Here is a 71,143-nt window from a genome sequence, read left to right as displayed (position 1 = left end):
AGTTTGAAAAAAGAGAGAGACGAGATTCTGTCGTATAAATCGAGTGGGGAAAATACAAGCCAGGAACTACTGGTAGGTGCCGTTCTTACTCAGAGGCAAAATGTGCACTGGGACGTTATTGATACTCTGCTTAGTCTAACGGAAGAAGAACAGTGAGCAACATCTTCCCTTCCATGGAAGATTATTGCTTATTTATTCTCCTTGTAAGTTCTGCTTTAATCGAGTATAAACGGGAAAATGGAGCATTAAGGAAAGAGTTTTAATAATCCAAATATTTCCATTGATAATGTGAATGTAATTTGTTTAGCTAACAGTAGTTTCTCCCTTAGTCTTTCAGCTAGAGCTGGTCGAAATTTTTCAATCAAAAAAATGTTGTGTGGCAAAATGGGATTTAGTAGAAAACACTTCTTTTTCCCCTGGGAAACTGTCTTTTGCAAATAAATAAATAAATAAAAATCAGTTTTTTGACAGGAAATTTCAGAATGAACAAAATGTTTATTTTCATTTCAAATTGAAGTTTTCATTTTGGTTGTAAAAAACTGAACATTTTTTTCAAAATTTTAAATGTTTTTTTTATTCCTTTGTTTCCCCATTTACTCCTTTTTGCCACTGATACAATCACATGAATAATTTCCAGGTTTTTTCTCCTAGTTTTTCCTTTTTCTTTTTGACAATTTTTCTAAAATGGGGGACTTTTGAAGAGTTCCAGACAGAGTGGAATAAAAGGAACAAATGGGGTGGTGGTGGAAATGGACGTTTATTTTATTACATTTTAGAAAAAAAGGGAAACAGAAATGTGAATTTTTTTCAAGTTATTTCATGATATTTTTCAAACAAATTACAAGTCCCATTTTGAACACTGAAAAATGGAAAACTTCAAAATTTCAAAATTTTTTGCAAATTCCTCCCCCATTTTTTGGCTTTACTTTCAACAGACAGAACTGTTGGCATATGAGTCTGTTTGTGAACCTGAGAGAGAATTTTTGGTTTGACTTGTGATACTCTGACATCCTCACTAATGTGTGTGAAGGACAAAGACACAGTGGGAGCCTGGAAGGGGGACACGGGATAAACGCTCTGCGGCATCGGGGCCGGGGAAGAGGGGGGTGCAGGGTAAACGTCGCATTTCCTGCACTTTAGACTTTTGGTCTCCTGTTTTCTGGCTGCGTGACAAGAACCAGGGGAGGGCTAAGGGAAACCCTCGAACAATAACCACAACAGAATAGTGCGGGCAGCCGCTATAGAAATCTGCTGCCCCGGAGAAGGCTGGTCATTTAACACCTGACCAAACCCCACTGAAGTCATTGGAGAGACTCCTGTTGATTGTGGTGAGCTTTGGAACAGGCCCTAGCGATATCGCTGCTGGACGTTGCCGTGAAGAAGATTTGGGTTCTAAAGATGATGTAAGTTTCTTGCTCCTGGGGTACCAGGCGCTAGAGAGCTCCAGAAAGAGCATGACTTGGTGGGCTTCTGTCCAGTTCACATGCACATTTCTAAGTGCCCTGCAAACTCAGATCTGAACATGCAAACAGGTGTCTTGCCAGCCACCCAGTTTGTGCTCAGAATCCCTGTGTGGGTTAAAATTGGAGATTTATGATGTGACCAAATGTTTGTATGCTAAACTGTGCATTCAAAACTCATCAGAGCAATTGTTGGGGCTCTAATCTTGAAGCCAGTTTTAGAAACACGGCCCTATTCGTCTAGGTGTATTTTGTGGGGACAATCTCTTCCCCAGTTCAAGCCTAGCGCTTCCGAGTTTGGGTTCTACTGTTTGCTCCCCAGAAGTAATCCTTGCCTGTCCCATTCTGGATCCCACACCTGCTGTCCTTCCTGTTATTTGAAGGATCTGGTTTTCTAGAGACCACTGATAACAGAATATTCTAATAATACAAGATAGATTCATATTCTAAACACCAGTTAGGGTTCTTCAAAATCCATTGGAAAATCATCTGTCTACTGAACACAGAGTTTGTTCTCCATAAAATGTCAGAAGTTAAATTCTACGGGGTTGCAATGACATGCTCCCATGTGCATACACAAGGCTATAAAATAACTCACTCCATGGTCCTGTCCTTGACTCATGATTTCTCTTTCTCTCTCTTCATTTCAGAAACAGCTCGAAACTGGGAGGCAAAAGATTGTGGCTGAATTTCAGCAACTGCACCAGTTTTTGGAGGAACAAGAGCGACTCCTGCTGGCCCAGCTGGAAGAGCTGAATAAGGAAATTGAAAAGAGGAGGGATGAGTATGTTGCCTAACTATCTGAGGAAAAGACGGTTACTCACCGTAGTAACTGTTGCTCTTCGAGATGTGTTGCTCCAATCCATTCCAGTTAGGTGTGCGCACCGCGCGTGCACGGCATCTCGGAACTTTTTTACCCTAGCAACACCGGCGGGCCGGCTGGCGCCCCCTGGAGTGGCGCCGCTATGGCGCGTGTTATATACCCCAGCCGGCCCGTCCGCTCCTCAGTTCCTTCTTGCCGGCTACTCCGACAGTGGGGAAGGAGGGCGGGTCTGGAATGGATAGGAGCAACACATCTCGAAGAACAACAGTTACTACGGTGAGTAACCGTCTTTTCTTCTTCGAGTGATTGCTCCTATGCATTCCAGTTAGGTGAATCCCAAGCCTTACCTAGGCGGTGGGGTCGGAGTGAGACGTGGCGGAGTGCAGTACCGTGGAGCCGAAGGCTGCGTCGTCTCGAGACTGTTGCACCAACGCGTAGTGAGAGGCGAAGGTGTGGACCGAAGACCAGGTGGCCGCTCGACAGATGTCCTGGATCGGGACATTGGCCAGGAAGGCGGCAGACGAGGCGTGCGCCCTCGTCGAGTGTGCAGTGAGGCGGTGTGGCGGCTCGCGAGCAAGCTCGTAGCAGGTCCGGATACACGCGGTGACCCAGGAGGAAATCCGCTGGGAGGATATCGGCTCACCTTTCATGCGGTCAGCAACCGCTACGAACAGCTGGGGTGTACGCCGGAAGGGCTTAGTCCGCTCGATGTAGAAAGCGAGCGCTCTGCGGACGTCGAGGGTATGCAGTTGTTGCTCCCGAGGCGAGGCATATGGCTTCGGGAAGAACACCGGGAGGAAGATCTCCTGGTTGAGATGGAAAACTGACACTACCTTCGGGAGGATAAAAGGGAAGGTCCTTTCATGGATTGAGAACTGGTTAAAGGACAGGGAACAAAGGGTAGGAATTAATGGTAAATTCTCAGAATGGAGAGGGGTAACTAGTGGTGTTCCCCAAGGGTCAGTCTTAGGACCAATCCTATTCAATTTATTCATAAATGATCTGGAGAAAGGGGTAAACAATGAGGTGGCAAAGTTTGCAGATGATACTAAACTACTCAAGATAGTTAAGACCAAAGCAGATTGTGAAGAACTTCAAAAAGATCTCACAAAACTAAGTGATTGGGCAACAAAATGGCAAATGAAATTTAATGTGGATAAATGTAAAGTAATGAATGCTGGAAAAAATAACCCCAACTATACATACAACATGATGGGGGCTAATTTAGCTACAACGAGTCAGGAAAAAGATCTTGGAGTTATCGTGGATAGTTCTCTGAAGATGTCCACGCAGTGTGCAGAGGCGGTCAAAAAAGCAAACAGGATGTTAGGAATCATTAAAAAGGGGATAGAGAATAAGACTGAGAATATATTATTGCCCTTATATAAATCCATGGTACGCCCACATCTCGAATACTGTGTACAGATGTGGTCTCCTCACCTCAAAAAAGATATTCTAGCACTAGAAAAGGTTCAGAAAAGAGCAACTAAAATGATTAGGGGTTTAGAGAGGGTCCCATATGAGGAAAGATTAAAGAGGCTAGGACTCTTCAGTTTGGAAAAGAGAAGACTAAGGGGGGACATGATAGAGGTATATAAAATCATGAGTGATGTTGAGAAAGCGGATAAGGAAAAGTTATTTACTTATTCCCATAATACAAGAACTAGGGGTCACCAAATGAAATTAATAGGCAGCAGGTTTAAAACAAATAAAAGGAAGTTCTTCTTCACGCAGCGCACAGTCAACTTGTGGAACTCCTTACCTGAGGAGGTTGTGAAGGCTAGGACTATAACAATGTTTAAAAGGGGACTGGATAAATTCATGGTGGCTAAGTCCATAAATGGCTATTAGCCAGGATGGGTAAGAATGGTGTCCCTAGCCTCTGTTCGTCAGAGGATGGAGATGGATGGCAGGAGAGAGATCACTTGATCATTGCCTGTTAGGTTCACTCCCTCAGGGACACCTGGCATTGGCCACTGTCGGTAGACAGATACTGGGCTAGATGGACCTTTGGTCTGACCCGGTACGGCCTTTCTTATGTTCTTATGTTCTATGTTCTTATGAGGAAGGCCGGATGAGGGCGAAGCTGCACCTTGTCCCCATGGAAGACGGTGTATGGCGGGCTAACCGTCAGACTGCAGAGCTCAGAAACTCGTCTCGCTGATGAAATGGCGACGAGGAAGGCCGTCTTCCAGGAGAGGTAGAGCAGGGAGCACGTGGCTAAGGGCTCGAACGGAGGACCCATCAGCTTGGCCAGCACGAGGTTCAAATCCCAGGTTGGGGCAGGACGCCGCACCGGCAGGTACAAGCGGTCCAGGCCCTTGAGGAAGCGGGAAACCATCTGGTTCGAGAAGATGGACCGACCTTCCACGGATGGATGAAAGGCGGACACTGCCGCCAGGTGGACTCTCAAGGAGGAGACCGCAAGACCTTGCTCCTTAAGGTACCAGAGGTAGTCCAGGATGGTAGGGATAGGGACTACGAACGGATTGAGACCTCGTTGATCACACCAGAGTGCGAATCTCTTCCATTTCGCTAGGTAAGTGGAGCGAGTGGAAGGCTTTCTGCTCTCAAGCAGGACTTGCTGAACTGCTGCAGAACAGTCCCTCTCCGCGTGGGTCAACCACTCAGGTACCAAGCTGTAAGATGGAGGGACTGCAGGTTCGGATGGCGGAGTCTGCCGAAGTCCTGGGTGATGAGGTCCGGCCACAACGGAAGGGGGATGGGTTCCCGAACGGAGAGCTCGAGCAACAGGGTGTACCAGTGCTGCCTCGGCCAGGCCGGCGCTACGAGTATGATATGGGCTCTGTCCCTCCGAAGCTTCAGGAGCACTCGGTGCACGAGCGGGAACGGAGGGAAGGCGTAGAGGAGGCGATCCGTCCAGGGGTAAAGGAAGGCGTCCAACAGGGAGCCTGGCGAGCGACCCTGGTATGAGCAAAACAGGTGGCACTTCCTGTTCCCCCTGGAGGCAAATAGGTCTATTTGGGGAAACCCCCACCTCCGGAAGATTGCGTGGACGACATCTGGACGGAGGGACCACTCGTGGGAGAGGAACGACCTGCTGAGATGGTCGGCCAGCGTGTTCTGCACTCCCGGAAGAAAGGACGCTTCCAGGTGAATGGAGTGGGTCACGCAGAAGTCCCACAGGAGCATCGCCTCCTTGCAGAGGAGTGAGGATCGGGCCCCGCCCTGCTTGTTCACGTAGAACATTGCTGTTGTATTGTCTGTGAACACTGTTACACAGCGGCCTTGCAGGTGGGTGCAGAAGGTGCGACAGGCCAGACGGATCGCCCGCAGCTCGCGGACATTGATGTGCAGGGCGAGCTCCTGGGGCGACCACAGGCCTTGGGTATGAAGATCGCCCAGGTGAGCTCCCCAACCGAGCGCTGAGGCATCCGTGGTCAGAGTGGCGGATGGGCGAGGAGGGTGGAACGGGACTCCGGCACACACGACCTCCGGGTCGAGCCACCAGCTGAGGGACTCGAGGGTCGTCCTGGTGACCGTGACCACCAAGTCGATGGGGTCGCGATGCGGCCGGTACACCGACGCGAGCCAAGACTGGAACGGGCGGAGGTGGAGCCGCGCGTACGCGGTGACATACGTGCATGAAGCCATGTGGCCCAGGAGGCGGAGGCAGGAGCGCACCGTCGTGGTCGGGAAGGTGACGAGGTCCCGGATGATGGAGACCATCGTCTGGTGTCGAGCGCGAGGGAGACAGGCCCTGGCCACCGTGGAGTCGAGAACCGCTCCGATGAACTCCACTCGCTGTGTCGGAATCAAAGTGGACTTCTCGGCGTTGATGAGAAGACCGAGCCGCTGAAAGAGAGACAGGATTTCTGTCATCTGGTCCATCACAAGTTGTCGGGACTGACCTCGAACCAGCCAGTCATCGAGATACGGGTAGACGTGTATCTGACGACGTCGGAGGGCTGCGGCAACTACCGCCATGCATTTGGTAAATACCCTCGGGGCGGTGGAGAGTCCGAACAGCAACACGGCAAACTGGTAGTGGGCGTTGTTGACCACAAACTGGAGGTAACGACGATGGGGAGGATAGATTGCGACATGGAAGTAGGCGTCCTTCATGTCGAGGACGGCAAACCAATCTCCCGGATCCAGAGAGGGAATGATGGTCCCCAAGGTGACCATGCGAAACTTGGTCTTGAGCAGGTACTTGTTTAGCTCGCGGAGGTCCAGGATAGGACGTAGCCCCCCTTTCGCTTTGGGGATGAGAAAATAACGGGAATAGAATCCCCTGCCCCGCCTGTCTTGAGGTACTGGTTCTATGGCACCCACGCTCAACAGAGTCTGAACCTCTTGTAAGAGGACTTGCTCGTGAGAGGGGTCCCTGAAGAGGGACAGGGAGGGTGGGTGGGAAGGTGGGGGCGAAACAAATTGCAGGCGGTATCCCGACTGGACCGTTTGAAGCACCCAGTTGTCTGTTGTTAATTGGGACCACGCCGAAAAGAAATGGAAAAGGCGGTTGAAAAATAACGGGGAAGGATCCGGTAGGGAGAGTGATGGGCCGTCCTCAAGCGTCCCATCAAAAGGCCGGCTTGGCCCCCTGAGGGGCCTTGGAAGTGGCCTGGCCCTGGTTACGGCGGTTGCCGGAAGGACGACGGCGATTTTGGGCCTGTCGCCGGCTATTGTATGGCCGATATCGTTGTTGATAGACGGGCCGGGAGGGCTGCTGCCGGAAGGACCTGCGCTGCGTCGCCGGCGTGTGCATGCCGAGAGTACGGATTGCAATACGGCTGTCCAGGGTCTGGATCCGAGAATCCGTCTTTTCGGAAAAAAGACCCTGTGTATCAAAGGGCAGGTCCTGCAGCGTGTATTGGACCTCCGGCGGCAGGGTGGAGGACTGCAGCCAGGCGATGCGCCGCATCGTCACGCCGGAGGCTAAGGTCCGAGCTCCGGAGTCCGCAGTGTCGAGGGCGGCCGTGATGGAGGACCTAGATGATCTCCTTCCCTCGTCTAACATCGCCGTGAACTCCTGGCGGGAGGCTGTTGGCAGGAGCTCCGTAAATTTCGCCAGGGACGCCATGATGTCGAAGACGTACCTGGCGAGGAGGACCATCTGATTGGCGATACGCATCTGCAGACCACCAGCGGAATAGACCTTACGGCCTAGCAGGTCCATACGCCGCGCGTCCTTCGATTTGGGCGCAGGGGTAGGTTGGCCGTGCCTCTCCCTATCGTTGACCGATTGGACGACCAACGAGTCCGGGGTCGGATGCGTATATAGGTACTCATAGCCCGTGGGGGGGACAGAGTATTTGTGCTCCACCCCACGGGCCGTAGGAGGGACGGACGCCGGCGTCTGCCAGAGTGTGGTGGCATTCTTTTGAATTGTCCTCACGAATGGCAGTGCGACGCGCACTGGAACCTCTGCCCCAACGACATTCGTGATGGGGTCCTCGTCCTCCTGGACCTCCACTATCAGCAGAGCCATAGCCGTTGCCACGCGGCGAAGTAGGTCCTGGTGCGCCTTCAAGTCTATGGGCGGAGGCTCCTTGGTCGACGCTCCGGCCACCACTTCGTCAGGCGAGGACGAGGAGGACAAGCCCTGGATGACCGCCTCCGAAGATGGATCCGCTGCCTGCTCGTCGGGAGGGTCAGGCTGCGCGTGCCCCTGGGGTTCAGGCGGTATGGAACCCGCGCCTGGTGGCGAAGGGGTGGTCGGCTGAGTGTCGCCTCTGGTACCCTGCGCTCGGACGCCAGGGGTCTCGGGGGGAAGGGCACCCCCTGAGCCTCATACTGGGCCCAGGGAACCCAGAAGCCCCACTGCTGTGCCCCTTGAGGATGGCCTTGTGGGGTGGGCGGCAGGTGTCCATAGCCCTCCGTCCCCGAAGCGACCGACGCGGGGCGGGATGGCCATGGAGGTGCCGAGGCGCTGACGGAGTGCGCCGCTGAATGAGGCAGTCCGTCCCCGGATGGCAGCGAAGAGCGATGCTGGTCTGCTCAGTCCCGGGGTGGCGACCGGGAGAGACGTCCGTCACGGTGCCGGGAGCTCGACCGGTGCCGGGAGCTCGACCTGGATTGAGACCTGCGGTGCCGGGAGCGGCCACGCGAGTCGCGGTGCCGGGAACGGTGCCGGGACGGAGACCTCCGCCGGTGCCGACGTGATGGCGACCTGGACCTCGTGCGACGCCGGGAGTACGACCGGTACCGCGATGACGAGCGGTACCGGGACTGCGACCGACGTCTCGACGGCGATCGGTACCGCGATGGCGAGCGGTGCCGAGATCGCAAGCGACGGGACGGAGATCTGGCATAGGACCGGGAACGTGACCGGGACCGGGTGTGCCGTCCATGTCGCCTGTCCAAAGACGGTGGCCGGGTCATTCTGGCCGGCTTTCCCGCTGACACAACAGCCCGCACCGGCGGTGCCGGGGGCCGGAGGCTCGGTGCCTCTATGAGCTGAATCAGCTCCCACGCCGAAGAGAATGTCTCCGGTGTCGACGGCAGCCGGGGCTCAACCACGGTCGGTACCGGGGAGCGTGGCTGCGCCGGACTCAACGGGCCTTGCGGCGCCGGAGTCAAAGGTCCTGGTGCGCCTTCAAGTCTATGGGCGGAGGCTCCTTGGTCGACGCTCCGGCCACCACTTCGTCAGGCGAGGATGAGGAGGACAAGCCCTGGATGACCGCCTCCGAAGATGGATCCGCTGCCTGCTCGTCGGGAGGGTCAGGCTGCGCGTGCCCCTGGGGTTCAGGCGGTATGGAACCCGCGCCTGGTGGCGAAGGGGTGGTCGGCTGAGTGTCGCCTCTGGTACCCTGCGCTCGGACGCCAGGGGTCTCGGGGGGAAGGGCACCCCCTGAGCCTCATACTGGGCCCAGGGAACCCAGAAGCCCCACTGCTGTGCCCCTTGAGGATGGCCTTGTGGGGTGGGCGGCAGGTGTCCATAGCCCTCCGTCCCCGAAGCGACCGACGCGGGGCGGGATGGCCATGGAGGTGCCGAGGCGCTGACGGAGTGCGCCGCTGAATGAGGCAGTCCGTCCCCGGATGGCAGCGAAGAGCGATGCTGGTCTGCTCAGTCCCGGGGTGGCGACCGGGAGAGACGTCCGTCACGGTGCCGGGAGCTCGACCGGTGCCGGGAGCTCGACCTGGATTGAGACCTGCGGTGCCGGGAGCGGCCACGCGAGTCGCGGTGCCGGGAACGGTGCCGGGACGGAGACCTCCGCCGGTGCCGACGTGATGGCGACCTGGACCTCGTGCGACGCCGGGAGTACGACCGGTACCGCGATGACGAGCGGTACCGGGACTGCGACCGACGTCTCGACGGCGATCGGTACCGCGATGGCGAGCGGTGCCGAGATCGCAAGCGACGGGACGGAGATCTGGCATAGGACCGGGAACGTGACCGGGACCGGGTGTGCCGTCCATGTCGCCTGTCCAAAGACGGTGGCCGGGTCATTCTGGCCGGCTTTCCCGCTGACACAACAGCCCGCACCGGCGGTGCCGGGGGCCGGAGGCTCGGTGCCTCTATGAGCTGAATCAGCTCCCACGCCGAAGAGAATGTCTCCGGTGTCGACGGCAGCCGGGGCTCAACCACGGTCGGTACCGGGGAGCGTGGCGGCGCCGGACTCGACGGGCCTTGCGGCGCCGGAGTCAAAGGTCTGGTGCACGACTTGTGCACGGTCACCACGGGGGCCGCAGGTGGCGCAACCATTTTCGCCGAGTCCTCAGCGCGGGCCTGAGCAAGTGCCTTCGCCAGCTTATGTCTCTTCGAAGGCGAAAGCGAGCGGTGCCGCGACTTCGTAGCCGCTTTCTGAGGCTGCGGTGCCGCGGAGCCTGAGCGGGTCGGTGCCGCCGGTGCGCTCTGCACCAAGGAAGCTCGCGGTGCCGGCGTGGACGGTGCTGGGGGCTGGAGCGACGCTTCCATCAGGAGCTGCTTTAAGCGGATATCCCGCTCTTTTCGAGTTCGCGGTTTAAAGGTGGAACAAAGCGAACACTTATCTGTTCTATGTCCTTCGCCCAGGCAACGGAGGCAGGCGTCGTGCGGGTCTCCAACAGGCATAGGCCTCTGGCACGCTGCGCAGGGCTTAAAGCCCGGTGCCTTGGGCATGAGCCCGCACCGGGGGAGGCAAAGGGGGAACCCCCCCCCTTTTACCTTATCTAAACACTAACTATCTAACTAACAAACTGTAAAAACTAATCACTAAACTAACTATGTACAAACAAGAAGCGAGAGCTAGGGTAGTGGAGGACAAAGAGCACTCCACAGTTCCAACTGGCCGTCACGGGCGGTGTCGAAGAAAAACTAAGTTCTCGCTTTTATTGTTTGGGTGCAGCAAAATCAAATTCTTTAATTTCTCCAGTAATTACCATGGAGGGAGAGAGTGCCATAGGACACAGGGTCACCCCAGTCCTGGACAGGTCTCTCAACTGGTAAACAATCACAGCAAGCCTTTATACCTTTTACAGACAATTTCTAACAATAATACAGACAGTAAAAAGCAACAACTACATTTTGTTTATACATAGCAAAAAGGCTTATCTTATTTGTCTCAATCCTAGAAAAAGCAAGCCTGCATTTTGGTTAGTGATTGCAAGGTCGTAATAACTTTGTACACAGTTCCTGTCCTGTCGCCTCGCACTATCTTTGTTCCTACAAGTCTTACGTCATTAAGGTTACAGTATGGCCTGACTCTTGCTAACTAACATTCATTAAGATCTCTTCAAATCCTTGTTAATTATTTACTGGCTTCCACAGCGGTAAGAAGGAACTGAGGAGCGGACGGGCCGGCTGGGGTATATAACATGCGCCATAGCGGCGCCACTCCAGGGGGCGCCAGCCGGCCCGCCGGTGTTGCTAGGGTAAAAAAGTTCCGAGATGCCGTGCACGCGTGGCGCACACACCTAACTGGAATGCATAGGAGCAATCACTCGAAGAAGAACTATCCTCTTTCAGTTCCCTGATCAGTGAGATGGAGCAGAAGTGCCAGCTGCCAGCAAGTGAATTCCTGCAGGTGAGATGGTGTTAGAAACACCCCAGAACCTTTCTCAGGGCAAGAAAGTCTCCTGACCCTTCACTTTTTTGCAGTGTAGGAGTGTATGACGTTCCCCTGGTGTTATCTGGACCAGTGATCTGCTAGGTCACTCCAGTCCTCGACTCTGGGAGCGAGCCTTGCCCTCCACTGTGAGAACCCCCACTCCAGGGCTGTTCACGCACAGCCGCTGGCATGTAAACTGCTCCCAGCTACGTGAGGGAGCACTTTTGGCCAGCCACTGCTTGGACTGTGCAACCGAATGACACTAGCCAATATCTCTGGTCCCAGACACAACCCTAGGAACTCATTGCCACTGGATGTTGTTGAGACCAAGCATTTAGCAAAACTCAAAAAGTGAGAGGATATTTCTGTGGATAACACAATATCCAGAGTGATATTAAACCTCATGCTTCATTGCTTCAGCCAGTTGCTTAGAGAGAAGAATGAGAATGTGGGGGCAGATTCTTACACCTTCCTCTGAAGCATCTGGCACTGTCCACCTTTGGAGACTGAATAGTGATTAGATGGACGTCCAGTCTGAGCCAGTCTGGCATTTTCTGTGTTCCAAACGCTAACGCCAAAAGATTAAAGATGGAACCAGTCTTTAATTATGGAAATAGCTAAGATTGAGGCTAAGATTCCATTTAAAGCCTGATTTTGCCACTTTTCCTACATATCACAAAAAGGGAAAATATTGGCCTTAAAACTGATACATGGGGTCTGAGGCTGTGGTGATTTTCTCTGCCAGAACTGAAGTTAGACAGGGAAGCTGTTCGTTACTTATGGTAGCCTGAGCGTGTAAGTAGTCGTTAGAATTCCAAAAGCCTTCTAATAACTTTATTTTTCAAAAAAAGGCTCTAACTAGCAAAAAAAGAAAAAAACAGGTGAGAAATAAAACGTACCATCTTGGACGTCTCTAGCTGATATCTAGGGTCAGATTCTCTGTTGCGACCAGTATCTGCTGTGGGCAGCATTCTTCACTCCTCAGATGTCCTGCATTGAACCTGGGGAGTAGGATGGTGATTGGCCCTGTGTTACTCTGCACCCCACACCCACTGCTCTCACCCAGCCCCACCTTCCTGTGGATGTCAAGAAGCCCACAGGACAGGCCCTCAGAGTGTTTGTGGGCGAGTGGGGAGAGAGTTTACAGCACGGGGGGACAGCACAGCATGGGGGCATCCCTCCCTCTGGCCCCCTGGAGTCTGCAGGAGGGGATCTTCCCCACACCTGTGAGTGTTAGGAGGATCCTTGTTCAGCACATCGCAAGACTGAGCCTTTGATTCCATGTGCCGGGTGGTTATGCAAATGTCACTACACGAAGAGCCTGTGTACCTCCTAGTACAAACTTCCTGGGCCCAGCTCCTGCAGTCAGAGCACTTTTCTGAGAGAGCAAAGGCAACACGTGGAATGTTTTTATTTATTATTTATTAACACAAACAATTTGTCTTTGAACCTCAAACTGTGAAGACAAAGCGAGTCCCCTCCAGAGCAGGAGGGATCCTTAGTGTGAGAGCTGGGACTGAATTTCCTTTTCTCTCTCCCCTCTAGGACATCAAAGGCACCTTGAGCAGGTAGGTGGCTCCTTCTCACTCTCCCTTTCACTTCCCAGGGCAGGGAAGGGATTTTGGACATGAGACCTGGCTCCCCATGGCCCAGCAGTGCAGAGTGTGGGGCTGGTTCCCAATGTCCCCCCGTTACATCTAATCTCGGGGCTGTTGTCATTGTGACCAACGTGATGCAATCCCCCCTTTCCCCAGTCACCCAGGGGCACGCTCCCCCCCAGCATGATGCAATCATCCTTGTTCCTCGGTCACTCACCTGAGAGCATGCTCTCACCAGACCTCCCGCCTCAGCGTGATGCAATCATCACTCCCCCCTTCCCCGTCACTCACTGGACCCCCTCCCTCAGCATGATGCAATCCCCCTGCCCGTCCCTAGTCACTCATCCAGGGACAGGCCCTCCTTCCGTCCTAGGAAAGTGCAAATCCCGCCCCCCCCAGCTCTTCCCCACTGTGTCACCATGGGCTACGTCCCCCCCCACCACAGTGCAACCCCCCCCCGCCCTTCCCCACTCATTCACCCAGGCCATGCCCCCTCCCCCACCCTTCCCCACTCATTCACCCGGGGCCCGCCCTCCCGCCCAACGCGGTGCCTTCCCACACCGGGTCCCGCAGGCCCTGAGCCCAGGCTCTCCTGGGTGCAATCCCAGCGCACCCCCCCAGAGCCCTGCCCACTCGCTCGCTCGCCCACAGATCCCTCTCGGTGCGGTGCAGCCCCAGCTGCCCCAGCCCCACCGCCAGGTCGTGCACACAGAGCGCGCCGTCCCGGTTCACGTCGAGCTTCTGGAAGAGGGTGTGAAGACGCCGGTGCTCGGGCCCCCCGCAGAGGGAGCGGCCGCCCGCCTCAGATGCCGGAGTGGCGGGTCCTGCCCGAGGGGAGCCGCACGGGCACAACACGCTGCTCACCACAGGAGAGGCCAGAGAGCGCCGCGCACCGGGCATCCTCCAGCGGCTCGCGAAATGCCGGCAAATGGCGGAACTCCCCCTCCCACCACAGAAAGGAAATGACTTAACGTGCTTCCGGTTCACGCCGCCAAGCAAAACGCCCACGTGACCCTTTTGTAGCCATTCAGAAAGGCAAGTTCACAGGGAGCGCGAGGACAACACTACTGACGCACCACGCATCACTACGTATGAGCCAATCAAATCATGGGAGATTACATTTACGTCACACGCACACCTTCGCCTTACCCAATCAGAATGTAGAGGCATTCAGCTAGTACTAGGATTTGGAAAGCTATTCAAATTGATGGAGGATTCACATTGGTAAAGCCGCGGCGGAAGGTGGGGTAAGGTGACGACAGGTCCAATGGGCTGAGACGCTGACGGCCTCAGCCCGTACTAAATCTTGACAGACAGAGAATACATCCAATAGCCTGGGAGAACAGAGGGTACTTAGTGATGACTGGCAGGAATGGCACCCAATGCACTATGGCAGCTGCATCTGGAGGCGGGATCACTCTTTGACAGGCACCATGCCGGCCCGCGGGCTGGAATGGCGCTGAGGGGAGGCGGTGCCTACTCCTGACAAGCAGCACCCTTGGCCAATACGATTAAGGCGCTGTCGGCGGAGGTGAGACCTATGTTTGACAGGCAAGCAGGGGGGCCAATGGGCCGAGGCAGGAAAGGGGCTGATTCTGGAAGCCATTACGCCACTGCCGCAGGGTGGAGGCCGTTTAGCGGGGCCTGCTGGGTGGCCGCGGTATGCAATTTGCGTATCTTTTGCTATTGAAGGGGGTAGCACCCCAGGGCCCGTGAGGCCCCTTGGGGCCCCCCCATTTTTCCTGGCCCTATAGGTCACCAGATCCTGTTAGGTCTTCGGGGCCCCTGGGTCCCACCCCTCTCCTGCCTCCGTTAGGCCCCAAGTCCCTCTCAGGGCCCCTAGTAGCCCTCTCCTTCCCTCTCTGGTCCCCCCCTCGGCCCTCTAAGGCCTCCTGCCCTTTTGGGCTCCCAACTCCCTGTCAGGCCCCCAGCCCCAGTTCCTCTTAGGCGTCCTGCCCTTCCAACCCCCCTCTAGGGCCCTTTGCCTCCGCCCCCAGCCCTTGTCAGGCCTCCAGAGCTCCCATCTTCCCCTCAGCCCCGTCACTCCATGGCCATGGCATCGCCCCTGGCCCCCCCAGCGAAGAAGTGTAAGATGAACTTCTCGGAGCGGGAGGTGGAGATCATCGTCGAGGAGCTGGAACGAGGCAAGCACCTGCTCATCAACCACTTCAACGCGGGGGTCCCACTGGCCACCAAGGCCGCCACCTGGCACAACATCTTGCGCTGTGTCAACGCCGTGGCCACCTACCGCCGCGAGCTGCCGGAGGTCAAGAAGAAGTGGTCAGACCTCAAGACTGAGGTGCGGCGCAAGGTGGCGCAGGTCCGGGCCGCTATGGAAGGAGGTGGTATAGGGCAGGATGGAGCCGGCGAAGGTCAGGACGGCGAGGACCCGACTGGTGCCACAGCCACCCCTGTCATACTTACCCCCATGCAGCAGCGCATCTGCAACCTGCTAGGAGAAGCCACCATCATCAGTCTGCCTACTGGGGATTGCACTGCCGGGGATGGTGCTGAGATACCCATCGCAGCCTCCACCACCACTATCACCCTGACCCAGAGTGAGTGCTGCCCCTGATGAAGGTGCTGGATCAAAAGGTCATACAGGGGTCCCTGCAATTCTCCCATGAACAATGAGAAGGGGCCCCGGTACCCATGTGGAGCAGCCTCCATTCCCCAAAAGGGCAGCAAAATGAAATCCTGGCACCTTTTACAATATAGTGAAAATGGCACCCCTATAAGCTCTGGTGCTATAGAGGGGCAGGATATGCAGGTACTGAATGCAAACCACTGTTTGACAGCAAGGTCAGTCTTAAGAACAAGGAAAGCAAGCAGCCTTTTGGGGACTTGGCATCCCAATGCACCTTTGCAACAAACAGGCTGCCCCAGCCTCCCTCTGGGGGATAACTGTAAGGCTGTATCATGGGATGGTTAGTAGCTACGCACAGTTGTCTGTGGTTAAAGCTGATTCAAGCTTATGAGTGGGGTAACAAATCATAAAAGGGAGTGTTAGCCAAAAGGGCTCGTTTCCCCCTGGAGCTTACCTAATTACACCAAGGAGGCACGGAGACAGGAAGACGAGTACCACACCCTTTATTGATCGGTCAGCTGAGCGGGTGTTCTCATCCCGGCTAGTGCCAGAGAGAGAGACACACCCCACAAGCCCGAACGGGCCTTTTTATAATCAGTAACAAACAACTTAGCCTACGTTTGTCTACGTCATTTGGTTGACCTGTAGAACCTGTACATGCATCTATTAGGGGATAATTGGATACGCAGGATACATATATCATTTTGTGGGGGCTACAAGATACATCTGTTGAGGATACATTTGTCATTCTGAAGGGGACACAAGATACATCCGTTGACCCTTTGTACTAGATACTTTGGATGCATACATGTGAACGCAGCTGCATACACTTGGGGAGCCAAACAAGCTGATAAGCAAAATAGCTGACATAGGTAAATACACGACCTTCAGTCTAATAAGTTCTGTAAGCTTTCCAACACGATTTGGGCAAGCATAGCATAACTTTGGTTCACTCAGGCCTAATACAAAAAGGCTTCATTAGCACTATGGTTTTCCAACAGGAGCAAAGATGGATTAAGGGGGCTTAGTAGAGAAAGGAAGAACTTGAACACTGAGCTTTCTAGACCAGAATAAATGCTCACGGTACATAGTTATCTGCTCAAATATCTTTCTTCTGCTTTCCTTCCCATTGAACAGCTGCTCATGGTGTTCAGTGTATAAACCCAGCGTACAGATGGAGCAAAATAGGAAACCACAGATACCTCTGGCTATATATATTCGTTAAGCTAGTTTATACAAAGCTTCCTTGAGATGTTTAGATGTTCAGAGATATGCTAGTTGAAACAGTAGCACCTAGCTGTTTTGACACTGTAATGAATAAGTGAAACCTATTTTGTCCTGCAAAGGCTGAGATTAAGAGATTTGTCTTCTGTGGCTACTCCCAGCTCTTCCTCCATCCCCCACCCTCTTGTGAGTTACGAAAGATGGAAGCACATTTCTCTTCCTTCTGTCTTTAGAAATCATTTTCTGGTTCTGTGGAGATGTTCTAGTGGATGCTTGAGCAGCCAAAGGCATTCTGACCAATGCCATTTCATTTCTTACTTGTCCTTTGTGTCCACTTATTAATGTTCCTTGGAAAGCTCCTTTTGAACTGGAGGTTGAGAAGTGGTGTATCTAGGTATATACTGTAGTATTCCCTACGCTTTTTGACCTTGCACTGTACAGGCCTGGGGACAGATCCAGATCAGGAAAGATCAGTCTTCTGTAGGACTAGCTTTCTTCTTTAGTGTTCTACATGCACAGTCTTTTCAGTTTTCTCCTTACGCAGGCACTAAAGCAGAGGTGGGAAAACTTTTTGGCCCGAGGGACACATCTGGGTATGGAAATTGTATGGCGGGCCATGAATGCTCACAAAATTGGGGTTGGGGTGTGAGGGGGTGAGGGCTCTGGCTGGGGGTGCAGGCTCTGGGGTGAGGCCAGAAATGAGGAGTTCACGGTGCGGGAGGGGCCTCCGGGCTGGGGCAGGGAGTTAAGGGGCGGGAGGGGAGTGAGGGCTCTGGCTGGGGGTGTGGGCTCTGGGGTTCAGCTGGGGATGAGGGGTTTGGGGTGAGGAGGGTGCTCCAGGCTGGGGCCGAGGGGTTCAGAGGGCGGGAGGGGGATCATGGGTAGGGCAGAGGGTTGGGGTGCAGAAGGAGGGCAGGGGTGCAGGCTCCGGGCAGTGTTTACCTCAAGCAGCTCCTGGAAGCTGTGGCATGCCCCCCCCCAGCTCCTACGCAGAGGCACGGACAGGTGGCTCTGCATGCTGCCCCGTCCTCAGAAGCCACCCCTGCAGCTCCCATTGGCCATAGTTCCCAGCCAATGGGAGCTGCGGGGGCAGCGCTTGGGGCGGGAGCAGTGCACGGAGCCCCCTGGCTGCCCCTACGTGTAGGAAGCAGAAGGGGGACATGCTGCTGCTTCCGGGAGCTGCACAGATCAGGGCAAGCCCCAGGCCTCACTCCCCAGCAGGAGCTCGAAGGCCAGATTAAAACATCTGAAGGGCTGGACGCAGCCCGCGAGCCATAGTTTGCCCACCCCTGCACTAAACCCCTGGCATGTTCATTTGTTAGTGGTGTCCTATAGGCCAGTGGTTCTCAACCAGGGGTTGAAAGCCCCCTGCGGGGCTGCAAACAGGTTTCAGGGGGGCCACCAAGCAGGGCCAGCATTAGAGTCACTGGGGCCCCCCTGCTGCGTGGGGTTGAAGCCTGGGCCCTGAGCCCTGCTACCCAAGGCTGAAGCCAAAGCCTGAGCAATGTAGCTTTGTGGGGGCTCCTGTGGCATAGGCCCCAGGCAGTTGCCCTGTTGCTACCGTGTTATTGTGACTGCAGTCACTCCCATCTGGCCATGGAGTTTTTATAGCATGTTGGGGGGGGGCCTCACAAAGAAAAAGGTTGAGAACCCCTGCTATAGACATTCACCCAAAGAGCTGCAGCCTCTGACTTCTCTTTTTATTTGTGCCTAGTCCCTGGAGAGACAACTTACCATAGTCTGGAGGATGGAGTGGTGGAATACTGCACAACAGAGGCTCCCACAACTGTTACTGCTGAAGCACCCTTGGAGATGATGGCACATCAAGCTGAGGCATCCGTGAAACCCCAGGAGCTGAAAAGCCGAATTGCCCTGAATTCAGCCAAGCTCCTGCAGGAGCAGCGAGTGACCAACCTGCATGTGAAGGAGATCGCCCAGCACTTGGAACAGCAAAATGACCTGCTGCAGATGATCCGTCGCTCTCAGGAGGTTCAGGCATGTGCACAAGAGCGTCAGGCGCAGGCTATGGAAGGGACCCAGGCTGCTCTGAGTGCCCTCATCCAGATCTTACGCCCCATGATCAAGGACTTCCGTCGATTCCTGCAAAGTAATACACCCAATCCTTCGGTAACTGCTGACCCCAGCCACGTGGCCCAGAATGGGCAACAAGATGGCATCATCCAATGAAATAAGGACCGACTGGACTCTTCTCTCAAAAGAGCTACATTTGCTACTGTTGGACACACTGGGTCAGAGGTAGGAGGAACAAGATCTGCTCTCGTCATTGTGGATTGGTTGAGTTCCCGTCCTCTGGGGTCAAAAGCTGTTCCTGGACAGCATCCTTTTCTATGATGATCCTGCACTATCTGCTTCTGTGGACTCAACATCCAGGATGGCAGCCAGGATGTGTGATTAAACTTGGAAGTTAGTGTTGTTGGATTTGGTTTCTTTTTTTAAAAAGAAAAATATTTTTTCCATATAGATTTCTTAAAAGACAATTAATTATTTTTATTTCTATCGTAAAAAATGACACCTCTTCCCAAGACATACAGCCTTTAACTGGCTTCTAACACATGGAGGGTCTTGCAGTCATGGCTCATCTTTGAAGGTGCCCAGATACTACAGAGGAGCTAATGCAGTCCAGTCTCTTGCTGGACATTTGTAGAGTAATAATATGGTACCTGAGGTGGTGCAGCCACATCTCTGTGCTGGAGGTTTGTGGATGCTGCTCTTTAAGGGTGAAAGTCACCCCTGTATAGAGGACAGCACAAGGCCTGTCCACAACCTGAATCCCAATGTAGCGCCCCTCTCCACCTGATTACCTCCTTTACTGGCAATCTACTTACAGGTTCTGATGGACAGGTCTGGGTTCTTTTGGATCCCGCCACCCACTCAGTAGGGTGAATCTTTTTTGGTTATGAAATTAGTTGGCGGTGCCTCCACCCCCCTCGCTCCTTCCTGGCAGAGTCACCAGGGCAGCTTGGGCGGAAAATTCTAACTACAGAGGAATCCCCACTTATTTGCCAGATAGTTGGAGACTTCCAAGAAATAACACAACACATACAAATATATTCAACACAACAATTATATTAAACAGGCAACAAATACAACATAACAGGGGAAACACTATTTTTAGGGTCACCGGTGCCCACACTTAAAATACCCGTGTCTGGATGTAACAAATGCAAAACTAGTGTCCTGTTGGTACGCATACTTTGCTGGGGCCCTTGATGACCGATACAATTCTCTGCAGAGGTGTAGCAGTGTGGCTGACTGGGTTCAGTACAGCCCAAAAGACCCACAAGTGGGAGGAGGTGGTGAATCCCTCCACAGGTGTAATAAGCGGTAAATTATAAAATCCTCAAACCCTCACTCCCTGGCTTGAGGACACAGTTCAGGGAGTAGAGGGTCCCCAAAACAAATTCCCTGACTAACTAACTAAAGACAAGGCACTTACGAACTCCACAAATGATCTTCAGGGTTGAGGATGACGCTGGACGATTCCAGGGGCTGCTGTCCGCTGGCAGGGATTCTCCTCAGGCAGGAATCAGCCCTGGACTAGCAGCGCTGACCATGTGGGGACTGGTCTCACCAGGGGAGCTGGAGGCGAACCCAGCCTGGCTGGGGAAATTTCTCAGCAAACATAACAATTGGGAATCATCCGTGAGGAAGGAAAACCCAGCTGGGGAATCTGGTGTCAGGTCCCTAGAGGCCAGTTCTCAGGGGGAACCCTGCTTGCAGGCCTGGGACTCACCAGCTCCCCTCACAGCCTGTTTGGCCTTTGCCCTGGCTGGCTCCAGCTCTCAAAATAGTGGTGCATAGACCTCATGCTGGCCTTCAGCACAGTGGTAAATTTCATCCGAAGCTAGCAGAGGTGTTTTTACATGTGTATTAAATGTCTCGAAACAGTACTTAAGGGAATGAATAAATATGAATTTCATTCAGGTAGGTTTACATACAGATGAAATCAATGGACTAGGTACTGCAGTATAGTTTGAAACCTGTAGAGTCTGTTGGCACAACAAGGTGGGGAAAATATGGAGTTTTCAGCAGAGCCATAACTCTAAAAGTCTTTGCTTGTGTGAGTTTGTCAACTATTTGCTATTTCAACAATGTGGGGAGGTTGGTTTTTGTTTACAGTTTGTCATTTGTTTTGTATTTTTAAGATGTTAGAAACAAATTCTGTTGTCTTTAGTCAATATGCCATTGACTTTAGCAGGCATTTCGACTGCCTAAGGACTGTGGGATTTGGCCCCAAATCTTTTTCTTAAGATTATATTGGGAAAAAAATTATCCTTCACACCTCCTATCCTTCCTCCTTTTGGAGCTGTTCTGGCTTTTGGGGCCAGGAACTAAGTAAGAGCACTTAGTTTCATGGGAAGTTGACTTGTTAGCGGGAATGTGGTTATTATAAATATGCACCAACTTCATAAATTAATGTTTTTTATTTCAGATGAAAAGCTTCACCTCTACATGTGTAGAAGATGATTGGTTTGTTTACAAAAAATAATTTCATTGTTAATGTCTTCCTCTTGCCCCTCCACACTCAATTTGCAGAACCAGTGAGTCAAAATTACGGATCAATACTTGTCAAATATTACTGTCAAAATGGAACTTTTTTATGCTGAGTTAAATTTGCTGTTGAACTCTCTGTAGGGCTGAGAAGCAGCGAGCTGAAATTCCTGATGGAATGAATTTGCACAATGAAATTATAATTCCCTGAATATATCTTTCTATAATGGAAATATTGATGGGGCTCTTAACCAGATCAGTACATGGGATATTGCTATATTTAATAACCTTTATTGTATTGGTAGTTCAACTGTCTCTTGGAAGGAGGAGGAAGGGCTAATGAACAGTGCTGTTGAAAGCTTTGGCCTTTGGAAGATCCTTGACCCATCCATTCAGTCTTCCACTCCGAGTCAGGATAGCACCATCAATGGCTTTCCCACCTTGTTCACCATCTAACCACATCAGTACAATTTTCTTGGCTTGTTTCTCTCAAACCCTGTGGAACCAAATCAATGACTCAGTTGCAGGTTATTTTTAAAACAGACACTGCATCCTATCTGTTTGGTTTTACCTCACTTGTGAATATGAATACCAATATGAATTTTAATAAAAATCATTTTTTTGGTAAATCACTCTTGGTATATCAGTATTTTCCATGGAAAAAAAATATTACACAAGGCAGAAAAGGACTCAAAAGTCAGGAAATACCAAAGTTAAGGCTGCACATTCCTTTCAGCAACCTTAACTCTGTCCCCTTGGACACATGCTTCATGATACAGTATTTAGCTGCATGATCACATTCTGTTTCTCAAATAATATCAGTACTTTCTGCAATCTCATCTTGCAGTGGTGATTACTACTCTGTTTATGACAGACAACCATAACTCATGAAAATCACATTGTATTCATCTGCCGTGAGCTGGATGCAGTATAACATCCTAGAATAATAAAGGACAAAGTGCTGGCATTTATAAGGCTTTAGACCGGATTTACATTAACTATTTCAATGACTGCAGCCCAAGAAGTGTTTCTGTAATACCTCTTACTGCAAATAGTTACTACAGGTAGTTGAATGCCTGGCACTTGGAAACACCAATTTGTATGTCAGGGAGAAATATTGTGCTAACACAAATTAATAACATTCAAATGTGTACATAAATTCTCACTCATGAAAAAACTGTAGCAATATTTTAAATATAGTACAAGCTGCGTGCCTGGAGCTCAACCATTGGTCATTAATTGGTTCAGTGGAGCCCTGTGAGGAGTAAAGAAAAAAATAATGCACTCAAGCTGAAAACTAGATAGTAAACGGAAGCAGCCCAAGAAGGTATCCCAAACTGTGGTTTGGGGGAAAAGGGGGCGTTATACTGATTGAACACAAAAGTAGTGCCTAATAGGGACAGAAAATAAGCAAAGTATCTGGGATGCTGATCTATGCCCCAAGCCTGCTGCTTTTTTTTGGAACTGGAGAGTTCGGTAGCCAGCCACCTGGACTGAGGACAGCCATTCACAAATGTACCAAGCAAGGATGTTCTTCTCCAACAGGACACAGCAGATGTGAAAGAGTATAATACAAATGTGATTTGAGGGCTTGTATCAAAAATCACAGAAACTAAGAAACAATGCTATAGAGTACACGCTACTGGGAATTCTAGTTTCAGTGGTATATAGCACAAATTTCTAATGTTGGAGGTTCAGGAGATAAACCTTGAAGTGGTCTCTGGTCTATCAAAGGCCATTCCAGAGTGGCCAGGTTGCTTTACATGTGCCAGTCCACCCCTGGAGCAAATACATAGTTTTAAAGGTGTTCAGCTGGCTGGTGATGTACACTCAGAATTCATTTCAATTTTCTCCAGCAGATGGCACCATATAACAGAATGGAGAAATTGCTGCAGCTGGATAACATGGCCAGGCATTCCACTGAGATCTTAGTTCAGCCATGAGCAATCAGTTATTACTGTATATATTTAAAACCCTACAGCTGGAAAGTCCTACAGTTGCACTGGCAGGGAGACATACCAAACTGATCTAAAAAGTCTCCCCAATCTCTACCTCCTATGATTCTATTTGCTCCTCTCACAATTCTCTCTCTCCTTTTTGAGGCTGGCTGACAAGCTGAAAAGAAACTCAGCATAGCACAGGGGAAAAAAAGCCCTGTGTCCAAACAAAAGACAGGTTGGCTGAGAATGAAAAACAACATACCCTTCCAGCAAAAACAAAGAGCTTGAACATTTGGAACTCCCTTTTTTGATGAGCTCAGTAATGAACAGTATTTCTAGTAAACAAGTTTACTACAGAATAAAAGGGACAGACAAGATATAAAGACAGATGAGTTATGCATTTACAAGCAAAGGGATGGATAAGCATAGCACATGATATGTCTGTATCTCCTGTATATCTGGTGTGCATGTAAGTTACTGTATAGTTTGGTAGCTAGTAACTAGCGAAGTGATAAGAAAGGTGCAAAATGATCTTGATTTGAATTTTTGTCTAAGTTTTTTCACCCTGGGGTATTTTTTTTTAAAGCTTAACTGTCAAGCCTATTTTGGCCAAATTCATCTGTGCTGTAACTCCACAGGAAGTGAGATCAAGTCTGAATTTGGCCTATTGTGTTTAGCTAGGTATGAAAGTCTTAAGTATTTCAGGCCCTTCCATTTTTGCACGACACTCATAAAAGTAACTGGCAGGAGCCTGGTAAATAAATGATCAATTGCACTTTATGACTGGCAATGAAAGGAGTTCAGTAAAGGTTTCCCTACTTAGAACCTCTGAGATCTGATAGTGGCTGGAGGAAAGGTAGAAAAGAAGAGGAAGAGGGGATCTGGTGACTGCTATGATAGCATCAGCAGGTGAGTATGATGGATATAGTTCCTACCCCTTGCAGCACATGCACAGCTTCTTGGGCAAGACAGAACCATTTGTAGCACCCACTGGAACAAATAAAAATGTGAATAGGTGTAGATAGATATTATGTGCCATGGTTGTTGTCATGCACCTGCTCGTGTGAGACTCCCAGGAGCAGTGCCAGGAACTGTAGGATGGATGCAAAACTCCATACCTAGTGTGAATGCACCACACCATTGCTGTGTGCTATAAACATAAGACTGTATTCTATAAACAAGACAAAGGCTTCAGGCACTGCAGATGCAAGTTGGAATATGTCAGAAGGAGAAAACGAACTCCATTCTTTTCTGTTGATGTGCATCCCAGAAACAAAGGGAGATTCCTATGAGCTACTTAACATACCAAAGACATTAAGGGAAGATATTGAGACCAGTAAATAAGAAAGGTCATGCAGCTGGAGATTTTGGTTTGTCCATGGGCTCAGAGAAAGGAATCCACTGATTCCAGATTCATATGCTCCCTTTTCTCCATGACTAGTCCCAAATCCCTTCAAACCAGGAGCATACTACTTGGGCTTATCTGTGTTCTCAGTGTGCAACTTTTATGAACTTGGCTGGTATGGTAAGCATGAAATCAATTCATGATCCTTTATTATCATAAATATTATTAAAATACGGAGCTAATAAAAAATACAAGCAGATCAAAGAGGAGCCCACAGTCTGCTATTAAATTAAGCTGAGAAGATACAAGATTAGAGTAACTCAGTAACACAGGATAATCCTACCTAATGAGGATTGGCATACATTTTCCTTTGCACACTCCCAGTAGCTCTCCAACTCCTGAGTTCTATAAATGGGGTGCATCTCTCTGGAGTAACTTGACACTGAGGCCTCCTCTGCACTAGAGACATTACTCTGTTGCAGCTTGCACTGGTGATGCAAGGTGCAACAAATGCAGTGTGTTCCCACTAGCCATCCTGGTGTGGGGTCACTACTGTCGCACACGGAGCTCTCTGCAAGCATTGCAGAAGCAGTGCAGGTACCTATCCCACAGTATCTGGTATGGGTACCTAAAGCAGGTGCATTGTAGGCATATACAGTATTTGGCAGCAGTATGAAGAATACATTTATGCAGCATAATTAATTTTGTGGTAACAGTTATATTCTGTATACGATAACATTGAAAACTCATTAAAGCTATTATAACTGTATTTATAAGCTGTACCGGAACAGGTCTATTACTATGCTTATATTGTAACAATGACTGTATATAATTTGATTTCTAAGTCTTTGGTGTTTGGCTGCAAATCCGGTTATGTTTTCCAGAGGAGGAAACAATCTATTTTACAAAGCTTGGTGATACACTGATTGGAGACCTCCAATCTAAGTAATAGGACTAAATGGATCCCCAAATGCTTTGCACACTTTACTGACCATATCTATCTATCCATCATCTATCTATCTATTCTCACTTTATCCAGCCCAGCCCCCTTCAAATTTATCTCACCTCACATTTTCCTTGATTTCTCACTATCTCCCTCAATCCTTTTCCCTCTTCTCCCCATCCCCCAAAATATATTTCTATCTCTTAAAATTATTTCCTACTTGTAATCATTGGTAGCCGTTACTTGGCAACTTCACAGCTACTTGTTCTGCTTGAATTCACTCTCCATTTCCTCACTTTTATATCCTGCTACCCAGTGCACTCTATCATACACCTCCATAGTTATGAACACATCCATTAGGTCACCTCCAAGCCTCCTGTCTAACCGGAACAAGCTGATGTAGCATATTCTTCAGAGCAATAATATTGTCCAAAAGGGATCAGAGCTAGATTCTGTTCACTAGATTAGGTGTAACCAGGGTTCTGTACAAAACCAATCTAATTCCTCTGATATATATAATCGTTTTTGAGCAAGAAAGAAGAGCTCAGGTTTTTAAAAAGGATGGAGCAAGGCAATCAGGGACTTAAAAACAATGGGCCAGAGCCTGAGCAGCTGGGGATTCCTTCAGTGTGATGAAATCAAGGAGTGCTGTGTAGAAACACCACAGCCAGCTGTACAAACCCCTCTCCTTTGAATAAGGGGCATCTCAGGAAGCGGAACGTGTCCAAAATGTAGTGTGCTCTATGGAGTGGTTAAAAACCAACACAATTTAGGGCATCCTGGAAGCTGCTCTAACTTGTGTGTTGGACCAAATCAAACCCTGGCTTTCCTCAGGCCTGGGAGGAGGGAAAGGTCACCTTTACCCCGGCCCACTCTTTCTTTGGTCCTTTGCAGAACAAAGCATAGACAGACCTGAAGATCTGGCCCTATGGGTCAGTTTAATCTCTGAGTTAACTCCCTTAATTTATATGGATTTACCATACATATACATTTGATCCAAAGTGAGCAATTTTGACCTGAATTCTGAAAGTAATGTGCTGTCAGTGGAGCTGAGGATGGGGTGATGTAGCCATGCAGCTCCTGACTTGTGGGAAGGTGTGGAGCAGTATTTTGCACCTGCTTCAGTCTAAAGAGCTAAGGACTTGGAGATGCCATATACTTTCATTATATTCCCTATGATATCTTGATGGAACTAGCTAGTCAATTACATCTTCGCTCATCAGTATACCCCCAAATCATACTTTCCTAATTACTGGCCCTTTAAAGATTCTAATTTATCAAGACACAAATGTGCAGTAAAAATACAGAAATACCAACATGGAGAGTTTCAGAATAATAAAGAATCTGTGTCCCAAGAGTTTAATCCCAGTTTCATGAAGCTTCCTTTCTTAGATATATATATCCCTGAGAATCCAACTACAATTGTTATATTGCAGACTGTTCAGCAATTCTCTGGGCATTTTTCCAAGTTAATTTATTTTTAACGTCAGGCACATTATTCAATTAATTATAAAGCAAACATTGAGTTTTCAAGAGCTGTTTCTGACAAAGCTGTAGAGTAAATATGCGTGAGAACAGCAGAGCTTAAAATCTCTGTAAATTTTACCATCCAGCCCTGTTGCTATAAACAAAGGAGATAAGTCCTTAGGGGAGTTATTTATTAGAGTGAATCACAATAGATATCCCTAGTGGCCTACTAAAGGGAGGATTAATCCTTTCTCTATCGATGGAAGTGGATATTCCATACTTCTGACAGTGGATCTTACAGAAAGCATTCCAAAGGAGAGGTGACCTTGAAACGCTTCCAAAATTCTACAAGGACCCCCATACTTTTCACAGCTTGGCAGATTTAAAATGTCCGGCAGATCTGACTCTTCACCACGGCATTTCTATTATATCGAGAAATAGGAGATGGAAAGAGTCAATATCCACCAATGCCTGGTTGCTCTTGTAAGCACAAGACATCAATTTACAAGATGTGGGATACAACCCCTTAATCTTAAAAAGGTTCCCCCTTGCTCAAGGCTGTGCTGAAAAGTTAACCCCCTCCATCACACTCACCTCACAGGCTCCTGCCAAGAGGCCTTGAGCTGTGAGGAAAAAAATAATTCCTGACCCTGAATTTGGCAATCAGTTTAACCCTGTGCGTGTTAGCAAGAATCAGCATGGCAAAAGTGTTCATCCTAATCAGACCTGAAGATATCACTGGGTCCAAGTAAGTTTCCATTTGCTTTTTCCATCACTGTAAAAAGATTTCATACTGAGGGAAATGATTTAATAGTTCTTGGTATTGTCAGCATTAGTGATTAGAGCCAGTGATTCTATATATTTAATGGGAAATTGGCAATGGAAGCCAGGACTCCTGGGTTTTCATCCTGTCTCTGCCAGACATGCTGTATGACACTGGGCAAGTCACCTCCCTTCTCTGGGCCTCAGTTTCTCTATCTTTGCAATGTGGGTAATAGCCCTGATTCTAGAAGGCCCTTAAGCACATCCCTAACATCAAGTCCATAAGTTCCAATGATGATTGTAAGCCCTTTGGGACCGGGACCATCTTTTTGTTCTTTGTTTGTACTGGTCCTCGCACAATGGGGACCTGGGCCATGACTGGACCGCCTAGGCACTACCACAATACAGATAGATACATAAATAGTAATATAACTTATTTACAAGCTTAAAGTTAGGAATGTGCTTAAGGACCTTCCTGAATCCAGGCCAATAATAGTTAATGGGATCAGAGAGCTGTGTGAATTAAGGGCTTGGGGCAGATGTAAAGTGCTACGGAAGGGCTAAGTAAAAATGTTATTGTTATCACCAATAAGTGATCACAATCCTCATGATATTTGATGGTTTTCTTTAAAGACCTAGGCCCACATCCTCTCAGGTATTTAGATGAAATCAGCGGGAGTTAGGCACCATCTCCTGAAGTCACGTGATTAGGTGAGACTCTCAGCTTTCATTTAGAAATAAAAATAACTTTCTAGCCCTGATGGCTGCACAGAAAAGCTAGAAACCATGACATGAGTGCACCCCCAGAGTCTCCAATCCCAAAATGCAAACAAAGCTGCTCAAACGTATTATTGCTTTAAAAATCTTGTGCTTTCTAAGCCCATCTCGCGATTTTGGGGGCAGCCTGCCTGGTGATGACTGAAGGAGTGGCAATGCTGCCATGTCCATTTCCTGCATGGTCCTGTCCCCCTCATTTTCCCTGACTTGTTCTCAATTTTAGATCTTTTTATCCCCACCTAACTTTTCTCCCCCTCTTCTTCTGATTCCAGCCCCCTCTCTTCTACCCTTTATCTGCCAGTCAGATTTTCCTCTACCTTTCTTCATCTCTTCCTCTTTTTCTCTCCCCTCCCCTTCCCTTCCATAAGAACGGCCTTACTGGGTCAGATCAAAGGTCCATCTAGCTCACTATCCTGTCTTCCGACTGTGGCCAATGAACAGGTAATCATCAAGTCAAGTGACCCATCCCCTGTCGCCCATTCCCAGCTTCTGGCAAACAAAGGCTAGGGACACCATTCCTGCCCATCCTGGCTAATAGCCATTGATGGACCGATCCTCCATGAATTTATCTAGTTCTTTTTTGAACCCTGTTATGGTCTTTGCCTTCACAACATCCTCTGGCAAGAAGTTCCACACGTTAACTGTGTGTTGTGTGAATACTTCCTTTTATTTGTTTTAAACCTGACGCCTATTAATTTCATTTGGTGACCCTAGATCTTGTGTTATGAGAAGTAGTAAACAACACTTCCTTATCTACTTTCTCTACACCAGTCATGATTTTATAGCCCTCTATCATATCTCCCCTTAGCCGTCTCTTTTCCAAGCTGAACAGCCCCAGTCTTATTAATCTCTCCTCATACAGAAGCCGTTCCAGACCCCTAATCATTTTTGTTGCCTTTTTCTGACCCTGTTCCAATTCCAATATATCCTTTTTGAGATGGGGTGACCACATCTGCCTGCAGTATTCAAGGTGTGGGCGTACCATGCTGCCCTTCCCCCTCATCCTCTCCCCCTCCCTTGTCTAGCTCCTCTTTCCCCCCTCCCCTTTCTCTTCCACCTGACTCATGAAGAAAGGGGATGGTTTTTCAGAAGACTGATAGTTACCTCCTCCAATCACTAAGCCCATAGCGCGCTCCCACCTCCCCTAGCCGTGCTGCAGCAGCCAATCCGAATCCAGGGCTAGGAGTCCCTCCCTTTGTCTCTGCCCAATCCGATGGCGCCGCTCTTATCCCTCCCCCCCGGCCCCCGTGGGAAGGAAGGGCGGGGGAGTGTTGTCCGGGCTTTCGTATTCTCGAAGCCTGGTGGCCCCGCTGGGGCCTGCCACTCTCTAGGCCATTAGCGTGGCTGGCGCACTTGGCGTAGGCGCGCTAGCAGGGCTTGCGGTGCAGGCGGGCGGCGGCGGCGGCTCTGCGGGGCGCGGGCAGAAGGTGAGAGCGGGTCCTGGCGCCGCGCGGTTCGCCTGCCTGGGGGCGCTTCGCTCCCGGTGCACAGGCGCGGCCGGCCGAGCGGAACCGGGCCGGGAGCCCGAACCGGGCCGGGGGAGCAGCGCCCGGGCCAGGCGGTTCCGCGGCGGGCGGACGGGGGCTGCGGCAGGATCCGGGCTGCTCCGGCCGCTGTGGCACCAGGGACCGGGCTGGGCTGGTTGCACACGGAGGCGGGCAGAGACCGGACTCGGCTCATCGCATGTATCGCTGCGCTAGGGAATGGGACAGCGCAAGCCCCGCCCTAGTGTAATCTGGTGTCAGACCCCTAGTGTAGACAGGCACCTGCCGCCAGCTCCCCTTGCAGCGTGCGGTGTTTATTACATTGGCTTTCCGCTGGTTTAAATTGGCACTGGTGAAAATGGGTCCGGCCGCATGAACTTTGCTTACGTGAGGACTCGCTCGGGTGCACCAGAACCAGGGTAGCGCTCAGGGGCGGCTCTAGGCACCAGCAAAACAAGCTGGTGCCTAGGGCGGCAAAATGTAGGGGGCGTCCCCTGCCGCCGGGGAGGGTGGCAGGCTGGGCCGGCGGACCTGCCGCAGTCATGCCTGCGGGAGGTCCACCGGAGCCCCGGGACGAGTGGACCTGCCGCAGGCATGACTGCGGAGGGGGCGCTCGTCCCGCGGCTCGGCTGGACCTCCCGCAGGCATGACTGCGGCAGGTCCACCGGAGCCCGGGACAAGCGGACCTGCCGCAGGCATGACTGCGGCGGGTCCCCTCTTCCCGCAGCTCCGGTTCAGCTCCCGCAGGCATGACTGCGGCAGGTCAACCGGAGCCGCGGGACCACGGCACCCGCCGCAGTCATGCCTGCGGCAGGTCCGCTCGTCCCGGGCTCCGGTTGACCTGCCGCAGTCATGCCTGCGGGAGCTCAACCGGAGCCGCGGGAAGAGGGGACCCGCCTCAGGACCGGGGAAGGGCGGCGCAGCGCACCGCGCTGCTTGGGGCAGCCTGATTTCTAGAGCCGCCCCTGGTAGCGCTAGTTGGAAAATACGAAGAAGGAAAAAAATGCAAGTTTCTGGGGGTGGGAGGTCAAAATTTTGAAACTTCCCAAAGAGCTCTGACTTCTCTCCCTTCCCCCACCCCCCATTTCTTCACCAGCTCAACTGCTAGACTTGCCTTCCTTTATACATTGCTTTGAGATCTATGGATAAAAATCGTTCTAGAACAGATTAGGATTAAACACATCTTGCAGAATAGAGAGCAACCCGGGGGCAGTAAAAATGGCAGTAGGCATTAAAGGGGGAAAGGGATCTCTGAAGCAGGCAAACCGGATTCCTCCTCCTTAGATTGCAATGAGGTTGAACAGAATCTTATCCACCTAAACAGGTTTCAGAGGAGGAGTCCAGGGCTGGCAGGGACTAATTGACTCGTTTCCCTCCCTACTTGACGTTAGAGACCTGTTGGAGCAGTAACAACAGACAGCAGACACCTGTGTAAAATAGTCGCACAAGGGGAGGAGACTGAAACCGGGAAGCCTTGAATGTACGGTCTGCAGACCTAAGATTTCTTCTTCAGACAGAAGTTCAGGATGACTTCCTCCTATCGGAGCTGGCTTCTGAAGGGGGCCTGATGGACACACAGCATCGCCGCCTCTAAACAGGAGAACTGCAGCCAGGGGAGCTCCTGCTGGTCCGGAGCTTGGATTTTTCTCTCTCCTTTTCCTCCTTGGAGATGTTCCAGAGGTTTACTCTGTCCTCTTCCTCCTCACCTGAAGTCTGCCAGGGCAATGATCCCACAGCCAGATCCGACCACCAAAGAGAGAAGAGGATTGTTCATTTAAAGCTGGGTGGTCATTGCAATTGAACTGAAATTTATACTCTCCTCTCACTCCTGAAACAGCTGCCTGTTCCTCGGTTTATCTGTGTGCATTTTGCTCTCTGACTCTGATTTTATTCTGAGTTCCTGGACATTTCTCACTGAGCCTGCCCATGGCTTTCCTGATGAAGAAAAAGAAGTTTAAATTTCAGACCAGTTTCACGCTGGAGGAGCTGACTGCTGTTCCCTTTGTGAATGGTGTTCTGTTCTGCAAAATCAGGCTGCTGGATGGAGGGGACTTTGCTAGTTTGTCTTCCAGGTAAGAGGCTCTGTGTAATTCTCTCTTCTCACCACCCTCATACTCCTCCTTTCCTGGTTAAACTGTGTTGGACTGAGTTATTAGGTATGTTGCTAACACTTGTCTGCCTCTTCCACGTGATTGTAATAATACTGGTGCATGCCATTTCTCTTCTCCCATCTGGTCATAGCCCTGAGTCTGGTCATTGTTGGCCAGCTGTATGTGTGGCCTCTGATCAGAATTGAATTGAATTCTTCAGCTATGTGGGGGTGACATTTCTGAAAGATATTGGGGTCTGTTGATGAACACTTTGGATCACAAGTCTCTCCCCCTCCCCCCCCAAAAAAAAAGAGGTGGGGAAAAAAGCTCATACATACTACATATGAAAGAAATAACCAAACTGTACTTTTGCCTAATGAGAAACTTAACTCAGTAGAAAATTGCATCTAAACTGATCAAATGAACCCTGCTCAACTTTTCTCTCCCTGTTCGCTTATAAATTATTGTCCTTGGTAAGGGTTGAAGTACCTTGCTTTGCATTGCATTGCAAATGGCCATGCAAAGGCAAACGGCTGCCTGGAAGTTAATGTTAGTTTCAAAAACCATGGTTTATCTTCTCGATGAGTGCCCTTGAGCCTCCTGTTTACTGTAACTTTTTTAACGAGCAAAACACTGCAGCAATAATGTAATCTGTAGTATTTGGGCCACTTCTGTAGAATTCTTTTATAAGGCCCCTTTCCCTTTGTGGGTTGGCTTGGATTCTCTCTGCCTGCTTGGGGGGGGTCTTTGTCCCCACTCTCACTACAAACTACTAATCAAAATCTGTTTTGTTGCCATCTATGCACATTGATTATCACCTCCTGCTATGCAAATACAAATTCCAAAACAGCCCTGGACTTGCTGGCTTACTGCCTCAGTATGGTTAGGACAGCCTTCAGTGGTTTTCAAAATCTGTTTTTATATTAACCCAAGAATAATTAATCTTATTCCAAGGTAGCTGTTAGTGTTGCTTGGTCTCCAGAGGCTCTTATGGCACTGTATACTGAGAATGGTGGGAGCTGTTCCATTGTAGGGGATAGGGTTTTTACTGGCCAACTGTAAACCTTTTCTACCTTGCAAACATGTATATGTGTGTCTGAGCACCAAGGCCTGATTTTTGCAGAAGTGTTGAGCACCTCGGCTCTAGTTTAAGGTCGTGGGAGCTGCTGCACCTCTGGAAAAGCAGACCCTAAATGAGTTTCTCCAAGGAAAAAGTCTATCAAAATAACTCTTCCTTGCAATTTTCTCCCAGTTAGATCCCTGGGTTTGGTAGAAGTAGCTTATCTCAGGAATTTTAGCTGTATGTGAGCTTGGGAAGGAATTAACCCCTTTACTTCCTAGATCGGCTCATTTATTTGGAAACTATTCCAGGTGAACTTGGGCTCCCAGACTGGGTTTCAAGATTCTTCCTGTTGTCCTAGAAGGCAGGTTGCAGAAGTGCAGGTTTGGTGCTACTGCCAGCCTTGTGGGTTGGCATTTTGTGTGGGTTTTTTAGCTGTTTGAGGTTCAGGAGTTTTCTCTGCATGTTCAGGTGCCTGCAGAGATCATCTGTAATTTAAACCAAATGCATGCCTTACTCTGACTCCGCTTGACTGCTCATAAACCAGCAAAAGGGGAAGCAGGACGTTGGATTTGCTGCCTTTCCCCTAGTCTGTCTTTGGTCTAACTGAAAGCATGTGGGAAACCGGTTCCTATTAGAAAAGTTACTAGGCTCATATCTTTGTTCCAAGACCGTTCCAACCTGACCTGCATATACATGGTCCTGTTCCATGCTGTAGAGTTGGAGGCGGCCCTCTGGGTTGTGGGGCACGCCGATTCCAGCCAGAGAATGTGAACGCCCTGAGTCTGGAACCCCCTCCTTTAACTGAAACTGTAGCCAGTAGCTCCTTTGGCTGAGGCAGAAACAAAATGGCCTAGCTAAGAGGGGAACCTGTCCAAAATGCATTATGACTTAACGCGTTTAGGAATTCAGACTATCCTGGAAAAGCTCCAAGTCCCGTGAGCGTTTCCAGCTGGTTTGGCGTTCTCATTTTCAGAAGTGTGCCCTCTTATGCACACAAGCTGGCTTGGCGGTCCACATTAGCCTTTGCGATCTTACAGTATGAACTTGCAAGCTGTAAATTCCTTTTCACATTTTCCCCCTTAATCAAGTTCTCTCCTAATACAGCCTGGAAGAGTCCTGTGAGGGTAAGATTTATCTTATCAATGTCCATTTACAGTGCTCTGGTGGAATTGCAGGCTATTGTTCTGTGTTGGTTTAGTGCTGTCTAGTTGGAGTACAGAACCTGGTGTTCAGGAAAGCACTGTTTTTTAGAGCCAGGCATAGGACAAGTAGGTGCTGTGCAAGTTTTCCTACACAGCTCTATCAATATGCTTCTGTTATATACGATCAAGGTATTTAAAAATCCCCAATCACCGTTGTATCAGAGTGCCTCCCAACTATTCAAAATAGAAATAAAGAGCAGGGCACCAACATGATGTATTCATGGCCACTAGTCTTTCTAAGCAGACCAGCTGCTGCATTTTTTCCCCCGCTGAAGCTTTTCCAGGGTGTGTACCTTCCATCTTCAGTGTTGCAGTAACCTAATCTAGAGATCTCAAATGCATCCATCACCACAGCCACTCTCTCTACGATAGGATCAGGATCAGTTCTCTAGCCACTTTGAGGTGGAAGTGGACCTCTCCTGGGGCTGCATGATCAGCCAGTAGCACCAAGAAACCCCAAAGGGGGACACAGGCTGGAGACTGACATTAGAAGCTGAGGGCTAATGAGATAGTCAAAACCGAGACAGCATTACCACAGCGTTGTCTGAGTTGTGTGATAGCCAGATGCCCCTTATCCAGGTGCTGATGTTGGCTATCCATTCAGACAGCTCGGGGACAGTGCTGTCTACCTCTGATGTGTCATCCACCTATGGCTGACCTTTAGCGTGTGTGGTTTCACTGGCTCTCCAGTAGCTTCATATTGGTGTTGAATATTCTAAGGGAGAAGATTGAGATTTGTGGGAGTCTGCAACCGATGACGCTCGAGGTGGAATGCTTGTCCGTATGATCTGGGTTCTGCAAGAACTGAGTCATTTCAGGGCACTTCCGTTCATCCCTGGAGGCGGAGAATCTCTTGCACGTAACCATATATCTGTTCCATTAAATTCAGTTGATAATCCTAGTTTCTTAAAGACCATACTCCTTTTGGCTGGTGTAGCATCTTAGTTTGGTTTCCTCTGTGCCTTTAGCGCAGTGGTCCCCAAACTGTGGGGCATGCCCCCCAGCGGGGAATGAAGGAACATTCACGGGGCATAGTGGGACCCAGGCATAGCAGGGACCCGCCCGGCCGTGTTACATGGCTCATCTCCCAGCCATTGTCGAACCAGCAATAGAAGGTGCCAGCCAGTTCCCCCCAGTTCCAGCCCTGCGCCCCAGAACTGCACCGACTCCCACTGCTCCCGGCTCCCTCGGCAGTGCCGGTTCATTCAGTCATTTGCCGTCCCCCAGTGCGGGGGGGACACACACTGGCCTTTGTAAGCTGAGAATCCCGGAGCTAGTGGACTGACCATTGTATGTATCCAAAGAACTAGATAAGAACATAAATTATCTTTGAAATGGGTTAGTGGGTCTCACTCCAGGTCCTGGTACGATGGGCATCTACATCACCCCAAGGATTGTCCCTAATAATCTCCCTTCAGTGGGGTACGGGATATACGTCAGGGGATCTTGCTCAGCCACACTCACAGTACAAGACCGAGGGGACGTTCAGTGCAGCTGAAAGGCAACTAGTGTAAAGCTGGGGCAGGGGGGAGCGGTGGAAGCTGATCTGTGGGGCTGCTGCTGGGTGCTGAGCACCCACTATTTTTGTTCCACGGGTGCTCCAGCCCCGGAGCCCCCACAGAGTCGGTGCTGACGTGTGTCAGGTCCTTAAACTTCACCCAGTTATTCCTGTGTTCAGCCCAGTAACTTGTATTTGACTAAATCCTGACGTGTGTTGACTAAAGCACCTTCCAGAAAGCCAGTCAGTCCTGATTTACCGACATCAACAGACAGTAACACTTGAGGCTGCCTAGAAGTGTGTGGGGGGGTGTGCCCCCACTGGTGTCCAAACCCTGGCCCCACCCCTGCGCCTCCTCTTCCCCTGAGACCTCACCCCCTCCTCGCTCCTCTCCGCCCCTCCCCCATCACTCACCTTTCAGGCAGGTACCAAGGCAGAGAGCAGAGCTCTCCCACCTTTAAAAGTGATGGGGCCACGGCCCCCCTGTTCTGGTGCCCTGTCAAGAGATGGAGAATCCACCACTTCCCTGGGCAGTTTCTGCCAATGGTTAATGCACCCACACTGCTAACAATGTCTGTCTGATTCCCATGGGCATTTCTCTGCCTTCAGCTTCCAACCATTGGTCCTTGTGCTGCCTTTGTTTGCTAACCTGAGGAGCCCTTTAGGGCCAAGTCTGTTCTCCCCAGGACGGTTGTCACGGAGTGAGGGGGAGTCAGGGCCCTGCACCCACCACTTCCTGCGATTCCCCGTGACTCTCACCCAGCCAGTAGAACAGAAGGTTTATTGGGCGACAGGAACACGACCCAAAACAGAGCTTGTAGGTACAACCAGGACCCCTCAGTCAAGTCCTTCTGTGGGGCAGGGAGCTTAGACCCCAGTCCTGGGGCTCCCTCCTTTTCCCCAGCCAGCTCTAAACTGAACCCCGCTCCCGCCGTCTCCCCCAGCCTCCCCCCAGCTCCTCCTCCAGCCTTTGGCCCGTTTCCCGGGCAGAAGGTGTCACCTGGCCCCAACCCCTCTCCTGGGCTCTCATGTTACGTGCCCAGGTATCTTCCCTCAAGGAAAGTCTCCCATCCCCAATGCAGACAGTCCCAGTAAAACTCCCCTGCAACATTCCCAGGTCAATGCTCCCCACTCCCTGCTGCGTCACATCGGCATTTATACCCCACACTCAAGTGGCAGGGTTCTCTCAGGACAAGGCATTTTCACCAGCCCTCACATCAGATTTGTGGGTCTTCTCTGCACCGGCTCCACTTTTTCAACGTCCATTTTAAACTGGGGACCCCAGAACTGGATGCAGTTTTCCAGTATCGGTCTCACCAAAACGAAGGGGAAACTCGTAGTGTCCAAGCTGGGATTGGACCTGTTCCTGGGGCAACAGAGAATTTAACCTCCAGGGTCTGCTGAGCTACAGCCATTCACTAGAGTAAAATACTTGTTAGTAAAACACAAACATGAACGAACTCCACAGCGAGTAACACTGGGTTGTTCTTCAGATGCGAGAGGGAGAAGTTTCAGAACCCAGTGGCCTTTTCTTCTGAACTGAAATGGAGACTCTGGGAATCTTCTCAAGGAAATGCACCTCTGGAGACCAGAATGAAGGAATTCACAGGTAATAACCAGTCACCTGGGGAATTTACTCACCTATGTTACACTGATAACAGACAGAGCTGGGGAAATCTCTTGGGGACAATGATTGTGGATGGAGATAGTCAGCTAATAATTTGGAAGCTATGAATGCCCTACCCAGCTCTCAGTACAGCCCACACACATTGGGTTAGGGGGCTGCATTTGGACTCCCTGGGGGTTTCCTTTCCTAGCAGCTGTGAACATTAACCTGAGCTTGAGCTTCCTGCTGAATTCACAGTTTCTGGAGTATGTTTGTTTGGATTTTTTGTCTGCAAGGCCTCCGGTGTCACCACAGTCCCTCTCTTGCTATTGAGCAGGGCTATTTTCTATCACAGGCCATTGAGCCACAGAAAAAATCAGTCGCTGACCACTCACCCGCAGGGGGACAAAGAGGTGGTGTGGAGGCTCGGGGCTTCCCCCCGCAGCAGGCCGAGCTGGCGTGCGCGGCTCCAGCCGCGCAGGGATTGCAGAGTCAGTGGCGCTGTAAGAATTTTTACAAGTGGGGGAGCTGAAAGCCAGTGGTCCCCAAACATTTTACCTGGCACCTCCCTTACCCCCGTCTCTGCCCCCTCTCCCCAGAGCAGGGGCCAAGACTGGGCCATGGCCCTGGGAGGGGGGGGCAGGAGGGGGCAAAGGGGCTGAGGCTGGGACCACACCTGGGGGCTGGGGCAGAATCCTGGGTGCGGGGCCAGCAGATGGGAACCCCCCGCGTTCCTAGTTCCCGCAGCTCTTCGCAGAGGTAGGTTCCCCACCCCTGCTTTAGAGATTCTCCACCTTATATCCTCCTGAGCTTCAGAGAATGAGACCCCCAAAGGATGAGCCAGGTTTACTGAGTACTAATGATTGAATGCTAATCAGTGACACAGTGTCTGTCTATGGGTCTGTCTGTGAATGATGTGTTGGTTTCAGAGGGTTTCTCTACACAGTAATTAAACACCTGTGACTGGCCCGTGTCCGCTGACTCCGGCTCACGAGGTTCAGGCTCGGGTTGGAGCCTGGCTCTGCGACCCTCTCCCGTCACAGGGTCCCAGAGCCCAAGTCAGCTGTCATGGGCCAGCCACAGGTGTGTAATTGCTGGTAAAACATCTCTGGGTCTGTCATGTCACCTTAGGTCATGTCCTTAGTTTTTAATGTTTGGGGTTATTTTTTAGTGAGGTGTCGAATGGTTTGTACTGGTCTGAATTGCACTTAACCTCCTTCACTAGAACTTCATAAAGTTTGTTTTCTTTTCATTTTGCTTTTGTGTTAGAACATTAACAATGTGAATATATCCCTAAACACGACAACCTGACATTTCGTCTTTTTCCCCCATTTCTTCCTCTAGACTCACTGTCCTCTAGACAGCGATTTGACAAAGGTAAATTTCTCCTATCAAAGGGGGAGTGAAAACTTTCCTATGAATTATGGTGGCTCATTGGCAGCACCATAGTTCAGGTTTTGTTTCTGAGCAACATATTACTGATGGCTGCCCAGATCTTTCCTAAAAACAGAAAAGTCGATTCTTTTCTCTGTTTGAATTTAGAATTTGTAACTAGTGGTTGTGTTGAGTCTGAACTTTTGATGATCTTAAACTTAACCCAGACTTGATGTCTTTGTCTGAAACTTTTAATCAAAGCTCTGACCTGCGAACTACTCATGACACCCCCCCTCCCCCTAAGTAGCCATCTCCCCTTTTGTATTTTTAAATTTACATTTTAACCTGTTTTATCCTGTAGAATCTTGATTGATTATGCATGACCATTATGATCTGTTAATCACTTTGTTTACTTCTGTGTATAAATATTGATGCTCACCCCTAATAAACTTGCCATACTTACTCCGAAGCCTTTTAAGCTAAGGATAGTGTGAGCCCGTTGATCAATGAATTGGTGTCTGGTCTCTGACAGATTGTGAGCCCCATACCAACTCCGCATGAACTCGGGTGCTGGAGAGGTGAGTAAGGACTTGCTTTTTACCTAACAATTTGGGGGCTCGTCCGGGATTTTCTTCTGGTGCGGTGCCTCTGTCCAGTGGTCAGACCACTCATATACGAATTGGCAGGCGCCACGGGAGATTTCTCCCAGCCAATTCAATATTGAGGGGTCGTGTACTGGACAGCAGGATAAACGCCAGTTGGAGGGCTCCTGTCAGACACCATGGGTCAAGGAACTAGCGTGCCTCTTGAGAGTCCGCTGGGGATTGTAAATAAGTTATGGAACGAAGGGAAACTCCCAGTACAGACAGGAATGTCTAGGAGGAAGTTGTACACACTGTGTGTAAGGAATTGGACTGGGTATACCGCGGTATTGGCCGACCCGGAGATGAGGTGGCCTTTGTATGGCTCTTTCGAACAGGCTGCCTTAAGAGGAGTAAGGAGCCAGATCGAAAAAGACCATCCGGGACAGTTATGTTACTGGTTTTGTTGGGACACAGCAGCAGAGCTGTGGAAATCTTTAAAAATGATGGCAGTCAGGTATTCTCCCGAGAGTGAATCCCCTCCATGTTATTTCGATGAAGGGTGTAAACCACGGCGTGTTTTAACTCGTCAGTTGGTCCCCACTGCACCTGCCCCTATTCCTCCACAGGGGGACTCTCTCCAGAGCGCAGAGGGGAATCTGCAGGACTCCAGATTGGAATCTCTGCAGAGGGATAAGGAGGAAATGGAGGGGCACACCTCGGGAGGAGTAATTACTAGGCAAAAGATCAAGCAAATGCAGCAGGATGCATATCCCTCCCCTGAGGATAGCCCAGAGGCTGCCTCCGCCAAACCTTTTATGAGTAATGAAGGTGTAAGTAGAGAAATGCCTTTACAGGTGCACGACCAACCTTTTGTGGACAATAATGGCCAGTTACAACATACTAATATTGTGGAATATAAAGGATGGCTAGAATGGGACTTGAAAGAGTGGGGACGGTTGTCAGGGTCCTTTGGGGAAAATCCCCAAAAGATCACAGAACTTTTAGAAAGATTGTTTTCAAGTCATAGTCCTACTTATACGGATGTAGATCAGTTGTTGAGTAGAGTTTTGACCGGAGAGGAACATAGTAGATTGTGGATGGCAGAAAGGACATGGGGGGATAGCGATGCGGTTAATATCACTTGGATGGATAGGCGGGATCAAGCCGCTGGCTGGAATCCCCTAGACTGGAGTCAGCAAAGGCTGACTCAACTGCGAACAGATCGAGAGCGATTGTTAGAGAGACTCAAAGAAATGGCTCGCCGCTCGCCTAATCAGGCTAAGTTCATGCAGATTCGGCAGGAATCTGATGAGCCACCCAGAAAGTTCTGGTCGAGGCTATTGGAGGGGGCCCGAATGTTCACTCAGATGGATCCTGAGAGAGAAGCAGACCACCCTACTCTTATTTCGTTTTTTGTGAATCAGTCAGTGCCCCCTGTAAGGGATTATTTCTTAAAGTTTTGCCCTGGTTGGGGAGGTGAGTCAGTCACTTCAGTGTTGGACGTAGCTGATTTTGCATGGGAGAAAGAAAGGGAAAGTAGTAAAAAGAAAGAGAAAAAGGAAGAATATAAGTTGATGGCTTTAGCTTTTTGCGGTGGTATTCGAGGCAGAGGCCGTGGCCGTGGCAGGGGATTTCAGGGTGCTCGGGGAAGAGGGTCCTGGCAACCCCAAGCACCAGGAAATTGTTTTCAGTGCGGACAGCCCGGTCACTTTAAACGTGAATGCCCCTGGGGACGCCCAGAGGGTCCGGTCGCATCCGCAGATACTTACACCAGGGACGAATACACCCCTGCACCACCAGCCCAGCCCGTTCCTCAGGCCTGGATCAACTCCATCAACAGCAGCAGCTGCAGCAAACTCAGCCTCCTCAATGACGGTACCCCGGGGGCGAAGGCAAACAATGTGATGGTCTTATTTCCTTAATGTCTTTAGCCGTCTCCTTCCTCACTTTCTCCCCTCCCAGCAAAGAGCCTCGTCTAACCCTTTCAGTCCAAGGACTGCCTGTCTCTTTCCTCATTGATACTGGAGCTACTTTCTCTCTTTTAAATCATGCCCCCTCTCCCTGGCTATCCTCTGAGGTTAAAACTGCAACTGGGGTGGAGGGCAACCCACAGTCTCTGGGACTCACTTTACCTCTAAATGTTATTTATGCTGATAAATGTTTTTCTCACTGTTTTCTTTTTTCCCCAGCTTGTCCGATCCCTTTGATGGGCCGGGATTTACTCTGTAAGCTTGAGGCTACTTTAACCTGCACTCCTGAAGGGGTAGGATTATTGATGACAGTGTTAGGAGATTCGGCCCCAACTCAGGGTAATTGGGAACCCCCCCCCCTCTCTCCCCTGACCTCACTGACTTGCCTTTAACCCTCTGGGGAATTTCTGACACTGATGTTGGCCTGCTCCTTTCGGCAGAGCCAGTAAGGATTCAAGTGAAGCCCTCCTTAACCCCCCCGTCAGTCCCTCAATATCCCCTGTCGCTGGAAGCCCGGGAGGGCATCCACCCCATTATCGAGGGATTCATTGCACAAAAGTTAGTCCGCCCTCAGCGCACTCCCTGTAACACCCCTATACTGCCTGTCAAAAAGCATCCTAAAAAGGACGGAGACCCTATTCGTTGGCGCTTTGTACAGGATCTACGGGTTGTTAATCAGTATGTGGTCCCTCTTCATGCAGTAGTTCCTGATCCAGCTACTATCATCAGCCAAATCCCCTGGGATGCTGAGTGGTTCACTGTTATTGACTTAAAATCAGCCTTTTTTAGCATTCCTGTGCACCCAGACTCTCAGTATCTCTTTGGTTTCACCTGGGAGGGACAAAGTTATGTCTGGCAATGACTTCCTCAAGGCTACAGAGACAGCCCCACGATTTTCAGCCAATGCCTCCGCCACGACTTGGAAGGCTTCACCAGTCCGCAGGGATCCACGTTAGTCCTATACGTAGATGACATCCTATTAGGTAACCGCGAAGAAGCTGCCCTCCGCATCGATGGTAAGGCACTTTTATTATACCTACACACCAGAGGCCACAAGGTAGACCCTAACAAGATTCAGTGGGTCTCACAGAAGGTCCGATATCTGGGCTTCCTGTTAACCCCAGAGGAGAGACAAATGGACCCGGTCCGCATAAAGACTATCCAAAACTGCCCTCTGCCAAACACCAAGAAACAACTTCGAGGTTTCTTAGGATTAATTGGCTTCTGTCGCCCCTGGTTGCCGTCCTGCGGGGAGTTAAGCAAACCGCTCCACCGACTCACTGCTAACCTTGCTCCTGACCCTTTGCAGTGGTCCCCAGACACGATCCAAGCCTTTCAGTTACTCAAGGACAGTGTGGCCTCCTCCATGTCTCTCCGCCCCCCCAATTACAGCAAACCCTTTCACCTTTTTGTCCACGACAGGGGCGGAATTGCTAGTGGCGTCCTTACCCAGCTGAGCGGGCCCCACCATTTCCCGCTTGCTTTTTACTCTCAGCAGATCGACCCTGTCGCTCAGGGAACCCCATCCTGCACCCGGACTCTGGCAGCAGCTGCCCTGCTGATCACAAAGGCAAAGAGCCTGACCCTGGGTCATTTTACCACGGTCTGGACCTCTCATGCCTTGTCAGCCCTTCTGCGTAGGGGCACGACCCAAGTCTTTTCGGCCCATCGTCAGCAGCAGCTAGAGGCCGAACTCCTAGAAGACACTAACCTAATTTTTGAAAGGTGTGGGCCCCTTAATCCAGCTACCTTGCTTCCTGACCTGCCAGTCCTCCAGGATCAGCACGACTGTGTGGAAGTAGTTCATAGCATCTTACAGATAAGGAACAACCTGTTTGACGTTCCACTGGACAACCCTGATTGCATCCTCTTCTCGGACGGAAGCTCCTTCTATGTTGATGGCAAGAGTTTCACCGGTTATGCAGTCACCTCTGAATGGGACATTCAAGAGGCCGCCTCACTGCCAGGCAACTGGGGAGCCCAAGCCGCCGAACTCTATGCCCTGGCCCGAGCTTGCCAGTTGGCCGCTGGTAAGACCGTTACCATTTTTACTGATAGCAAGTATGCTTCTGGAGTTGTGCATTGTCACATCCACCTCTGGAAGTTTCGAGGTTTCCAGACAGCTGCCGGTAAACCCATTCAGCACCTCCCCCTCATCCACAAGCTTTTGGACGCCCTCCAAGAACCCTCGGTCCTGGCTGTAGTTCACTGCCGGGCCCATACTAAAGATGATAGCCCCGTCACTCGTGGGAATGCCCTGGCTGACGCCTCCGCCAAAACGGCTGCCGTCTTACCCTTAGCCATGCCCACGTTGGCTATTGTAACCTCCTCCTTTACTCCACCGCACCCCGTACCAGTACCCGCTGCTGAACTACAGTCGTGGGAGAGCCTCGGAGCCACTCCGGTCAAAGGGACCTGGCTTATGCCGGATGGCCGAGCCTGCCTCCCTCGCTCCACATACCTCGTGGCAGTTCGCTGGCACCATGATAAGGGGGGTCACTACGGCACACACGCCCTTGTGGACACCATCGCTCGCTTTTGGTATGCTCCAGGCATTCAACCCTACTGCCTGTCAATAGTGAAAGCATGCAGCACATGTCAACGTAATGGACCTGCTCCGCCCCTTAGCAAAATTAAGGGTGGAAGACCTCCGCCTGCTGCTCCATTTCAACATCTTCAAATTGACTTTGCAGATATGCCAAAGGCTTTTGGGAAAAAAGCACCTCCTTGTTTTGGTTTGCCCTCTGACTTCATGGGTCGAAGCTTTTCCTACTGCTAATTGTACTGCTGCCACAGTGGCAAAGATTCTCCTTAGAGACATTGTACCCCGTTTTGGCATCCCTCTCGTGCTTGACTCAGATCGCGGACCCCACTTTACTGATAATGTCCTTGGCCGTTTAGAACAAGGACTGGGCATTTCACACTCCTTTCATACACCCTACCACCCCCAGTCTAGCGGGAAAGTTGAGCGTATGAATAGGGAGCTTAAGCTCACATTGGCTAAATACTGTCAGGAAACAGGGTTAAAGTGGCCTCAGGTACTTCCCTTGGTCCTGTTTCACCTTCATACTCGCCCAACCCGCGTATTGGGATTATCCCCCTTTGAACTGCTCTATGGAGACCCCCCTTTCAAAGGTGGGGCGCTACCACGTGCTGATGTTTCACTATTGGGAGGGGATCATATGACCGCGTGCCAGTTTCTCTCCCTACAGGCTCGCCTCCGTACCCTTTGGAAAGCCTCGCAGTTTTCCCAGACAGTGCCACTAGAAGAACAGATCCACCCGTTCCAACCAGGGGACTTCGTCTGGGCCAAAAAGTTCGTTCGTGGCGACACCCTCCAGCCGAGGTTTACTGGACCCCACCAGGTTCTTTTAACAACCCAGACTGCAGTGTTCCTGGAAGGACGCAAATCCTGGATCCACCACTCCCACGTCAAGCCAGCCGTAGTGGACCACAGTGACGGACCAGCAGCTCTTGCCACCACTGAGGACACTGCCTCTGACCAGTGGACCAGCTTACCTCTTTCAGACATCAGACTTAAATTGACTCGGAAAAAATGAGAGGACCTTTTATTCTGACAACTGTTTGTTTTTTATTATGCCTTTTTAGTTTATTTTCTGCTTATGAAGATAATGCTTTTATTAGATATTCCCACGAGGTTAAAACTCGTATTTTAGGAAATAGAAGTAATTGCTGGGTATGTACTCAATTTCCAGTAAATGCAGAACAGGGACTCCCCTTCACACCCATTCCCCTGACCACTGCTAATATGACTTGGATGCCACCGGCTAGAGTAAAAGATCCAGTCCAACACAATCTTACATGGGACAAAACAGGAGTGCCAATTAACAGATATCTCAGGGTAACCAATCAGACAGGATCACTGTGTTTTGTTAAAGAAAAGGGGTCAACTTTTGTGGGAACAAGTAAATGCAACATGTATTTTAATGGCACCGCCTTTAGTAAAAATCTTGGCTTCAAGCCTTGCGCATCCCACTTATCCCATATGTGGATCCCTCACCCCGATCCAACTTTTTCATGGGTGGGCAAGCCTTCAGAGTCAGCTTTTAAGAAGCCCTGCTCAGATCACGAGGGTGTCCAACTAATTGTTAAGGGATATACGATTGCCTTCTACAACTGCTCAAGCAGTACTACACTGCACTTTGAAAACACCACTACCAAATATTGCCTCTGCGGTTCGCACAACGACCCCTCTGCGTTACCAGGGGAACAGTGGTCCAACGGGTGGTGGGTTACCTCCTACTTTGAGAAATGGAATACCCGAAACGCAATGTATGGAACATATTGGGTGTGCGGGCCCAAAGCTTATTACTTTCTCTCCCCTGATTGGGCAGGGTCATGTTATTTAGCGTGGCTCACACCGCCTTCTCGCATCTCCCTCACCCCCCCCCATTTTCCCCACGTTCGTAACATCCGTGAAACCTTCAGAGAGATTAATATCCGTGATGGTTTGTCGTGGCAGCAGTGGGCTGGTCTCATTAGCTTGAGGGGTGGTGTCATCCGTCTGCAGGGACTACTAGAATCTTTAACCAATGAAACTGCGACCCTATTTGAGAATCAGGCCGGGGAAATGTCCCAACTGCGCCAGTTAGCTTTGCAAAACCGAATGGCTTTAGACATAATGTTAGCAGCCCAAGGAGGAACTTGCGCCCTCATAAATGAAGAATGCTGCGTTTTTGTAAATGACACCTACCCTGACACCATTCAACGTACCAAACATCTAAGGGAAATGGCTAAGAACTACTCCTCTGGCCAGCCACCTCATGATTGGTGGGGAGCCTTATGGAATTGGCTGCCTGGATTTGGGTGGGTTAAAAAACTCTTGGTGGGTATTGTTGGGGCCATAGTAATCCTTATAATACTGTGTTGCTGTATTCAGTGTGTCCCCTCCCTCATAGACTCATGTGGGTCAGTTTATTCTTTTCCTACTTCAGCCAAAGGCCTTACTCTCTTGGAGTTGGCCCAGGCTGAAATTGCCAAGCGGCCCTTGGCTCCTTAAAATGGGGTGTAGCTTTTGGTAAATAGTTATCCCAAAGCTACAAATGGAGGAATGTTGAGTCTGAACTTTTGATGAGCTTAAACTTAACCCAGACTTGATGTCTCTGTCTGAAACTTTTAATCAAAGCTCTGACCTGCGAACTACTCATGACACCCCCCCTCCCCTTAAGTAGCCATCTCCCCTTTTGTCTTTTTAAATTGACATTTTAACCTGTTTTATCCTGTAGAATCTTGATTGATTATGCATGACCATTATGATCTGTTAATCACTTTGTTTACTTCTGTGTATAAATATTGATGCTCACCCCTAATAAACTTGCCACACTTACTCCGAAGCCTTTTAAGCTAAGGATAGTGTGAGCCCGTTGATCAACGAATTGGTGTCTGGTCTCTGACAGAGCGCCTGGGAGCTGTTAACTACCTCATAGCATTCCCTGATTCCTCTTTAAAGCCTAAAGTGTTTCATGTTAACTCTCTAAAGCCCTTTTATCCCAGAGAATTACAGGTCTGTCAGTTTACAGTCCAGGAAGGAGATGACACCGAGTGGCCTGAAGGTGTCTACTACGAAGGTAAAAGGAATGGTGGTGTGGAAGAGGTGACCCTCTCCACAACCCTGCAACGTCTACAGCGGCAACAGATCAAGGAGCTGTGCACTCACTTCGACACCTTGTTCTCAGCCAACCCAGGACGGACTGAGCAAACCTGCCACTCCATTGACACAGGTAATGCTCACCCGATTAGAACACCACCCTACCGGGTGTCACCTCATGCCAAAGTTGCTATTAAACAGGAGATTGACAACATGTTGGAGATGGGTATCATCCGCCCTTCTACCAGTGCATGGGCATCTCCAGTGGTTCTGGTTCCCAAACCAGATGGGGAAATACGCTTTTGCGTGGACTACCGTAAGCTAAATGCTGTAACTCGTCGAGACAACTATCCAATGCCATGCACTGATGAGCTATTGGAAAAGTTGGGACGTGCCCAGTTCATCTCTACCATTGACTTAACCAAGGGGTACTGGCAAGTACCACTAGATGAACCCGCCAGGGAAAAATCTGCCTTCATCACCCATGCAGGGGTGTATGAGTTTAATGTGCTTCCGTTCGGACTGCGGAATGCAACTGCCACCTTCCAAAGGCTGGTGGATGGTCTACTAGCGGGATTGGGAGACTGTGCAGTTGCATACCTCGATGATGTGGCCATTTTTTCTGATTCATGGCCCCAACACCTAGAACATTTGAAAATGGTTTTTGAGCGCATCAGGCAGGCAGGACTAACTGATAAGGCCAAAAAGTGTCAAATAGGCCAAAACAGAGTGACTTACCTAGGACACCAGGTGGGTCAAGGAACCATCAACCCCCTACAGGCCAAGGTGGAAGCTATCCAACAGTGGCCTGTCCCAAGGTCAAAGAAACAGGTCCAATCCTTCTTAGGTTTGGCCGGATATTACAGGCAATTTGTACCACACTACAGCCAAATCGCTGCCCCACTAACTGATCTGACCAGAAAAACCCAGCCAAATGCAGTTAAGTGGACTGAGGAGTGTCAGAAAGCCTTTACCCAGCTTAAGGCGATGCTCATGTCTGACCCTGTATTAAGGGCCCCGGACTTTGACAAACCCTTCCTAGTTACCACCGATGCATCTGAACGTGGGGTAGGAGCGGTACTAATGCAGGAAGGACCAGATCACAACTTCCATCCTGTCGTGTTTCTCAGCAAGAAACTGTCTGAGAGGGAAAGCCACTGGTCCATCAGTGAAAAAGAATGTTACGCCATTGTATATGCCCTGGAAAAGCTACGCCCATACGTTTGGGGCCGGCGCTTCCAGCTACAAACTGACCATGCTGCGCTAAAGTGGCTTCACACCAACAAGGGAAACAACAAGAAACTTCTCCGCTGGAGCTTAGCTCTCCAAGACTTTGACATTCAACACATTTCAGGAGCTTCCAACAAAGTTGCTGATGCACTCTCTCGTGAAAGTTTCCCGGAATCAAGTGGCTAAAAACTGTTCTTAACATGTTTTCATGATTTGTAGTCTATGTGATAGTGCATGTGTTTTATTACTCTGTTTGTTTACAGTTCTAGGAGGAAATCGCCGCCAGTGGATCCCACTGTAGCGATTTGGGAGGGGGTGTCATGAATAGTCAGTAAAGGGTTAAAAATAGTACCTGGTAGGCACCTGACCTGAGGACCAATCAGGGAAGAGAATTTGAAATTTCTAGGAGGGAACTTTTTCCCTCTGATCCTGTGTGTTTTGTCTTTAGCCGTCTGGAGTTACAAGAGTCCAGATGTTTTAATCAAGTCTACAAGTTTCTATCTTTCTGAACTAATTTCTTCTAGTCAAGATAGTGAGTATTAGAAAGATACTTTGTGTCATTATCTAATAATCCTATGTTTGCAATTCTGTGTGTTTGTTATTGATTATTCTTAATTCTGCCTGTACTGGTTGTACTGAGAAGAGAGACGATTCTCTCCAGAACTTAGCAAGGTTATACCCTATGAGTGTCCAGCTTGGACTCATAGAGATTCTGTATTTTCTTGTTTTTCTTTTAATAAATTCTTTCTATAAAGATTTGATTAAATCCCTTCTACTGTGGATATAGGGGAAGGGGCTAAGACATTCTCTCTCGGTGGTGAGACAGCTTATCTCCAGGCAGAGAAGGGAGGGGGAAGAGATAGTTCCTCTTGGGTTTGATTCAAGCAGTTTGAATCAGGTATCTCTTTCCTGGACTAGGGAAGGGGAGGGGGAGGTAAGTCCCTCTTTGTGTTGAGTCAAGGATTTGACTTGGTGTATATCTTCCCAGTGGCTAGGAGAGAGGGAGGGGGGAGGTTCCTCCTCTGTGAGTTGATCTGTGTACCCCAGGGAGTGTCTTCTAAGGGAGACAGGGGGAAAACAGGGGTGTCCCGGCCCACGTAATTGACCGAGGTGGTGGCAGCAAAAAGGAGACCTACCCTAGGATTTTGGGGTGGGGGAAGGCATGCGGGTCCTCACTTTGAAACCCCCCAGTTTCAAGTGAGGGTAGACTCTGACAGTGCCCCCATCACCTGGCCCCACCCTTCACGGGGGCCATGCCTTCCATGCCTCTGCTCCTTCCCAGTTAAAGGCCAGGCTCATCTCCTCTCCCCCCAGCCAGGGTTTAGAGCAATACAACCTTTATTAAAATAAAATAGTAAACAGGGTTTACTTTAATAATCTAAATCTGTCCAAATTTTTATACTATGAGCTCAGATCAAGTGTGAGTAGTCTCTTGGTCTATCCAAAGACGTGATCAAGTGTCTTGATGTTTTTGGTCTTTTGGCCTCAAGATGAAAACCTTGTCTGTGTCTTTGGAACCTTGAGATAAAAATATTATTTAAATCCAAAGTTCTTAAAGATCCCATCAACAACAAAAACCTAAATGAAAAATTGAAACAAAAAACAATTCTTAATTTAAAACCCAAACATTAAGAAAAACTTTGTTTTTAAAAATAAAACTAACAAATGCCATAAATTAATAATTTCAACATTTTATCAAAAAAGGTGTGCTACAGCAGGATGAGAAAATAACATAAAATAAATAAGCCTGACCACTAAAACCTCCTATAAAGGAATCACATCCTTGAATACTGGCCAAATCTATATAAAATATGCAGAACTATGTCAAAACTGGTGTTGCAGGTCAGCCATTCGAATCCAGCAAATGTCAATTAAAAGCTCCATTCCAATTAAAAAACCCAAAACAACCCAAAAAACCAAACCAATCACAGCCTGAAACAATCCTACACAGAAGCAAAATTAAACCTGTGCCAACACTGGAACAAACTATGTCAATTTCTAATTCTAACTTCTTGTTTCTCCCAGGAGGAAAGTGTTTTGCACCCCAGTAACCAGGCTGTCACTGCAGCTTTCCTTTCACTAAATAAGATTTTTACCAAATATAATTTGCCCTCAGTTTTCTCTATGAGAAATTGAAATTGTATCTTTGCACTAATATCCCAAATGTGCAAATCCATCCCCTCAGAACAGCCCCACACCCTGAGCCCAGGGAGAATCCCAACTGGTTTCTGCATTTGTAACTCTGGGGCCTGAAGCTGATGACAGAAAGGGAAGTGAGCCATCTTGGAGCTTTCCGATACTCCCTGCTGGGAGCAGAGGGAATTGACTGAGTGACGTCCTGGCTAATTTTCACCTTTTTCTCCGCCAGCAGGCTCCACTGGAGAGCTCGGGAGTGACTTGATCATGGCAGCACCCTATTTACATATTAAAAGCCGGCATTTGGGGGCCATTGGGGTGATATGTGAGTACTTTTGGGGTTGGGACCCACATGAGAAGGGATGTGGACAAACTGGAGCGAGTCCAGCTGAGGGCAATAAAAATGATTAGGGGGCTGGGGCACATGGCTTATGAGGACCTACAGGCCATATCCTGTATGTTAAGCTAAGGCAAAGTGAGCATCTCTATAGTGTGACCTTTTACTCAGAAAGGAAACTTGACCTTTATCTTGTTACCTAAATAGAGAAGTACCCATGCCTGTCTAAGACCTTTACCTAGACCAATCGACAATGGAGAATGGCATAGAGGGTTTTTTCAGTGTTGTACCCACAGACTTAACAGGTGCACCACAGGGGAACTTATGTGTATATGTACATGTCATCAACATGCACAAACATACTAGCCTATGAAGTAAGCGTACCCTAATGTTTTGTGGGTAAGGAATGAAATTTGGGCATAGGAGGAAGGATTTCCAGTGCTTGTGCCCTATAAAAGAGGTAACTCACCTCGCTAGAGCACTTCGCTCTATCATTCTGACTTACTTCCTCCACTCTCTCTCTCTCTACTATCAGTAGGCTGTACTTGTTCTTAAACTTTAAGTTTCAAGGGAACTAGGCTAAGCTCGGTTTCCCTAAGTTTTTATTCTTTGTTTATTAGGTTTTGATTTTAAGTTTAACTTAGTCAAGTAAACCCTAAGTAACATTAGCTTTTTCGAAGCACTGCAGCTTTCACTCAAGAATTGAAAACCTAAACAGCAAGGCTGGTCCTGTGTCTCTTACCACCAGGTTATCAAGGAAGGGTGTGAGTATATTAACCAAAACTTTGTTGCATATAACGCCATACGTTTCTTTTGAATAGCAGTAATGCAACTGTAACATTAAAACTCAATTAAATTAAATAAAATGTAAAATAATAAATTAAATTTTCATCATATTTTCCAAATTAATATTATTAGTACACCCTAAATCAGACTGCATGGGACAGAGAGTTGGAATGCAGGGGGACGAGAGCACTGGCTCTGGGGGTGCAGGCTCTAGGGTGGGGTTAGAATGAGAGGTTCAGGGTACAGTAGAGGGCTCAAGGTTAGAGCAGAGAATTGGGCTGTGAGGGCTCTGAAACAAAACAGGAAAAAGGAGAATTGAAGTGTAAGAGAGGAATCAGACTACAGCAGAAAGTGGGGGGTGGGTGTTGAGAGAGTAGAGCTACAGGGGAGAAAAAACTTCCCTCTGCCCCCTCTCCCCAGAGCATCTAAGAACCAAGTGAGAAACAAACATCTCTCCCGCACTGCAACAGCAACTCTGGTGGACATGGGCTGAAAGATGAACTTCTCTCTTCAAGAGACCTGGCCTGAGCTGGATCATGGACACCTCACCCCCACAAATCTGGGATGCCTGGCCTGGGACAGGGGAGGGGCTCCTCTCCTCTCCATTGGGGACATGGCGGGATGAGAGATGTGACAGAGCTTTACGGGAAATCATTATTTGCCTGATTCATGTGCCAGTCCTAGTCCTTGCTGTTGACCCAAACAAACCGTTTATCCTGCATGCTGATGCCAGTTTGGAGGGTCTGGGAGCACTCTCCTACCAGGAAGTGGAAGGTAAATGTAAATCTGTGGCCTTTGCCAGCTGAGGACTGTCTGATAGCGAAACTCGCTATCCCATCCACCAGCTGCAGTTCTTGGCCTTGAAATGGGCCATCACTGAGAAATTTCGAGACTACTTGTCCAGTGCTCAGTTTCAGTTATGGACAGAGAACAATCCACTGACTTATGTGTTAACAAGGGCTAAGCTGGATGCTACAGGACAGAGATGGGTGGCTACTTTTGCTAGCCATAACTTCAGCATTCAATACCAATGAGTTGGTATAATAGGGAGTGTGATTTATCAGGACCACCAATTCTTGGCTGGGGGGAGGATGTAAGCAGGGTCAGAATGAACTCTATCCTGCCCTCTGTTGGTGATGTGTTGTAAAGGCCTTTTGTTGCTGATGTGCATGGTCACACCCACCCCACATTGCATGATGGGGGTACTTGTCCAAATGGTCATTTCGGCTGCTGTGGGATCCCCAGTCTCTCTGTTATTAGGGCAGGAGTAATAAAGTGTAGTTATCCTGGTGATATGAATCAAGGACAGTAGAACAGTACTTAGCAGGTCATGATTTCAGGACTCACCCGAACCTACATACATCTTATTAGGCAAGGGACATGGGTTCCAAATGAAAATGAATATTTGTAATTAGCATTACAGGTTTCTTTTGAAATCTATAAATGCAGATTGTATGGTTTTCTTCTCTTTTTAGTTAAAAAATAGAGCTATTTATATTTCTACTATAAATTTAGTTTTATAGCACAGATCTCAAGTCATTGATACCTAGATGTAGATTTTAAACATATTTAGCCTTGTGGGCTCTGATCTCAGTTACAAACTGGAAGTTGTAAACAACTTCATAGGTGGGTAAAATGCTCTTTTCCCCTCAGATGATGAGAAAATTATGCAGATTGCATTCTGGGACAGGTATGTTGCTGGGGCACACGACTTTTGTGGCACATGCACCATCTCTGCAACCAACCTTTGCTACCTCACTCCATAACCCCACACACAGAGCAGACTGTTATCTCTCAGGACCAAAATAGACCATGAAAGAAATCTAATGGCATAAGCTTAGGGCAAGCAACTGCAGCACTAACAACAATTCTAAGAGATTCAATAATGTTAATCACAGGTCAGTGGGTGGGTTTATGCAAATTCAGAGTGTACAGGGAAACCAGCAAGAGGAAGGAGGCTGAACGACTTCTCTGTCTCAGAACAGAATTGTGTGTTAATGGTTCTTGCTTTGAATTCCTCCATTGGAATCATTTCGGGGAAGAGAGTGAGACCGTGTAGCCCTCGGGAATAGTGCCAGAGGGGGTGATGGGCAGAGACTGGGGATGAAAGCTCCTCTGTGCAGCTGAGCGAGGGCAGTAACAGGGAAGGGTTATCTATAAAAGTGGCTATGGGGAAAGTGGCAGGGGTTTGGGGGCCCAATCGGAGGTGCTTGCTGTTCAGTGGCTTGGAGCAGCTGAATTTGGCCATGGTGGGTGTTCAGGAAATGCACATTAACAACTCTAGGATATCTCGATGGGCAGAGGGTGATTGGTGGAAGAGCCCATCTCTCTAGTCCTCCGGGCTAGGGAAGAATGACGGGGTTAGAGTCTTGTTCCTTATATTCACGGTGCGAGTACAGAAGGTGCTGGAGCTCTGACCAGGGAGGGCTTTAGGAACCCATTACCCTGCAGGGAAACATTCACCCACTGATCTATACTCACAACAGAGAGTAAACTTTCTCTCTGTACAAACACCACAGCTTACAAACTCCCCACCCCCGCTCTGTGTCACCAGAGCACAACAACAACAACTCTCCTTGGGGCACACACAGCTCCCCAGCTCCCTGCCCGTCAGTCTCTCCAGCATTGCTCCACAATTTACCTTAGGGCCAGGGCCAGTCCTCCAGTCCTCCCAGTGGGCCAATAATGTCACTCATACTGCCCAGAACCCATCCCCCAAAACTCTGCCCCTCACCTGCCTAAGGCTCTGGGGGCAGGTCTACACTAAGAGCGGGGGTCGAACTAGGGTACGCAAGTTCAGCTACGCGAATAGCGTAGCTGAATTCAAAGTACCCTAGTTCGAACTACTCACCCGTCCAGACGCCGCGGAATCGAAGTCCGCGGCTCCAAGGTCGACTCCGCCACCGCCTTTTGCAGTGGTGGAGTACCGGAGTCGAACCCGGCGCTTCCGGAGTTCGAACTATCGCGTCCTGATTAGACGCGATAGTTCGAACTCCGAGAAGTCGAACTCACTGCGTCGACCCGGCTGGTAAGTGTAGACTAGCCCTGGGAGGGAGTTTGGGTGGGGGGAGGAGGTCTAGGGTGCAGGCTCTGGGCTGGGGATTGGGGTGCAGGAGGGGTGCAGGCTCTGGGGGAGTTTGGGTGCAGAAGGGGTGAGAGGCTGGTCTCTGGGAGGGAGTTTGGGTGGGGGAGGGATTCTGGGGTGCAGGCTCTGGGATGGAGTTTGCAGCGCTGTAACAAGGGCCAGGCGAGTGAGGCACTTGCCTCGGGTGCGCAAAGTGGAGGGGCGCAGCTCTACCCTGATCAGCGGCGCTTCAGCAGCAGCTCTACCGATGCTGCTTCTTTGGCAGCAATTCGGCAGTGGGTCCTTCTCTCCGAGAGGGACTCAGAGACCTGCCGCCAAAGAGCCTGGAGCCGGCCCTTGCCTCGGGCACAAAAATTCCTTGTTCTGGCTCTGGGAGTTTGGGTGCTGGGTGCAGGCTCTGGGCTGGGGCAGGAGGTGGGGGAACAGGAGGAGGGGTGGGGGTGCAGGCTCTGGGCGGGATATTGGGGCCAGGTGGGAGGGGGCATGTGGGAAGGGGGAGGGGGTGCAGGCTCTGGGAGGGAGATTGGGGCAGGTGGGAGGGGGTGTGTGGAGGAAGAGGGCACAGGCTGTGGGAGGGAGTTTGGGGCCAAGGGGGTGGGGAAGGAGGGCGTGCAGACTCTGTGAGGTGCCGGCAGCCACTGGAGCGAGCAGGCAGATACTGCTCAGCTCCGCTGCACTGCTGGGGCCCCTGGGCGGGGGGGGTGGTGAACGCCTGGGGGTGGCAGGTGGGGCAAAGGGAATGACCCAGTCCCAAAACTGCTGGAGCCCCACGGGCGAGACCTGGGAACCAGGACTGCCAGCCAAACACCTTTAAGAGGAGGCGTCCCTCTCCCTGTCAAAAACTGATCTTCCTCCTTCAGTTCAGTGACAGTCTGAATTGTTCCTTATCCCGGCAGAGCCAGAGGACTGAAAGCAGCAACATCAAACCCCTGTGTAGCTCGCAGGAATGGACATAAACACTCCCTGGTATCTGAGGAGATGTTCAGCTTTGCCCTTGGTCAACTACAAGGCTAAAGGGAAAGGAGGTGGTGCCAGGTATAAAGAGTGAAACACGACACATCATAATTATGCCCACGGTGGCTGCAAAATCTTTTGATGTACTTCTTCTTATCAGCAGTGTATTGTTTTCTCTGGAGCCTAGGCCTTGACCAAGAAATTTGTACCTTGATAAAATAATCGACTGCCCCTGGGGAAGGCAATGGACTTGACACCCACTGGGGTGTCCCAACACAGGTACAAGTACTAACAACAGTGGCTGCCTTTTAGCCATAGATTTTAATCAGGGCAATAAATTGAAACAAACCCCTGTTAAATCATTTCTCAGCCCGAGTCCTTCACCCACATTCCCTAGAGCATTGGGCCACCATGTGGATGTTTCATTTCTGACCTCAGTTTCACACAGAGACAAAATTTCCTTTGCACAGATCCATGAGGCTAGGACTATAATAACAATGTTTAAAAGGTTACTGGATAAATTCATGGTGGCTAAGTCCATTAATGGCTATTAGCCAGGATGGGTAAGAATGGTGTCCCTAGCCTCTGTTCGTCAGAGGATGGAGATGGATGGCAGGAGAGAGATCACTTGATCATTGCCTGTTAGGTTCACTTCCTCTGGGGCACCTGGCATTGGCCACTGTCGGTAGACAGATACTGGGCTAGATGGACCTTTGGTCTGACCCGGTACGGCCTCTCTTATGTTCTTAACAGCAAAACCTCTCTGTGTCTCTGGTCTGAGCCAGGGCATTCGATTCCAGTGAACCCTTCTCTCCTGCAATGGCGACGGTCAGACAGAGGGGACGTGGCACCTGCATCCCTGCCAGGGAGATATTGGCTCGGCTCTTTCTTTCTGCTGCTGTTGTTAGTCCATGAAACATCAAGGGTGGAATGCAAGATTGAATTCATGCACCAGCCCTCAGTGCCGCAGAGAAATCCTGCCTCCTGTTATTGGAACGATGTGCTGGAGATTTGACTAGGAAAGGGACTGTCTGAATTGTCAGAGTGGGGAATGAACAACAATCTACAGCAATGTCGTTCACACAAACACACTCTAATCCTGCTCCAGCCGGAAGGGAAATGGGCAGGAATTCTCGCTGTTCAGCCAAGGACACACTTACACTAATGCAGCCATGAGTGTGCTGGGGAAGCGGGTCTGAGCAAACAATTTGAAGTGACAATTCAGTGAGAACAGAATCATCATGTAGTGAAGTAGGAGTATGTCAAGTAGTTGTGGCCGAGTGGTTAAGGCGATGGACTAGAAATCCATTGGGGTCTCCCTGTGCAGGTTTGAATCCTGCCAACTACGCAAGCACTGCGCTGTTGTTGTTATTATTGTAGCCTTAGTGCCTGAGCATCCACAGTGCGAACTGGAGCCAGATCTACTTTCACTCTGTCTACACTTAAAATGCTGCTGTGGCACTGCTATAGCACTTTGGAGTAAACAGTGACTGGAGGGATTTTCCCATCCCTGTAACAGCTACATGGACAGAACAATTCTTCCTTTTCTTTAGCACTATCTAACCAGGGCTTAGGTCTCTCTCGTGCAGGCCCCTTCTTCGGCATTCTCTGATGGGTAAGAAGGTTTGAGCTGCGATTGAAGGTTTTCCCATACTCACTGCATTCATAGGGCCTCTCCCCTGTGTGGATTCTCTGATTTTTAGAAAGGCCTGAACTGCTAGTGAAGCTTTTCCCACACTCACTGCATTCATAGGGTCTCTTCCTTGTGTGGATTCTCTGATGTTTAGAAAGGCCTGAACTGCTAGTGAAGCTTTTCCCACACTCACTGCATTGATAGGGTCTCTTCCCTGTGTGGATTCTCTGATGCCTAATAAGGTGTGAACTGCTAGTGAAGCTTTTCCCACACTCACTGCATTCATAGGGTCGCTTCCCTGTGTGGATTCTCTGATGCCTAATAAGGTGTGAACTGCTAGTGAAGCTCTTCCCACACTCACTGCATTCATTGGGCCTCTGCCCTGTATGGATTCTTTGATGTTTAGAAAGGTCTGAGCTGCTAGTGAAGCTTTTCCCACACTCACTGCATTCGTAGGGCCTTTCCCCTGTGTGGATTCTCTGATGTTGATAAAGGGCTGAGCTGCTAAGGAAGCATTTTCCACACTCACTGCATTCATAGGGACTCTCCCCTGTGTGGATTCTTTGATGCCTAATAAGATGCGAACTGCGATTGAAGGTTTTCCCGCACTCACTGCATTCATAGGGCCTCTTCCCTGTGTGGATTCTCTGATGCTTTATAAGGATGGAGTAATCACATACGTTTTTCCCAAACTCAGTGCATGTATTTTTTCTCTTTCCGCTGAGGATTTCCTGTTGTGTTGTGATTTCCTTGAGGTCCTTCTGAGTTAGTCCTTAACCCAGATAACAATTTCCTGGTGGTTGGGGTTGCCAGGACCCTCTTCCCCGAGCACCCTGAAATCCCCTGCCATGGCCACGGCCTCTGCCTCGAATACCGCCGCGAAAAGCTAAAGCCATCAACTTATATTCTTCCTTTTTCTCTTTCTTTTTACTACTTTCCCTTTCTTTCTCCCATGCAAAATCAGCTACGTCCAACACTGAAGTGACTGACTCACCTCCCCAACCAGGGCGAAACTTTAAGAAATAATCCCTTACAGGGGGCACTGACTGATTCACAAAAAACGAAATAAGAGTAGGGTGGTCTGCTTCTCTCTCAGGATCCATCTGAGTGAACATTCGGGCCCCCTCCAATAGCCTCGACCAGAACTTTCTGGGTGGCTCATCAGATTCCTGCCGAATCTGCATGAACTTAGCCTGATTAGGCGAGCGGCGAGCCATTTCTTTGAGTCTCTCTAACAATCGCTCTCGATCTGTTCGCAGTTGAGTCAGCCTTTGCTGACTCCAGTCTAGGGGATTCCAGCCAGCGGCTTGATCCCACCTATCCATCCAAGTGGTATTAACCACATCGCTATCCCCCCATGTCCTTTCTGCCATCCACAATCTACTACGTTCCTCTCCGGTCAAAACTCTACTCAACAACTGATCTACATCCGTATAAGTAGGATTATGACTTGAAAACAATCTTTCTAAAAGTTCTGTGATCTTTTGGGGATTTTCCCCAAAGGACCCTGACAACCGTCCCCACTCTTTCAAGTCCCATTCTAGCCATCCTTTATATTCCACAATATTAGTATGTTGTAACTGGCCATTATTGTCCACAAAAGGTTGGTCGTGCACCTGTAAAGGCATTTCTCTACTTACACCTTCATTACTCATAAAAGGTTTGGCGGAGGCAGCCTCTGGGCTATCCTCAGGGGAGGGATATGCATCCTGCTGCATTTGCTTGATCTTTTGCCTAGTAATTACTCCTCCCGAGGTGTGCCCCTCCATTTCCTCCTTATCCCTCTGCAGAGATTCCAATCTGGAGTCCTGCAGATTCCCCTCTGCGCTCTGGAGAGAGTCCCCCTGTGGAGGAATAGGGGCAGGTGCAGTGGGGACCAACTGACGAGTTAAAACACGCCGTGGTTTACACCCTTCATCGAAATAACATGGAGGGGATTCACTCTCGGGAGAATACCTGACTGCCATCATTTTTAAAGATTTCCACAGCTCTGCTGCTGTGTCCCAACAAAACCAGTAACATAACTGTCCCGGTTGGTCTTTTTCGATCTGGCTCCTTACTCCTCTTAAGGCAACCTGTTCGAAAGAGCCATACAAAGGCCACCTCATCTCCGCGTCGGCCAATACCGCGGTATACCCAGTCCAATTCCTTACACACAGTGTGTACAACTTCCTCCTAGACATTCCTGTCTGTACTGGGAGTTTCCCTTCGTTCCATAACTTATTTACAATCCCCAGCGGACTCTCAAGAGGCACGCTAGTCCCTTGACCCATGGTGTCTGACAGGAGCCCTCCAACTGGCGTTTATCCTGCTGTCCAGTACACGACCCCTCAATATTGAATTGGCTGGGAGAAATCTCCCGTGGTGCCTGCCAATTCGTATATGAGTGGTCTGACCACTGGACAGAGGCACCGCACCAGAAGAAAATCCCGGACGAGCCCCCAAATTGTTAGGTAAAAAGCAAGTCCTTACTCACCTCTCCAGCACCCGAGTTCGTGCGGAGTTGGTATGGGGCTCACAATCTGTCAGAGACCAGATACCAATTCGTTGATCAACGGGCTCACACTATCCTTAGCTTAAAAGGCTTCGGAGTAAGTGTGGCAAGTTTATTAGGGGTGAGCATCAATATTTATACACAGAAGTAAACAAAGTGATTAACAGATCATAATGGTCATGCATAATCAATCAAGATTCTACAGGATAAAACAGGTTAAAATGTAAATTTAAAAAGACAAAAGGGGAGATGGCTACTTATGGGGAGGGGGGTTGCGTGAGTAGTTCGCAGGTCAGAGCTTTGATTAAAAGTTTCAGACAGAGACATCAAGTCTGGGTTAAGTTTAAGCTCATCAAAAGTTCAGACTCAACATATTGGCTCTGGCTGATAGATAGTAAAAGGAATATTTCCACTTCCCTTCCACACATAGTGCTTGTTTTTTGGTCACATAGGCTTATGACATGTGAGTAGCAACTTGAAATATTATTTTGATCAGGGGTAGAATTGAGAGAGGACAGTAAGTGTTCTCCAAGTTCTGCTGGCAAAATAAGTCCCATCCACTTGAGACCTTGGTATGCCCCTTGCACTGCATCATACAGACACTCAAAATATGATCGTGAGTGTTCTTTGAACTCCTTGGGCTGCCCCCTCCCACCAAATTAAGTGTTCATATATCTGTGTGCTCCGCAGAGCTCCTTTGCAGCAACTCAGATGCACTGTTGCACTCTGGCTCCTTTTTCATTAAGAGAAATGGGATTACCATCCCCCATGGTTAAAATAAGATGCCACTTTCAGTAAATTTGTGCAGATTTTTGCAATATGATTCTCCCTCCTCTTTCTTGCATTCTTTGCACAGTGAAGTCATTAGCAATGTTGGCATCTGAAATGTTATTGGGCATCTAAGTTAACACTACTGAAATGAATGGGGCAGTTTACACCTCTCTAATGGTGTCCTCTCTGTGTACTTGGGCAAACATTGCTGGACCAGTTATGCTAAATTTACATCTCCATGGTTTTCTTTGCGACTGAAACAAGCTAGATGCTTATTCCTATAAAATAAGAGCTGACACTCTGGCATATAAGGGAGCAGTTTTAAGAGAGATGGTGGTACATCATACTGCTATGTAACTCCTTAATTCAAGCCTTGTGTCAAAGTTAGACTCAGGACTCACAGTTTGTCAGATCATTCTGTTTTATTAGCACAGTGCTCTGCTAATAACACCCAGATAATGTGAGCACCATGCAAGACACAAACTATCTTATTTATACAGATAAAAGGGCGAGAACTTAACAAGATAGCAGAATCTGATAAGTTTACCTGGGCTAGACATGCATATCTTATTTCCTTACTAACTATTACCGATCTTCTGTTAATGTTTTGCCATTAGCACCATTGTTTATGCCTAATGTTTCTTTTCCTGGCACCTGTATTTCAACATTTCTTATTTCTGCTTAAAGGTACATACAACATTTCTTTAATCCATTCTTATTTTTACAATATAATTCATTCTACTTTCACACTTGAATGTGATGTTTAAAATAAAGTAGGTCTTTTTGTATTTTAAAATGTCATTAGACCCCAGTGTTTCTTACTGGTTTGTTTAGTCAACAGATTTTATTTTGCAGATGAGAGGAAGAAAATAGAATTGGAAATGGAAAAGAAACACATCCAGACACTGGAGGTATAAGTTCCATACTGTATACTGGAGAAGATGAAACTGTACTGTAAATCAAAGCTGCCATGATCTCTTCTCTTTTCTATTATAACATTTTTGAAAAGGCAAATAAATGTGATATAAAATAAAAAGAAGCAGAAAAAAATTAACTGTTTTACTAATGCACCTATCTTTTTCTGTTAGACTCTTAAAGGAGATTGGGCACTGAAGACCGAAACGTGTTTAAAAAACATCCATGAGGAGCTATCTGAAAAACATCAGACTGAAATGGGTGAACTGTAGAAAACTCTGAAATTGGAACTAGAAGGAGTTAAAGAGGAGCTGAAGAGTCGGTCTCTTAAAAAAGAGCAGGCGGAAAGTAAGTGTTATGCTTTGGGAAGCATTAGCTTTGTTGCAAGATATTTATTGTGAGGGATTAAAGCTGGCTAGAGTAACTTTAGGAGTTGTACAGTGCATATAAAACAGCAATCATTTTTTCAATTTTAACATTTGCAGTTAGAACCATGCCCATGACTTGTAATTGTTCAGAAATTAACGGTTACAAAGTGACTACATCTTAAATATAAAGGCTGATAAGCCACATTGGCTAGTGTGTAGTTGTAATTGTAGCAAACTTAAGGTGAAAACCCAGAATGCATTTTTTCCACAAATATAAAAAAGGTCAGTGCCTACAATTTACAGAAGTTGGTCTAATTAAAGATATTATCTCACCCACATTGTGTCTGTCTCACCCTGGGACCAACATAGCTACAACAAGACTGCAGGCTACAATTTTGCTGTCAATTGAGGGCCGAATCCTTCAGCATGGGGTACAAGTCATTTGTGCTGTTGAATTAGAGTAAATTGTGGATTCTCTGTAGTTAGAAGTCCTTAAATCAAAATTTGAGGACTTCAGAAATTCAGCCAGAGATTATGGGTCTATTACAGGAGTGGGTGGTTGAGGCTTTATGGCCTGCAAGGTGCAACAGGTCAGACTAGATCAGCGGTTCTCAAACTGTGGGTTGGGACCCCAAAGTGGGCTGTGATCCCATTTTAATGGGGTCGCCAGGATTGGCTTAGAGTTGCTGGAGCTTGGGGGCAAAGCCGAACCCCAAGCCCCACTACCTGGGGCTGAAGCCTGAGAGCTTCAGCCCTGGGTGGCAGGGCTCAGGTTACAGGCCCCCTGCCTGGGGCTGAAGCCCTTGGGCTTGGGCTCGGGCTTTGGCCCCCTTGTCTGGGGTAGTGCGGCTCAGGCTGGGGTCCACCCTCTGGGGGTTGTATAGTAATTTTTGTTGTCAGAAGGGGGTTGCAATGAAGTTTGAGAACCCCTGGACTAGAAGATCATGATGATTCCTTCTGACATTAGTCTATGATAGTCTCTGAGTCTCTTAATTAGGCAAAACCTCCATTAATTTCAGTGAGTGTTTTGCTTGATTTAAAGATTTCCAGATGGTATTCCGAACAGCCAGACTCCTGTTTGGATCTTAACAATATGAACCTATGATAGATTTTGGCAATTCTTTAAAATAATTGTCTCAAAAGTTACCTTCCTTAAACAGCAGAGTGACTGAAAGCCTCACTACTCAGAAAAGTGAGGGCCAGGATGAATAAATGACCACGTGTGAAAATTTTTGCTGCTTTTAGGAGTCTGAAATGTGAGTGTGAAGGGCTCCTGAAGCCCTTGCCTTTGGAGAATTCTATCAGCAAGAGGCATAGCTGGAAGTGAAGGGGGCAGAGCTAGCCAGTTGGTTTAGGAGCCATATGTCCTCTGAGGTACCTCGTAGGTGAGAGCCAGGGGAAATGGCAACTATTTCAAATAAATGGAAAGCTGGCTTCAGGGTACCTGGCACTGGGGAACTTTGTGCCAGCTGGAATGCAGCAAAACCAGCCTTGAGATATAAGCTCCATCCTGTTACCCATGCATAGCATTGGATGCTTTTATTATCCTGCTAGCAGTTCTCTGGCTGCTGTGAAGGAACCTACCTATGAGTCTCTTCCTCCCCAGTCTCCTGTTGATTTTTTAATTGTTCCCCCAGAGTGCACAGTCCAGCTATCTGTATGTGACAGAATCATTTCTGTCACTGCATTGTGGCTGGGTGGGAATGACTTGCAGTCAGGGTTTCCTCTCTGTGGCAGAGCAAAGGTCTGTTGAAGAGAAGCAGGTGGCAGGTCCATTTTGCTTAGGGAGAGCTCACTTATGTGATGGGATTGTCTCCAGCTGCCATGAATCTTCCAAGTGCTCCTATGTGTTTGAGGTGAGTGTATCTGCCCTTACATAAGAACATAATAAGAACAGCCATACCAGGTCAGACCAAAGGTCCATCTAGCCCAGTATCTGTCTACCGACAGTGGCCAATGCCAGGTGCCCCAGAGGGAGCGAACCTAACGGGCAATGATCAAGTGATCTCTCTCCTGCCATCCTGACAAACAGAGGCTAGGGACACCATTCTTTACCCATCCTGGCCAATAGCCATTTATGGACTTAACCACCATGAATTTATCAAGTTCTCTTTTAAACACTGTTATAGTCCTAGCCTTCACAACCTCCTCAGGTAAGGAGTTCCGCAAGTTGACTGTGCGCTGCGTGAAGAAGAACTTCCTTTTATTTGTTTTAAACCTGCTGCCTATTAATTTCATTTGGTGACCCCTAGTTCTTGTATTATGGGAATAAGTAAATAACTTTTCCTTATCCACTTTCTCAACATCACTCATCATTTTATATACCTCTATCATATCCCCCCTTAGTCTCCTCTTTTCCAAGCTGAAGAGTCCTAGCCTCTTTAAACTTTCCTCATATGGGACCCTCTCCAAACCCCTAATCATTTTAGTTGCCCTTTTCTGAACCTTTTCTAGTGCTAGAATATCTTTTTTGAGGCGAGGAGACCACATCTGTACACAGTATTCGAGATGTGGGCGTACCATGGATTTATATAAGGGCAATAATATATTCTCAGTCTTATTCTCTATCCCCTTTTTAATGATTCCTAACATCATGTTTGCTTTTTTGACTGCCTCTGCACGCTGCGTGGACATCTTCAGAGAACTATCCACGATGACTCCAAGATCTTTTTCCTGACTTGTTGTAGCTAAATTAGCCCCCTTCTCTGTCCTTGTCTGCCTTCCTTCTTCTGCAACTGTTTGTGCTGGTAGCAGAAGTGCTTTCCAGTTCCAACTATTTCTTCTTGCCCTTCCAGTCCTGGCTGCCAGCAACACTGTGAATGAGAGGGTCTCTGGAGAAATGTGTTCCCTGTGCATTTAAGGCTGCTGCTGTTTATTATGGCATTGTCTCTTACATATGTTTCATCTTCAGGTAGCCGCCTCTGGTGTCCTCCCTGAGGACCCCACCACCTGCTGATGGCATTTCACACAGTGGACCATAAGGCTCTGTGTGGAAATTCCAAGTTTCCACCTCCTGCATTTCTTTACTGTTACAGTTCTTAGCGTGCTCATTACTCTGGTATAAGTGCTTGTGCTGAGCTAGCCAGTTGGTGCCTTTCACAAGGTTGTAATGGCCCTGTCAGTTATTAACCTAGATAGAGAATGCCTTAAACTTACAGTTAGCTAGCCTATTAGCTTATTGGCCTGGATTCATAATTTTGTGCTTTAATTAGTCACAAAACTGATGTTGCATTAGGTAGTTCACAAGAAAAAAAGTCTAATCTAGTAATGTAACAGCACTAACTTTGTTTTGTAGTGAAATATGAAAACCTGGAGAATGAACACCAGATGGCAATTACAAAACTACGTGAACAGCTGCAGACGGAACATGACCAATATCTAGAAAACCTGAAAAGGAAAAGCAAGGAAAGAGAACAGGAGATGCAGCAGGAGGTTAATAAGATTTTTTGTTTTGAATGTTTGATATGAATTAGGTAAGTGGCATAGTAGTTAAGAGCCACAAGTGTTATTAAATAATGTGGGCCACTCTTCTGTATTTAAAATTTAGATTTTTTTTAAAGGGGAAATGTAGCATGATGTATGGTTTCTGTTGTTTTTTAGGTCAAAATTAAGAGCATGAAACACAAATCAATAGTATTCATAGTTTTTTAGCTGGACTTAACTCTGTGTAACACATTGCAAGATCTACTGATGTGGCCTTTCCTCCAATTTAATCAAATCTTTACCATAGTTCTTATTTAATATAGTTTGTTACTGATTCCTATATTTTTCTCAGTTATTTTGTTCACCACATTCGTAGTGTCACCAGTCATGACATAAGTGGATGGCTCCCTCATTTGTCTCAATTAAAGGGATGTTCATAGAGGAGTTATGTGTTTGTGTCTGCACCAGCCTCTGCTGTGAACCCACGGTCTGGATGGTACTATAGCATTTCCACCCATTAGCAGCTTAGCTGTTTCTAAGACATGAAAATAGGCAGCTATTAAAACTAAAAAAAAATAATAATTCTTAATGCGTCTTTCGTAGATGGAGAAACTTCAGGCCACATATGAAGAATTAAAAACTCAATCACAAGGAGAAATCAAACTGTTATATCCTTGGGGCAGCCGGAGTAGGAAGCAATCACTTGAGGCCAGAGAGCAGACAGCTAACCAAAACCTCCATTTTATTTACAGACCATAATACTCCAACTCAGTTGCCATAGCAGCAAAAACCATGACAACCAAATACACAACATATTCCTCCCCCCCTAATAAGAACATCCTCTAAATAAAAAAAAAAACCACACACTAGACTAGAGAAGGAGGGTAGACTGCCTCCATTCCCGGCTAAACCCTGGGGATTATTTTGCCCCATAACCGTGGGTTCACTCTAGCTAGAGATCCAGCCGATGAGGAGGCCTTCTGTCTCTAGGTGGATTACGGTGAACTTCTGGTGTTATTGCACCCGAAAGCACTAGGGGCTCAGGGTCCGCAGCACGAACGAGTGAGGAGGTGGTATCAGCTCGTGCTGGGCAAAGGGGTATCTCAGCCGCCGGCAGTAATGGAGGAGAACAGTCAGGAACAGGTGACTCGTGATTCGGTGCCTCACCAGAAGAGGTGAAGTCAGACCCCTCAACTGCAGATGGGTCCTGAGGACTGGCATGACCTGGCAACAGCTGATCTACATGTCGCCGCCAGGTAACATTCTCTGCAGTCCGGACTGTGTAGGAAACAGGTCCTGTTTGAGTGATGACTGTGGCCGGGACCCATTTAGCTCTGGAAGTATAATTCCGAGCCAAAACTGGCTGTCCCGGGCTAAAGGTTCGGTCTTTTGCTCTGGGTGACCGTTTGATGACTTGATATTGCTGCTGATGTTGCACAATTTGTCGGGGTTCAGAAGGTTTCAGCAGATCAAAGCAAGTGCGCAGCTGTCGTCCCAACATTAGAAAGGCTGGGGATGCCTGGGTCGTAGCATGAGGGGTGTTTCTGTAGGAAAGTAAGAAGATATCCAGACACTTTTGAATGGAGTGTTGTCCCCTTGCTGATTTCAAAGCGTTTTTCATTGTCTGCACAAATCTTTCAGCTAATCCGTTGGTGGACGGATGATATGGTGCTGACGTGATGTGGTGTATCCCATTTGCCTTCATAAAATTTTGAAACTCCTGAGAAATGAACTGCGGTCCGTTGTCGCTCACAAGTTGTTCTGGCAGACCAAAACGACTAAAGAGTCCTCGTAGTTTTTGGATAGTACTCTCTGCAGAAGTGGACTGCATTATAGAGACTTCTGGCCATTTAGAATGGGCATCTATTGCCACCAAGAACATGCTTCCTTCAAGGGGGCCAGCAAAGTCAACGTGAATACGTTGCCACGGGTTTTCAGGCCAGTCCCATGGGTGTAGGGGTGCCCACTGGGGTGCATTCCTCACACCCTGACATGACATACAAGCTTTTGCCTTCTCTTCAATAGCGCTGTCCAATCCAGGCCACCAAAAATAGCTTCGTGCAATTTCCTTCATGCGCACTATTCCACAGTGACTGGAATGTAGCTGTTCTAACATCTGTGATCTCAGCGGTGGTGGAATAATGACACGTCTCCCCCACAACAAACAACCAGATTGGACCGATAACTCCATCCGTTTGGACATGTAGGGAACAAGGTCGGATGAGACCGGAGAGGTTTGTCGAGATTTTCCATGCATCACCAGGTCCATAACTTGGGACAATACTGGGTCAACGCGAGTTGCCTTCTTTATCTGAGTAGCAGTGATGGGTGTATTCTCTACCTGTTCAAAGTAAAAGATTTCCTTTTGGGCACTATCTTGATGTTTGACCGGCAAAGGCAACCTCGAGAGGCCATCTGCATTGCCGTGCAGAGTGGATTTCTGATATTTGATTTCATATGTGTGTGCTGAAAGTATCAATGCCCAACGTTGCATACGACTAGCAGCTAATGGGGGAATGCCTGTGTAGGGTCCAAAAATTGACGTCAGAGGTCGATGGTCTGTAAGAAGAGTAAACTTTCGCCCAAAGAGGTACTGATGAAACTTCCGAATTCCAAAAACAATTCCTAATGCCTCACGTTCGATTTGGGCGTAGTTAGTTTCTGCTTTGCTTAGAGTGCGTGAAGCAAAAGCAATAGGTCTCTCTTCTCCCGAAGGCATAATGTGTGACACGACTGCTCCCACTCCATAAGGGGAGGCATCGCAGGCCAATTGCAGGGGTAAGGATGGATCAAAGTGCGTTAGAACTTCAGAATTTAACAATGCATCCTTAGCTTTGTTAAATGCAACATCACAGGCTTCAGTCCACTTCCAGGCCTTGTTCTGCCCAAGGAGCTCGTGAAGTGGTTTTAGCAGTGTGGCTAACTGTGAGATGAACTTTCCATAATAGTTCAGTAGTCCTAGAAACGAGCATAGCTGGCTTACATTTCGTGGTGGGGGAGCCTCCACAATAGCTTTAACTTTTGCAGGGGCCTTATGAAGACCTGCAGAATCGATGATGTGTCCCAAATATTCAACAGAGGGCTTGAAGAATTCACACTTGTCTTTGCGAACTCGTAGGCCATACTCTTCCAATCTTCGTAGGGTAGCCTCTACATTCTTTAAGTGATCCTCTTCATTTCTTCCAGTGACCAGGATGTCATCCAGATAGCACTGAACTCCTGACAAGCCACACAAGATCTGGTCCATAGCTCTCTGGAACAGGGCGGGAGCCGATGTTATTCCGAAGGGTAGGCGACAGTATCGATAAAGCCCCTTATGAGTCACAATAGTCAACAGCTCTTGGGACTTTTCATCGACGTGCATCTGTAAATATGCTTGACTCAGATCAATCTTACTGAACTTTTGTCCCCCAGCCAGGCCTGCGAAGAGGTCATCGATGCGGGGAAGCGGGTATTGCTCTGCACACAACACTGGGTTGACAGTGACTTTAAAATCCCCGCAAATCCGGAGAGAGCCATCTTTCTTCACTATTGGAACGATAGGAGTGGCCCATGAGCTATGGGTAACTGGTATTAGGACTCCATTGGTGACCAGGCGCTCCAGGTCTGCTTCAACCTTTGGCCTGATGGCATATGGCACAGTTCGGGCTTTCAGATATTTTGGTGGACTGCCAGGTTTAATGTTCAATGTCACAGTGATTCCCTTCATACTTCCCAAATCATCTCCAAAAACAGCAGCATGTTTCCTTAGTATAGGGGTTAGACTGGTTTCTTCTTTAGTCATCCGGTGCACTTCTGCCCAGTTCAGTTGAATCTTCCCAAGCCAAGACCTACCCATTAAGGCTGGGTAGTTACCTCTCACCACAAACAGTGGCAATCTAGCGGCCTGTCCATTGAGCTCCACCTTAACATCAATAGTGCCCACCATGGGCACAGCTTCTCCCGTATACGTCTTCAGAACAGTTTTTGTTGCCTTAAGCGGAAGATGCTGTAGCTTTTCTTTATACACAGTCTCAGAGACCAGCGAGACAGCTGCACCGGTGTCCAGTTCCATGCGTATAGGTTTGCCCTCCAATAAGGGGGTTACTCAGTATTCATGTGAGCCCGCTGCCAAAGACAAAACATGCAGTGGCACTTCCTCTTGTGATGAGGTGTCTCCTTGGTCATCCTGGGTCTGCTCTAGAGTATGCAAGGTTCCTCTTTTTGTCGGCCAGACCACAGGCCTCTTTTTCTTTTGTTTACAGGCACACTCAATGTGTCCCTTTTTACCACAGTGTCGACACACCAGGTCCTTACACCAGCATTCTGATGCCTGGTGTCCTGGCTTACCACAGCGGTAACATTCTTGACTCTGCACCGTTTTGTGGGTCGGTTCTTGTGACACTTTTTGCACCCTAGGGGGTGCACCGATGTATTGTGCCTCCCTTGTAGCCAGTTCCATGGAGACAGCAATATCAACAGCCTTCTGTAAGGTAAGCTGAGCCTCTGTCAGTAGGCGCTTCCGTATAGCTTCACTGTACAGGCCACACACTAACCTGTCACGCAGGGCATCATGTAACATTTCTTTAAATTCACAGTGTTCTGCTAGCTTTTTTAAAATGGCTACAAATTGTACAACTGTTTCATCTTCCTTTTGGTCTCTTTTGTGGAACCTATATCTTTCAGCAATTACCAGTGGTTTTGGGGAAAAATGGGACCCCAGGATTTCCACAATGTCACTGTAAGATTTAGTTGCTGGCTTAACAGGGTGTAGTAAGCTGCGTAGCAGAGAGTAGGTTTTAGCCCCTACAACACTTAAGAATATTGGCACCTTCTTCGCTTCTGTAATGTCATTTGCAATAAAAAAAAGCTCAAAACGCTCAGTATACACATGCCACTGCTCTGTATTCTCATCAAAAGGCTCCAGGGGCCTGGTCAGAGTAGCCATGATTTTTAGTTTCACTTTCACAGTCAGTGCAAAGAAGCAGCTTTTTTTCTTTGTTTGGTCTTTACCTTGACTTCTACTTCCTTCTGTTACTGGAGCAGCACCAGGATCCCATCCTCGTCGCCAGTGTTATATCCTTGGGGCAGCCGGAGTAGGAAGCAATCACTTGAGGCCAGAGAGCAGACAGCTAACCAAAACCTCCATTTTATTTACAGACCATAATACTCCAACTCAGTTGCCATAGCAGCAAAAACCATGACAACCAAATACACAACACAAACAGCTTTGGTCTCAGCTTGATAGCACACGAGCAAGTCGACAGGAGCTAAGTGGTATGATTGAAACACATTTCGGTTCTTGCCTTAGCTCACCTAGATCAACACTGCGTGTGAAACAGTTTTTAACAAAATGTATTGAACAGGCATTCAGTCACAGGAGCATACAGCAGGAGTTGTCATACAGGATTAGATGAATGGTCCATTTAATTCAGTTTCTGGCTAGTACCAGATGCTTCAGAATAAGGTTTAAAACCCTCAAGTAGGGAATACCATGCCTATGGGGAAAGTTTCAATCCTGTTCTGGTGGTTTATAATTTGTCCTGAAGTATGAAGGCAGAGATGCCCTACAATTTTATTGTATCAAATTATGGTGTGGTGGTATCTGTGCCAAAGCTGAAGTTGCAGCTGAGCTTTTATCACTGCTGCTGTCACTGCCACTGCTATTTTCTGTCTGTGTTGCATTAGTAACCAGAGGACCTGTAGCGTTTGACAGATTACAAACAGGTAGTAAAATACAGCCCCTTAAATCTTAAAATTGAATTTAAGATGAGATGCAATGTGGTGTAACAAACAAATGAAGGGGAGGGAGGAAGAGGGATAGCAGCAATAGGAACACAGTTATGTCAAATAGTATTATGCACAATATGTGGAGGGGTTTTAAAGATATAAATCAACATGAAATATTGATGGCAGTAATCCCTACTGCCCACTCATAACACTTGTCATTTGGCTATTTATCATTACCCTGATCTTGGCCCACTTTAAAATCTGTGAACAAAGGCATAGGTTAGATTAGTTCTGAAGCTGAAATAGGGTTTCATAGTAGATTTGAATTGAGGTGGACACGGATTCTGGAATTGCATCTTAAAATTAAAGGGATTCATTAGTATTCAGGTGGT

The 71,143-nt window shown here is 48.7% G+C and overlaps 2 protein-coding genes, 1 long non-coding RNA gene and 1 other non-coding gene across 4 annotated transcripts; all 4 read left to right on the top strand.

Moving 5' to 3' along the window:
• Nucleotides 1–2,225, top strand: LOC123359596. The gene is made up of 2 exons (XR_006575887.1): nucleotides 1–72; nucleotides 2,111–2,225. It is a non-coding gene; the product is annotated as an uncharacterized LOC123359596 (long non-coding RNA).
• Nucleotides 2,226–14,921: 12,696 nt separating this feature from the next.
• Nucleotides 14,922–19,454, top strand: LOC123359595 (nuclear apoptosis-inducing factor 1-like). The gene is made up of 2 exons (XM_045001099.1): nucleotides 14,922–15,432; nucleotides 18,400–19,454. The coding sequence occupies exons 1-2, from the start codon at nucleotides 14,922–14,924 to the stop codon at nucleotides 18,870–18,872; spliced, it is 984 nt and encodes a 327-aa protein (XP_044857034.1). The 3' UTR covers nucleotides 18,873–19,454.
• On the top strand, nucleotides 14,928–18,872 carry LOC123359597 (nuclear apoptosis-inducing factor 1-like). Its single transcript, XM_045001100.1, has 2 exons — nucleotides 14,928–15,432; nucleotides 18,400–18,872. Exons 1-2 carry the CDS (start codon nucleotides 14,928–14,930, stop codon nucleotides 18,870–18,872), a joined length of 978 nt encoding a protein of 325 aa, XP_044857035.1.
• A 37,250-nt stretch (nucleotides 19,455–56,704) lies between the features above and the next one.
• Nucleotides 56,705–56,786, top strand: TRNAS-AGA. Its single transcript has one exon. It is a non-coding gene; the product is annotated as a tRNA-Ser (tRNA).
• Nucleotides 56,787–71,143: the final 14,357 nt, after the last annotated feature.

The sequence above is a fragment of the Mauremys mutica genome, unplaced genomic scaffold (genome assembly GCF_020497125.1).
Source record: "Mauremys mutica isolate MM-2020 ecotype Southern unplaced genomic scaffold, ASM2049712v1 Super-Scaffold_100129, whole genome shotgun sequence".
NCBI classification, from domain to species: domain Eukaryota; kingdom Metazoa; phylum Chordata; order Testudines; family Geoemydidae; genus Mauremys; species Mauremys mutica.
This window is presented reverse-complemented; position numbering and strand designations above follow the sequence as displayed.

What these genes read in the sequence shown, in the direction of transcription:
- LOC123359597 (XM_045001100.1), top strand. Translation starts at nt 14,928, where the DNA reads ATGGCATCGCCCCTGGCCCCCCCAGCGAAGAAGTGTAAGATGAACTTC. An exon ending in CACTATCACCCTGACCCAGA is followed by an intron (nt 15,433 to 18,399) that starts GTGAGTGCTGCC and finishes ATTTGTGCCTAG; the next exon opens with TCCCTGGAGAGACAACTTAC.
- LOC123359595 (XM_045001099.1), top strand. Translation starts at nt 14,922, where the DNA reads ATGGCCATGGCATCGCCCCTGGCCCCCCCAGCGAAGAAGTGTAAGATG. An exon ending in CACTATCACCCTGACCCAGA is followed by an intron (nt 15,433 to 18,399) that starts GTGAGTGCTGCC and finishes ATTTGTGCCTAG; the next exon opens with TCCCTGGAGAGACAACTTAC.